The sequence below is a fragment of the Cupressus sempervirens genome, chromosome 9, assembly GCF_028749045.1.
Source record: "Cupressus sempervirens isolate cs-2001-9-10 chromosome 9, ASM2874904v1, whole genome shotgun sequence".
NCBI classification, from domain to species: domain Eukaryota; kingdom Viridiplantae; phylum Streptophyta; class Pinopsida; order Cupressales; family Cupressaceae; genus Cupressus; species Cupressus sempervirens.
In genome coordinates, this window is record NC_143126.1 from 125,108,627 (window position 1) to 125,180,715 (window position 72,089).

General features: G+C 36.4%; 1 protein-coding gene across 5 annotated transcripts; it reads right to left on the minus strand.

Moving 5' to 3' along the window:
- Window positions 1-18,639: 18,639 nt before the first annotated feature.
- LOC149537845 (ylmG homolog protein 1-2, chloroplastic-like) lies at window positions 18,640-59,973 on the minus strand. 5 transcript variants are annotated; one of them, XM_089799247.1, is made up of 4 exons: window positions 59,877-59,973; window positions 59,690-59,791; window positions 54,716-54,789; window positions 18,640-18,906 (listed from the first exon to the last, which is right to left on the minus strand). In XM_089799247.1, exons 2-4 carry the CDS (start codon window positions 59,786-59,788, stop codon window positions 18,894-18,896), a joined length of 186 nt encoding a protein of 61 aa, XP_089655373.1. In that variant the 5' UTR covers window positions 59,789-59,791; window positions 59,877-59,973; the 3' UTR covers window positions 18,640-18,893. The 5 variants fall into 5 exon arrangements, with proteins under 5 accessions (XP_089655373.1, XP_089655374.1, XP_089655375.1 ...); XM_089799249.1 differs by lacking the exon at window positions 18,640-18,906 and adding an exon at window positions 53,481-53,764; XM_089799248.1 differs by having other exon boundaries at window positions 59,690-59,973.
- Between the last annotated feature and the right edge of the window lie 12,116 nt (window positions 59,974-72,089).

Sequence of the window (72,089 nt, forward strand, 5' to 3'; positions counted from 1 at the left end):
TCACTGGTAGCAAAGACACACTTTCTTGGGTTAAGGGATACCCTAAACTCTCTACACCTTGAGAATACATGTCTAAGATGATCAAAATGATCCTCCACATTCTTTGAATATACTGTGATATCATCAAGGTAAACTAATACAAACTTTTCAATCATGTTTTTGAAAGCCATCTCCATTGCCTTCTGAAATGTAGCACCTGCATTGGTTAATCCAAATGGCATTTTACAATAAGCATAGGTACCCCACTTGGTGGTAAATGCAGTCTTGTATCTATCAAACTCCTTGACCAACACTTGATTATAACCAGAGAACCCATCAAGAAATGAAAGCCTCTTTGAACCACTGACCTTGGACCAAATTTGCTCCATGGAAGGAAGAGGATGGTGATCTCTAAGGGAAGCTTGGTTAAGATCCCTAAAGTCTACACACAATCTAATTTCTCCATTCTTCTTCCTAACAGGGACAAGATTTGCTACCCATGACGAGTGCTTGATAGGGAAAATTATGTTGGCCTCAATCAATTTGGATAGCTCTTTTCTCATCAATGGCTCAATCTTGGGATTCACTGGCATGTGTTATTGTCTTACTAGTCTGACATTATCAATTAAATCTATGGTATGCTGAAACAACCTTGGGTCAAAACCCTTCAAATCATCATATGTCCAAGCAAATATATCATTAAATTCTTGGCATAGATGAATAAAACTTTTCTGCTCAATCTCGGAACATACCTTTCCCACGTTTAAGGACTTTCCATCAGCAATCATAACTGGAGTGTGATCATCTTCATCAGCAGCTAGGTTCATGACTCTACCTCTTGCTTGGTCATCAGGATCGAAACACTTTCTAAGGTGATGAGACCTTTAGGCAATTTTTTGGAACTGAGATTAATGATTTGATCACCATACTAACCCTGCAGTCTTGACTGGTTTCTCTCTAAGAATTTCGCTTCATTCTGCAAGAAGCTTACAATTTGTTCATCAAATTCAAACACTTGCCAATGTATGTTATTATCAGGGACAGCAGGCCTTACTACCACTCTGATTTGTTGATCTTTCTTCCCCTCGAGATTCTTTGGCACATCATAAGATGCACCTATTGTTGCAAGTCTATCAACATATCTATTTTCTCTTCTTGGGATGCTTTGAATATTAAATTCATTGAAACCTTCAAGCAGATCCCATACCCTATGTTTATAAGACTTGAGAAAACCGTTCTTGGTGATATTTTGATTTTTCACTTGATTAACCACCAACTCACTATCTCCATACACATTTAAGGCTTGAATTCCTCTTTTTTGAGCAAGTAGGAGGCCCTAAATCAAGGATTCGTACTCGGCTACATTATTAGAGCAACTAAATTGCAGCCTGAATGAAAAGTAATACCTTACTTGTGCAGGAGAAACAACCATCACACCAGCCCCTGATCCATTTTTATTTCTTGAGCCATCAAAGTACATACTCCATATCACACTTATATCTTCTTTAGTCTCCACAAGATTGGGAACAAGAGCACCTTTCTCTAATATACAATATGTATTGAGACCTGTCTCAAGGGTTTCTGGCATAGAATCAAACTAATATGCATCAACCCATTCATCTAAGAGAAAATCAGGTATCTCTACTAGGGAAGTGGTAGGTTCATTCACTATGTCATTCTCATCTGCTTCCAGGATAGTGCAATTCATGTTGATGAGATTAGGGTTGTAGGGTTCAGTATGATGAAGGGCTAGAGGCTCTGCTCTGATTGAAGCTTTGGCTCCATCTCTTGTTCTAAAAAACATATATGACCAATCAGAAGATATGTAACCCCCTATTTGGGCAGTGAAGTCTCTTGACAGACAGATAGCAAAATGTGGCTTGACTTCAGCTACTGATATATCTTGAGTGACAATACAACCACTGCATGCATGTAGGGCCATCTCTACATTCCTAAGGATCCCTACAGTCTTGACAGTACTACCATCTAACTGTAATACATCCTTAACAATGGGCATATATTTCATCTCCAAAGCATCAGCAACACTCCTAGGCATCACTGAACTACTAGCCCCTGAATCAATCATGCAATTGTGGACTAGTTTATCCCCTATAACTAGAGAAACATAGAATGGAGGAGGTCTAACCTTTTTACTTGTTTCTGCCCTATCTGATGGTTGCACTAGACTTGTGGCACTTCCCATGCAAGGCGTCTGGTCCTTTGGTTCAATACTTTCTAATTCTTGCTACAGCAACCTCTTTTGCATGGGTATAGTGGCAATAGCGTCCCACATGGAAATATTCACATTTTTCTTCTTCATCTGTTCTACCACACTGAATGGAGTAAGGGCACTTTGGTAGAAGCCTTGTGAGTTGTCCTTGCAAGAGGTTGAGATGGAACAACTGGAGGATCGTTCACATCCTTTCTGACATTACTTTGCCTTTGCTGCTGAAAAACATTTGATTGATCATCTATTGTTGATTTCTCATGAGGTGTTGCATTTGAAGTTGAGGCCTGATCAGGAGAAGGAAGGGTGGCATCTTCAATAGCTCTTATTTTGCTCCTACTATTGTGAGCAATGGAATCCTGGTTTACATTACAATGTTCCTCCATTTGATGATTCATAAAGGAGCAATCATCTTGTCCTTGCATATATGGGGCCTCTTTAAATTGGTCCTCCTTGTATGATTGTCTTGTTGCAGGCTCTTGGATGGTCAAAGCCAAATAAGATTCAGCCTTCTGACACATGCAACGAGCATAGGAGTAGTTACAGGAGGGACAAAAATCTTGATCTTTGGCCATGTTGTTTTGAGGGACTATGGCCCTACTTTGATTTACATTTGAGGTTGAAGCATGGCTATTCTGTCTCTTCTAATCAAAAGAATTGTTCCCATAATTTTGATTTGGAGGCCTACCATTGTTCATAGTTTGGTGTTGCAATTGATGAGCTTTACTACCTTGAGCCCGCTGTCTTTCTAAAGTCACCACCTTGTTGCTCATTTTCTACATCACAGAGAAACTATCTTCCAGTTTCTTTTCTTGGCCCTGCAATCTCTTATCTATGTTCATCATCATAGATTGCATCATCTCTTTGATTTCATCTATCCCATTTGAAGATGTGGAAGGTTGAGGGACTAGAGCAAGGGATTGTGGTGTAGAAGTTGTGGGAAGAGGAGCCATTACTGGTTGATGGTTTGGGACTTCAGGGAAACAGGGCATAGGAGACCTTGGAGCTAACTTCCCTCCTTGTATCAATATGTTTTCTGCCCTTATTGATGTGTCATAAGTGTTAGGTAAGGTATCCCCTCCCATGGTTTGGATTGTACTTGCAATATCACTGTTAAAATCTCTAATGTAATGCAAGAAGGCATTACCAGGGGTAGGCTTCACTGAAATGGGTATTCTATCCCATGTTTTTTGAAATCTATAGTTGAAATCAGTCATGCATTCATGGGGGGCCCTTTTTATGGTAGTCAACTGCTCTAAAAGTGATAGGTAATCACTTTTGTCCTCAAAGTGTTTGCATAGTCTTGCTCCTAACCCATCCCAATCTGTTATAGAACCATGAGCCAAACCTCTATACCATTGTAGTGCTTTTCCTTTCAGAGATGAGGCTAGAAGCCTAACTGCAACATCATCTTCTGTAATACCATGGATATTACAAACATTTGCAACCTCTTGAATGTGTTATGAGGGAGAGATAGAAGTTTCCCCAGTAAACTCTGGTATATTTTTAAGTGCAGCTATTGGTATGTCATGTCTTTGGGCCAATAAAAGGGGATTGCCACCATTAAAGGTGGCAAAAGCATGAGCTCTGGGTTGTGCCATACAGACAAGTGATCTATTGATATACGTTGATGGCAATCTAGGCTGAGATCTAAAAGTAGGAGGAGTAGAGATAGAACTTACAGGGGTATTTGTTACTATTGCACTCCTAACTGATGATAAAGATACTCTAGCCCTCCTTCTTCTGGGATTTGAAAATGAAAGCTCTTGGTACTAAAATTTACCTCTAGAAGATGCCCTTGTTTCAACTTTAGGCATGAATTGCAGCAACTTTGGTCTGGAACCGGATATGTTTGAAGCTCAGAGTCGCCAAGTCCTTTGAAGAATGAACCCTTTAAAGGCCTGAATACTGAGGCCTGAACTATCTCCTCAGTATTAATCTTGAAATCTTTCTTCTTGACACCAGTAGACTTGAAATCTTCTAATATATGTCCCATCGGGCGTGCCAAAAACTGTTGTCACAGAGGTTTGCACCCTTGTCCAAAGTATTACCTAAGGACAACCTTGTGAAACATGGAAACAACCTCCAAGTTGAGGCACTTGAACTGAGGTTGAATCTCCGGAGAAGGCCGGCTTCCTCTTACTATCTGGGTGCACCTAACTACTCTTGGAGAGGGAAAGGGAGAAGGAATGCATGAAAAGAAAATCTACCTATTCTAATCTAAGGGGGTGATGCACCAAAATAGAGTGTTCAAACCAATCTCTGCCCATACATGCACTATTGAACCATCATGACACCAAAAGATATACACATTCAGACTTGCTTTAATCTAACAACCATATGCAGATCAGAAAACCCAGATGAATGACACAAGGAAAGAGAAGATTCACTTATTTATCATTCACAGGCCAGAAGAGATATAGTCATGCAGATTGCAGATATCGACAAAACACCAATGAGAGGCAAAGGATTTTTGCACTTTCACATTAATGGCTGAAAGAGATAAGGCAGAATGTCATACAGTTCAGAGGCAAAGGGAATTTACACTGAGAATTGCAGAGCAATATCAGAGAAATCAGAGGTGGTCTGACCTTAACAAAATCTACCAAAATTTTCTTTATAGTTTGGGCATACTTGAAATGTCCTCTAACTATAATTACTCTACAAACACTGCATTAAAGTCCTACAGAGGACAATCATGGAGAAAATTTGATCTGGATTGAAAAAAGGGCTCTGAGAAGACAAAAACGGCACCATTAAATCATCTGACCAAGTAGATGGATCAGATCAGAAATGGTGGAGTGTTTTCCCGCGTCCAGCATTCATTTGAAAGTAGTTGGAAATCATCACAGAGATCAGATTGTGCAAAAAACCTCGATTTCCCCTGTTTCTAGCTCATGAATTAACAAAGTCAGCAGGTCAAAAAAATCCTGCAAGCAGAATGAGCCACGTGGGCCAATGGTCTTTTATCCTTCTACCACCTCGCAAGGTCTTCCCACGGTTGACCAATCTTTCTTTACTAACTGCGCTAGCTCAGCAAACCCTAACCACGACGGTTACAGGAAACCGTGACCTTAACTGTGCTGCCTTCATGTTAATACCTTGGCCGGGCCCACTGGGACACGTGTCCCTCAGGCTCTTTCCTACAATGTTTAACTTCCTTGCATCTTGATAAAGCGGGAAAGCCCTGGTCGTTGATCTCTACAAGATCAACGATCGAGAAGACATTCCGTAATATTGTGCTTGCTCTTCAAACTTCTGGACCTACAAAACACTTGGCAGCTGACTCAACCTGACCCGGCCTCATTTGGCATACAACTGGCACCACCTTGGCGTCACTCTACGACTTATGAAACCAGTGTGGTCCCACAGGGACAGGTGGCAACAAGGCGCTTTCCCGCATTTCTTAAAGTCTTCGCATCTTGATAATGCGGGGAAGCCTCAGCCATGGATCTATTTGCATCGAACGGTGAGGATTCTTCATGCATCTTCCTACGAGAAGGGCGGGCCTGTGATGTCATCTGGGACAAGTGTCACCAAAACGCTTCCCTGCATTGTTTAATCTTCTTGCAACTCCATCTTGCGAGCATGCGCCAGCCATTGATCTATGAAGATCTGACAGTACTCGAAACACGTACTTCTAAACCTCTACAAACATCCATCGTGACATCATTCAGACACGCGTCACCAAGGCACTTCCCCGCACTATCGAAAAGTCTGACGAAGCTTAGAATGCGAGAAAAAAGACACCAATAGGATCGCCAGCTCAACCTGTTACTTCGTCCACCCTGCAGTCCCGAAGAAGACATGGACCCACCTGCCATGCGTCGTTAAGGGGCTTCTCTGCATTACATAAAGGTAGTGCATTTTGATAATGTGAGGAAGTGCCCACCATAGATCTGAACAAGAGCTGATGGCACAGAAAATGCAGGCCAGCGAAGCAAAACATAAGGTTTTATTATTTCATTATTTAATATTCCACGACATTTGAATAGTATTAAATCTGAGAACTAGCTGTTGGGCAGGCTGTGTTTGAATTCAAATCCTTGGTGGGGCAAAAATAAGCAACAGCTCTCACAACAAATAGAAAACTAATCCTTTAGAAAAGGATTTCTGGAAAAAGCTCTAAATTTTCCAAATTGTAAAAGTCAAAAGTGAGGAATTAAATTCCTCTTTCAATACTTATTCACTTTTCGAGTGAATAATCAATTAGGTAAAATAGCAAGTTAGACTAGCTAGACTCCGAATCAACCCAAACAAAAACAAGCTATTCCTAATAATAGGAATTCATCTATGGCAAAGCTGCGAAAAATTAAATTCAATCAAATTTAAAGCCCGAAAACCCAAAATCATAGAAATTTCCTTAACAACTTTTGCAACCATGCAAAACTCTAAAAGTATAGACACGTTCACTAGTCTAATCACATAATGCAAATGAGTTCAAATTTAATAATCACCAGAAGGTTTAAAAATAATTAATTAAGGATAAGTCGACCATACATGAACAACATTGGTAAAGTATGAACAATTGAATCACTAACTCCATGTGCCACTACCAAGGATATAAATCGTGCACACTAAAACACACAATCAAGTGCAATTGCATAGAATAACATAGTCAAAGCAATAAATGCATTAAATACATAATTTAACCATTTACTCAATTATACTGAAATAATCTATTTACATCACTCACGTTCGCATAAAGTATAATGAAACAAGAATGAATTAAATCATCATAGCATAAGTCCACATATAACTGAAAATTAAAGATATGTCCAAAATACCAGATAACCAGATATCATCATAGACCTATTGTCATCTCAAGATGGCATCAACATGCAAATATGATAAACAGAATAGCATAGTAGTGAAACATCTGTGATACTAAAATCAAGGTATAACATCCGACCCTCAAGTCATCTCAAATGAAACATAACAAGAGTATCAAGTATCTCATGGATCAAAATATAACAAGGTTCAGACTACAAACACAAGAGTTACTACATTACCTTTCTATTTTTTGTATACTCTTTTATTCATCTATTAACTAGTAAGACCATAGGCATGCATGTCAGTAGACAAATACAAGATAAAAGTGGAGCCTACCATCTTTATACTAATTCACCCCCCCTCTCAGTATATCCATTATTTTGTGGACCAGTACAACCATACCCCATGATTCCATCCTTAATAATTGAGAAATCATTTTACAATTCAAACCAACACATTGCCATCAAAATTGGGCTTTCAATTATGCCCTTACCACCGCTCAAAAATAGACCATGGACCATAATGTGATAAAAAAAATGGAATTTATAGTTATGTCATAAAAGAATGTTATGTCTTTAAAGCACAAACCTATCCACAATCCTTCATCGATCATTGTAGAATAATTTGTGTTTCACTGTAGTACAATGACATCAAATATGGGCTTCAAACTTGCCCAAACTAGACCAAGAACCCATATGTGTTTGCAAACAAAAATGGCATTTACAATTATGTAATTAAGATTGTGTCTTCAAACTAGACCCATTCTTACCACCATCTTAAGAACCAACTAGACCATAATTTTTACAAAGTTTTTTCAAAAACTACAGAAAATTATGATTCAACAAACATGTGTACACAAAGGACATAAACCAGATTACCAAAGGGAAGTAAAGAATACCCTAAAATTCATTGAAGGGATCATGGGAAAAATCCTTGAATTATTTCTCTCAGAATTGCACTAGTGTGAAACTAAGACAAATATTCTTTTTCTCTTGTTACTTCCTCCCTTGCATGTGTTAGTTCTTGTAATTTTTCTTCATCCTCATCAGTCCAACCCACTCGAGACTTCATTTTTTCAGCATCTTCATCTATAATGTGTTGCATATATAGTAGTTTGAGGGTGTAATAAGCCTTCCTAGCTTCCCAAAAGCTTTTATTTCTCAAATAGTTCTCAAATCTACAAACAAATGGTGTGTAGTTTATCCCTAGAATCTTTTCCAATCCAACATGCATGTTACTCAAATTTATCCCAATGCCTAGGATAAAAGCCTCCATAATTTCCTCCATGCCTAACAAAGCTTCTTATGGAACCAACTTTATCATCATGAATCTCATTGTCTTTTCCTTCTTCAAGTTGTAAATCTCGTCCCATGGTCATCAAGTAGATGTTAGTGTTTGTTCAATGGGGGTTTTCTACTTTATAAAACATCTCACCCAATAACTAATCAATCATGTGGAGAGTTTGTGATGATAAAATTTCAATATTTTTTCCATGTAAGCATTCTTGCTATGCTCGTAAAATGGATTTTGTTTCTTCATACATGTGAGTGTGAATGTTGATTCCATCTTTCTCAAACCAAAATTATCACTACACAACTTTTGTGTAATGTCCCCATTTTAGCAGTTGACCAAGTGTGTGCGCGTTAGCCTTGTTCTACATGGTCCCGAGGGCTAACGAAGGGTTTAATGGGATCTTGGAGTGTTTTGGCCTAGTCATTTCCAGTTTGGGCCAAAACGAAGTTGATTTACTCAGTTTCAGGCATACTTACTACTTTTAGTAAGTTGACAGGACACAGTGCAGGTCAATTTTGGGGATTGGATTCGATACTCCTCGGTGAGAGCTTTCCGATGAGCTATCACTCGCATTATTCGGAGTCCGATTGCTAATACATTTTAATGCCTGAAGTTTTATTAAAGTAATGTCTAATTTAATTGTAAAATATTAAAGTGTTACTTTAATATTTATTTTATGGTGATGTGTACCCAAGGGAGACATAAGGGGTATTTTAATATATGTTTTATATTACACATCTTTTATCCCACATTGCCCATATGAGTTGAGGGGACCCGTGGGAATAGAATAAAAGGAAGCATTTGTGGCTTCATTAGACAGGTTGAATATGAGAAGAAATTGGTGTGTGAGTTGCAGCTGTGTTTTGGCATTTGAGGACGTCTATCCTCTCTTGTAACATTCTAGACGTCATTCCCTTGGGGTTTGGCCTTTGGAATTCTTTCTTATTGGCTTCATTATCAGGCAGTTTAGTTGCATTTCCGGCTACAGGCAGATTCGATATTTTGCTCATATCTTCTTCACTACTTGTCTGACGCTTATGCCGCTTGGAGGGAATGGTATTATGAAGGTAGTGGACTGATTAGAGGACAAAGTATTGTAGCAGCAAGTTCGTAAGCATGGGCTAGAGTATTATGACAATATTGCTGAAATAATTAGTGAGTTGATAAATCTGCTATGTATTTGATTTTATGAATTCTGAAAATAACATTTTATTAGCAGCAGTTCATTTCCACTTTGCATATTGTTGTAGTTTCTCTCTTGTTTATGTTGTATGATACCAATTCCATGCACGAAACACAACAAACAAATAAACGTTTGATTTCCAGAGTTATAAGGGGTTTTAAGAGGTTGCATGCAAACTGTTTGACAAAATTCATTTCAGCAAATTGGTTTAGTTTTATGGGACATCCAGGGGTGTCCATTACAGTGGTATCAGAGCTATAAGTCCTGCCATCCTGTGGAGGTCTTATAGGGAATTTGGAACAGCCGGATAGAGGGAAAAAGTAAGTAAAAAAAACACAGGCTAAGCATTTATGTTTGAGCATGCGACAGGGGTCTTATAATTTCCGCGATACCAGAGCAAGACAAAATAGGATTTCAGACTTGCAAAGCAAACAGTCTAGTACATCCGTGCAGGGGGACATTGAATTCAACCATACAGACACAGAGGAGATATTCTGTGATCAGGACAATAATATGGGTGATCGAGATGACAGGAATACAGGATTAGGCAGAGGTAGAAATGCTGGTCCAGATCAAGGGGAGGTACTGTTCCGACAATTACTGGATACATTAGAGCAGGGGCAGCGTATGCAGCAGGAGCAGAATAGGCGAATGGACATGATGTTGCAGCTCATGGCTAGACAGATGGGTGTCAATATTAATCCAGGTGATGCCAACAACAGAAACAATAACAACGAGGGAAACAATAACAACGTGGGAAACAATAACCATGAAGGCCAAAGCAACAACAATGGTCCTGAGAATAACATTAATGGTAATAATGGACACGGCAACAATGGGAATGAGGCTGATAACTTTAGACACGTTGCACGCCCAGCACGGACTGTGAGCTCGAGACCTCTTCTACCCACTTTTCCACCCAGAGATCCGGTTCATCCAGTAAACGAACCGCAGATTATCGAGTTACAGGATCAGTTCAGGAGGGACTGGGAGGCTAGTGGACCAGAGTTTCAGGCAGATATTTCTCTTAGAGATTATATGGACTTGAGGATGAGACACATGCCTAAAGCAGGAGGGAGGAATCAAAACTTTGAGCTGAGGAAGAAAGTTGGAAAACTTTCTTTACCTTATTATGATGCTTCAGGGAAGATGACTGCACGACCTTGGGTGCAGAAGGTAGATACATACTTGCAGCTTAATCCTATGCCTGAGGAGGAGGCTATCAAGTATGCGGCTATGCACTTGGATGGCGTTGCACATGAATGGTGGCATCATGGCATGGTGACTTTGGGGCATAATCAGATTACATCCTATGAGGAATTCACCGAAACATTGATTGGGAGATTTGACACTAAGGATCCCGAGTTACATTTCAAGGAGCTAGCACAGTTAAAACAGTCAGGTTCTGTGGATGCTTACATTGCCGAGTTTCAGCGCTTGTCTGTACTTGTTACTGATATCTCTCCTAGGAGATTGGTGGTGTTATTTTGTGATGGTCTTGCTGATCCATTACGAGGTCGGGTGAAGGGACATGATCCACTCACGTTAGCTGAAGCAACTAAAAAGGCACGAGATTTAGCCCCTTCGGTATACAAAGGAAAAAACCATTCAACAGATTCTTCCTACCGCAAGGACAAAGACAAAAAATCATTTCAGAAAGAGTATAGCAAACCCAAAGAAGGATCAAAAGGACTAGACAATGAAACCTTGAATGAACTTCGAAAGAAGAAGCTGTGCTTCCATTGTAGAGAGCCTTGGGACTTATCTCATAAATGCTCTCTCAAGGCTAAGGCAAATCAAATGGAGTATTTTTCAGCAGAAGAGTCAGAGTCAGAAGGGGAGGATCAGCACTCTGATTCAGATGAGGGTAACACTATAGAGGAGAGCAACATTCCTAAGGATGATAGATCGTTGGCACGCTTGACAGGGGCCCAAAAGGCAATCACATTTAAGGTCAGGGGTACTATCCAAGGGCAGAAAGTGATATCTCTTATTGACACTGGGGCTACACATAACTTCATAGATGCACAGTTGGTAGCCAGGAGAGGGTTACAGACAGAGGAGCATGATGGGTTTAGAGTCATGGTGGCTAACGGTGATAAGTTATTATGCACTCGGAAGATATCTAATCTTCGCATCAGGTTTGGAGATGGCTACGAGTTGGAAGATGAGTTCTATGTTGTGGACATGGGAGATTATGATGTCATCCTCGGCATGACATGGATGGCTTCACTAGTTGAGTTCACACTCAATCTAGCGAAATTGGAGATGAGATTCCAGCATGAGGGGAGAACTGTGGTACTTAGAGGGCTTTCAGATGGAGGTTGCAGAATAGTGTCCTTGAGGAGAATGCAGAGACTTTTTCGTCATGATGACATAGAGTGGGCAGCAGAGTGCCACATTATGCCAACTTCACCAGAGCCACAAGAAAAGAGTCATCCACTAGATGTCCAGAAGATACTTGATAGACACGCTAAAGTATTTAGCAATATTCCTCATGGGGTTCCTCCTGACAGAGGGATGGAACATGTTATTGAGCTCGAGGAGGGAGCCAAACCAGTTATGATTACTCCCTATCGTCATCCCAAGAAACACTAGGATGAGATAGAGAAGGCGATTAAGGATTTGTTGGAGATGGGGCATATCAGGCCCAGTAAGAGCCCTTTTGCTTCAGCAGTAGTATTGGTAAAGAAGAAGGATGGGACAATGCGCATGTGCATCGATTACAGGGCACTGAATAAGAAAACAATTAAAAACAGGTATCCCATTCCTAGGATTGATGAGCTGATTGATGAGTTGCATGGGGCATGCTTCTTCACCAAAATTGATTTGCGATCCGGATACCATCAGATCAGGATGAGAGCAAAGGACATTGAGAAAACAGCCTTCCGATGTCACTATGGCCACTTTGAGTTCATGGTTATGCCATTTGGTCTAACCAATGCACCTGCTACATTTCAAAGTTGTACGAACCAGGTATTCAGGAAGCAGCTGAGGAGATTTGTCTTGATCTTCTTTGATGACATCTTGGTCTTCAGTAAGACCTGGGAGGAGCACTTACATCATCTGGAGGAGGTATTATCTATTCTGGAGAGAGAGTCATTGTATGCCAAGGAATCTAAATGTGAGTTTGGCATGACTGAGCTCCTTTACCTGGGGCATATCATTAGTGCAGATGGCGTTCAGGTTGATCCCGAAAAGATTAGAGCTATTGTAGAGTGGCCTACTCCCACAAACCTTACACAGCTTAAGGGATTCTTTGGTTTATGTGGTTTTTATAGAAGGTTTGTTAAGGGATTCTCACAGATTGCTACACCCTTGACAGATCTTATCAGGAAAGGAGCCTTTGTGTGGACAGGGGCAGCACAGAGGTGTTTTGAGCATTTCAAGCAGGTAATGTCTTCATGTCCAGTACTAGCTCTACCGGATTTCACAAAGCCTTTTGAGCTTCATTGTGATGCATCAGGTGATGGGATTGGAGCAGTATTGATGCAGGAGAAGCATCCCATTGCATTCGAGAGTAGGAAGCTCCGAGGAGTTGAGAAAAGTTATTCTGTCTATGACCGGGAGATGTTGGCCATAATGCATGCATTGGCCAAATTTCGATCATATTTGGTAGGTGGACGTTTTGTGATCAAGACTGATCACAACAGTATTAAAGACTTCATGAGCCAGCGTGATCTTAATGACCGGCAACAAAAATGGGTGACTAAATTGCAGGCTTATGACTTTGACATAGAGTTTGTCAAAGGTAAGAAAAATGTGGTGGCTGATGCCTTATCTCGGAGACCTCACTTATGTGCTCCGGCAGAGATTTCAGGATATTAGAGAGATCGGATTATAGCAGAGTATGTCGAAGATGCTTGGGCTTCTGGATTGATTTCAGGTACCATACAGGATGATCGCTATGAGGTGATAGATGGATTGATCAGAGTTCAGGACAGGGTTTATTTGATTCCGTCATCACATTTGAGAGAGGCGATATTGAAGGCATTTCATGATGCACCCACAGCAGGACATCCGGGGGTCTTCAAGACCTACAGGCAGATCCGAGAGCGGTTTTCATGGAAAGGGCTCAAGGATGATGTTCAGAGGTATGTCAGGGAGTGTATGGTTTGTCAACAGAATAAGGGAGAACACACATTTCCTGCAGGTTTATTACAGCCCTTGCCCATTCCTGATAGGAAATGGGAAAGTATTTCGATGGACTTCATCACTGGTTTACCACGAGTGCAGGGAAGGGATTGCATCTATGTGGTGGTGGACCGCTTGACGAAGTTTGCTCACTTCTTTGCTATTCCGTCCACTTACACAGCAGCACAGGTGGCAGATCTTTTCTTTAAAGAGATATTCAGGTTACATGGGCTGCCCAGATTCATTGTCAGCGACCGGGATAGTAAGTTTATGAGTGTTTTTTGGCAAGAGTCGTTTAGGTTGTGTGGTACAGATCTTACACCTAGCACTAGTTATCATCCGCAAACAGATGGGCAAACAGAGATTGTGAATAAATGGGCGGAAGGATATTTGAGGAACTATGTAACTACACAACAAAAGGCTTGGATCAGATGGTTGCATATGGGAGAGTATTGTTATAACACCACTTATCATATGTCCATCAAGATGACTCCTTTCATGGCACTCTATGGTTATGAAGCACCTAGCTTCATGGATTTAGTTTTGGGGGACAGTAGAGTGCCCAAAGCCAAAAACTTATTGCAGGATAGTCAGGACATCCTGAAAGTGCTCAAAGAGAATATACAACAGGCCCAGAATCAACAGAAATTGTATGCTGATCAGCACCGAATAGAGCGTAGCTTCGAGGTAGGGGATATGGTTTACTTGAGGCTACAACCATATAGACAGTCATCGCTCAAGAAGAGCGGAGCTGAAAAGTTGAAACCTAGATTTTATGGTCCCTACAAGGTGATTCGCAAAGTGGGCAAAGTCGCCTATGAGCTTGAGCTTCCAGAGGGCAATCGAGTGCACAATGTGTTTCATGTGTCTAGGCTTAAGAAAGCCATTGGTCAGAGTGTAGTGTCTTCTGCAGATTTACCCCCTTTGGATGAGGAGGGGAAGCTTGTGTTAGTACCTGAGGCTATTGTGGATACCAGAGAGAGGAAGCTTAGAAACAGGATAGTGAAGGAGTATTTGGTCAAATGGAAAGACCTGCCGGAGGAAGATTCTACATGGGAGAGTGAGCAAGTTATTCAGCAGGCTGGACTGAGATTGCTTGAGGAAAAGCAATTTCAAGGGGGGCAGACTGTAATGTCCCCATTTTAGCAGTTGACCAAGTGTGTGCGCGTTAGCCTTGTTCTACATGGTCCCGAGGGCTAACGAAGGGTTTAATGAGATCTTGGAGTGTTTTGGCCTAGTCATTTCCAGTTTGGGCCAAAACGAAGTTGATTTACTCAGTTTCAGGCATACTTACTATTTTTAGTAAGTCGGCAGGACACAGTGCAGGTCAATTTTGGGGATTGGATTCGATACTCCTCGGTGAGAGCTTTCCGATGAGCTATCACTCGCATTATTCGGAGTCCGATTGCTAATACATTTTAATGCCTGAAGTTTTATTAAAGTAATGTCTAATTTAATTGTAAAATATTAAAGTGTTACTTTAATATTTATTTTATGGTGATGTGTACCCAAGGGAGACATAAGGGGTATTTTAATATATGTTTTATATTACACATCTTTTATCCCACATTGCCCATATGAGTTGAGGGGACCCGTGGGTATAGAATAAAAGGAAGCATTTGTGGCTTCATTAGACAGGTTGAATATGAGAAGAAATTGGTGTGTGAGTTGCAGCTGTGTTTTGGCATTTGAGGACGTCTATCCTCTCTTGTAACATTCTAGACGTCATTCCCTTGGGGTTTGGCCTTTGGAATTCTTTCTTATTGGCTTCATTATCAGGCAGTTTAGTTGCATTTCCGACTACAGGCAGATTCGATATTTTGCTCATATCTTCTTCACTACTTGTCCGACGCTTATGCCGCTTGGAGGGAATGGTATTATGAAGGTAGTGGACTGATTAGAGGACAAAGTATTGTAGCAACAAGTTCGTAAGCATGGGCTGGAGTATTATGACAATATTGCTGAAATAATTAGTGAGTTGATAAATCTGCTATGTATTTGATTTTATGAATTCTGAAAATAACATTTTATTAGCAGCAGTTCATTTCCACTTTGCATATTGTTGTAGTTTCTCTCTTGTTTATGTTGTATGATACCAATTCCATGCACGAAACACAACAAACAAATAAACGTTTGATTTCCAGAGTTATAAGGGGTTTTAAGAGGTTGCATGCAAACTGTTTGACAAAATTCATTTCAGCAAATTGGTTTAGTTTTATGGGACATCCAGGGGTGTCCATTACATTTTGCTCTACAAAATGAAAATGCTTTTGGGTTTTGAGGGTGCACACCTCAACCTTTTTAACATAATTATTGAATGAGAGGTTATGAAAAGTTTATCACATCCACTACTATACTTCACATGAAAGCTATCAGATCAAAACCTTTGGCTACATGCCACATTTATGGGAGGGAGAATGGTGGATTCATGTTATGTTTGAGAATAGATATTGGAATGATTTCATTCTTCCAACCTAACATGTTCAAAATATAACAACTTCAAACATGTTAAGACTTAATGCCCATTTTGACATGATGTCAGCATCTTTATTCCTTTGCCTTTTGATATGTGATAACTTTAAATCTTTAAAAGATGCCAACTCATCATTGATTTTGATAATGAAGTTCTATAGGTGTCAAGCCTCCATCTCACCTTTGATAATGATCATAATAATAATATGGGAGTCACCTTCAATATGTAACTTCCTCTTTATTGACTTTTTGGATGCTTTATTTTCCAAGAGAGTCACTTCAGCTTGCACCACATTTTTTGTTATATCTAATAGATGCTTTCTTTACAAGAAATGAGAACCCCATTTGAATCTATGATAATGAATATTGCATTGGAAGGGGCAAGGCTCCCTTTTGAGCCACCATCAAAATCACATTTCCACCAACCGTCTTTAGGTATTTCTCATTAGACAACATCAAGTTGAGGGGTCAGAGAGGCATTAACCCCAAGACATTCATTCACTAGTTAAAATGTTTTTGAACCTTGATTGTAAGCACTACAAGCAATAAGCCCCATTATTTAGCCCCATTATTTAACCAAGGGTCAAGGGTAACAACTCTTCATTGAGAACCACAATAAAGAACAACCTCGTGGAGACTTGAACCTTGATTGCAGGCACTATAAACAAGAAGCTCCACCACTTCACCAAAGGGGCAAGCCCTATGATATTTATGAACCTTGGTTGTAAGCACTATGGGAATAATCCCCATTATTTTGCCAATGGTCAAGAGTAACAACTCTCTATTAAGAACTATTGTAGAGAATGAGCCCATAGGGACTCGAACATTGGTTATAGGCACTACACAAAAGAAGCCACATCGGCCCTCAATGTTCAAAGTATTACTTACCTTAATAGATATACTTCTTTCGTGAACTTGTATTACAAGAGGAGAAATACTAACTTAAAATTACTTAAGGTCAATAGTATTATGGATCTTCCTTTTTTGTACTTTATTTTATGTAGTTAAATTATTTTGTATGGCTTCCAAATAAGTAATCAAAAGAAGGAGAGTATACTAAATGATACTCGTATTACTACTAATGTTGAGGTTATTACTTTCAAATCTTAAAGTTTATATATTAAATATGAAACACTTAAAAAGTATAATTAGTTCTAATATGATTGAATACAGATACCTAACTCTTTAGTATTTTTTATAAATTTAAAAAATAACATTTATTCATCCTTCAATTCATTTCTTGCTTTGAATTTCATTAAAACAATTTAACTTGGATGTCCCTAACATCTAAGAAATGAAAATTCTATGAATGTGTGGATAACCTTAAAAGGAACCAACATTTTGATTTGATGAAATTCAAATCGTCAAGGAAGAGGTGGGTGGACATGAGATAAATTGATGAAAGATTTTTGTTTTATTTTGTTGTTTAGAAGTCACCAAATTCTTTTATGTAAAATGTATCATTCTAACTTCTACCTCTAAACAAGTGAATGGTCTAAACTGTCTAACATAAAACATCTTTAAACACCAAACTAAAATGCATATCTTACCAAGGGGGACATTTAATTTTTTTATCAAACTCATATATATATCACTATGCATACATAATATTGAAAATAAGATTATTTAAATTCATAAACATGCATATCTTTCTAAGTTTAGTTATTTTAATTAAATAAAAAATTATCTAACCTATTCTAAGTAGTTTTACATTTTCAATAACATTTTTAAAGTAAGTACAAGAAAAAATTATTTTCCTCATCATTTAGTAGTTAATTCTATATTAATTATTAAATTTTGGCTTATATATTTTATTTAAATCAAAATATTTTACTTTAAAAAAAAATTCTCAATTCATGTAGGCTTTCTTTCTAAGTGCTTGAGGTTAAGGCTCATAGAAACAAAATACAAAATAAAATAATAATATATATTATGAGGTTTCCAAATCAAAATCTCCTATCGGCTCCTTGTTTCATGCACAAAAACATGTGACTACTAGTATTTGATGTCTTAATAGATCATCTTTCTGTGCATCTTTTTATTTCATACATCCTTATGGTAGATCCAAAAATGTGATCCTAAACATATATACATAATCGAAACCAAAAACCACTTTACATATCATTGTTCAATCAAATTTGACATCCATTTATGTTAAGATTGATGCCCACTTGACCATCATAATTGAAATCAATATAAATAATTCCAAAATCCATGTGATTAAATTTGATTTCCATTTTGACTGTCACATCTAAAATTCATGAACTGTAAGTTGACTCCCCATTTTAAACTTTTAAAAAATTGACATCAACTCACACCCAACAAGAGTCGAACATTAAATTCGACTGTCAAATGAAGTTTACATCCAAAATCCATGCAATGGAATTTGAATTCTTGGTCGCTTTCCCAAGTAAACTACGTTTTATAAATTTGTTGTACTATCAAATATCACTTCTAATGGTCATTTCAGTTTTTAATTGAAGTCTACTAAACCTTCACATCTGAAATTAAACCTTAGATTTGACACTGGATTGATAGTCACAGGTGAAATTATTAATAAACTTTGCCAACCAACACGTTTCATAAATAAATAGTCAAATTAGATATAAATATAATCATCATATATTAAATTTGGGATCCAAACACCCATCAAAACTGAAACGTGTATGATTCAAGCCATCGTGATGTTCAGTTTCCATTTAATCATTAGTGATATTTATTTCATCTATTACTGCATGGAAATTTTGTACACTTAAAATTTCGGTCAATTGGTCATCACATTTCAAGTTGTAAAATAGTTACCACGTGGAATATCTAAACGATCCTTATTTCCTAATGCCTCTGCCTGCATATCTAATAAGAGAGTTTTCAAGAGCCATTGCATATTCAAAATAATGCTAACACCTACTGAAATTTTATTCCAATGTATACTATAGTTTAGGGTAGCTTAGGGAGTGATCTACATCTTTGTATTTCTCACCATTTTACATTGTACATTTAACCCATCCCTTTGATGCATTAAACTTTTTGATCTAGTGTTATTTATTTGCATTTAGATCTACTTTGTATACATTTGCTACATTTTATGCATCTATACCTTTAAGTTTATATATTTGTATCTAGATCTAAATTACATGTTTCCATTTCCATAATCACATCTACTTGTGTATTCTTTAAATTACATATTTAAATTTGATAGTTAGATGTGCCTTTCGTAAAAGAATCTTTTTTTGGATTGTGTATTACTTTAAAATCTCATTATTGCATTGCATTTCTCTGTCCTTGCATTCTCTTGTGCACAAGTGTTATCAATTTGAGTCCAACTTATAACATTCTAGTTAGAATGTGGATGATACTTCTTCTCTGGTCTACCATGTGGATTCCTTTGTTTCTTCAGGGGATTGGCAGAACGATGCGGCTAAGCTAGAGGATGGATGGACAGCGGTAAAAGGAAAGAAATCTAAGTACTCCATCCCTCCTCTAGATAAGAATTTGTGGTCCTACAAGGGAGGTTCTAAATCTAAATCTAAATCTCAAGCTCCCTTGTTGAGGGTTGATGTCCATTGTGGTGGGAATTTGTTGGTTGTTCCCTATCTTTGTTTGGTGACTCACACTGTTGTATTTGGGCCTTATATTGTCATATCTTTAGATTTGATGTACAAGGTGTTGGTCCTTTCAAAACCTATTTTTACCTAATTAGAACATTCTAGTTAGAAGAAGTCATAGACTTATGTGTTTCTTTGATCCCGAGTCTTCCCTCTTTCATAAGAATCTTGATGAGATTTACAGTCCTATTAATGACATCAATCCTATTATGTGGAAGAACTCTTCCTATTATTCTCATGATGAATATGAGGATTTAAATATTCCTCCTGTTTAAGTTTAGAAACTTTCTAACAACTTCGAGAAATTTGAACACTGACTAGGACAAGAAAAATCTGATTCTGAGGTTGTTTATGTTGTAGAAGATTTGGGAATCTCATTCACAATGATGAACATGGTGTTAACATATTGTATAATTTCTATCATCTCATTGATACCAATGTCATGCCTATTATAGTTGTTCTCAAGATTTAGCTCTCATTCCACCTACTACTAATGTTGAGAGCTCTGTGTTTATCTCTAATTCCATTCCCTGTGTGTCCACTTATGCTTCACCTATCACAAAAAAATTCAATCCAAAATCTCAACCTTATCCATGTGAGTCTTCCTAATCCTCTTCTTTCTTCCATCCCTTTAAGTGTGCCATGTATTTCATTACCTCCATCTCCACTTACCATAGTGTCCCATTTTCATATCCAATCATTACTTCAATTTCAAAAAATGTTCCTAACATTTTTCTTGCATCCCCTCCTACCATAGCTTCTACCAATTTCACCATCAATAGCTTAGATCAAGTCATGCCCTCTTTGCAACAACAAATTATCTTCGTGACTCAATCCAAAATCAATACTCTCACTTGTAACATTGTTATTCCTTTGTCTTTGCATATTATCCATGTTGTTAACATATGGAGATTCCTAATCTTGAGACTTATAATGATAAGGTGATCCTTTGACTCATATGAAAACCTCTCCAACCTTGTGTAGTGATATTTCTCATGGTCATAGGTTCATGGCAGAGGTTTTTACTAAAACCTTTTGAGACAAAGTATTGCAAGGTATTGATATTTTCCTTCTTATTCCATTGATTCCTTCCAAAAGCTTGCTAATGATATCATTCAATAATTTCAAAACAACATCGGTCCTAATATTTCCTTCACTAGCTTAATGCATTGCAAATAAGGTGGTTGAGAAAAACTAATTGATTTAATTGGTATATTTAAGCACTTGCATGCTTATATTTCCTATCATATGCATGATATTGATGTGAAATGCATTTTTATTGTGAATTTACAAAAAATACATTGGAGATAAGATCCTCCCATCTAAATTCTCTTCTTTCACTCAATTGAGTGCAATACTTTACAATTATCAAATTCAAGTGAGTTAGCTTCAAAGCACCACTCCAATGGCTCATCTTGACAAGAGTGATTTTGCATCCAACAATTTTAATAAATTTCATAAACTAAAACCTTCATCAAAATCAACAAATCATCTAACCATGTTGATGAACAAGTGACAACACCATCCAAAGGTGTGACTCCTTTGTCATCTATCTTTAGACCTACTCATAATTTTACTCAACTTTCTGAATGTTTGCATAGCGTGATGTTGCATTTGATTAATGCTAATGTGTTAACACATCTTCCTATTAAACCAATTCATGCATCCAAACCTTTTTCTGAACACTTTGATCATGAAGTTTTTTGTCATTACCATTGTCAACTTGACCATGATACTGAAAAGTATTTTCACTTGAAAATTGTTATTCAAGACCTTATTGATTATAATGTTATATCTATTGAAGGTGAATATCATCACAAGAACATATTTGTGGAACCTCCTAATCAAAACTTGAAAATTTACACCAATCCCTCATAAACGTATTCAACTAATACCATTGTGTTTACTTAATCGTCATCTTCTTCTTTGTCTATTGCCTGTAATGATGACAATCATGTAGTAAATCGTATTGTCAACCTCATTAATCAAGTGAAACCTAACCCTTCGTTTGAGTCTTGCATTAGTTTAGATTCTACTAACATAATTAAAGTACATGATGGTCTCTTTTATATTGTTGCAAAGCTTAATGGCCTTCATTCTTGTGGTGTCCTTATTGACCCTACTTTCATGGTAAATGTGATAATTTAATAACATATTTCTAATAGATAATTGCCACACAAATTTAATGATATGCATGATGTTAAAATCCAATCTTACAAAGGTTTCCTTTATCCTTCCTATCATTTTATTTCATTTCATGTGTAAATTTGTGGTAAATCCTTAATGTTACATTAACTGTAATCCCAAATTTTGATAATTCCAATTCGGACTTAGTCTTCCTCGGCTTGCCTCCATGTACATCATGGCTTCTTATATTCATAAATGTCTAAAATTTCTTAAATTTCCTCATAATGGAGAGATCGTGATTGTTAACCATTGTCTTTCTCGGTCTTTATTTGCATGGTTTAAATCATATAGATGAATCGTTTGATTTTTTAGGTAGAACTTAGTAAATACACACACGTGTATGTGTGTGTGTGTGTGTGTGTGTGTGTGTGTGTGTGTGTGTGTGTGTGTGTGTGTTGTTGGAAGTCTGATTGGGAAGTGAGATATTGAGAGGGGGGTGAATCAGGATCTATAAAACTGTTAACTTCTCTAAGCAAATCAAATGCATTCATTATTAACCCATCTCATATCTAGATCATCAATCATATAGCCATAAACTGTAATGTTGAAATAGATCTAAATATACATCACATCCACAAACATGAAAGTAAATGTAAACATATTACACACAAGATTTCGTTCCCTATAAATCCTCCAAGGTGAAGGTAAAACTGAGGTGGGGATGACACCCACAAATTTTCATTACTGCAACAATAAAGTGTGCCTGTCAAGGCTACAATGTTTGGCCAATTTTGGTGATCTACCCTATGAGGGTTCTACCTTGTTAAGAGCTTACAAGACTTATTCATTCTACCTTGATTAAAGGATTTAATGATGCAGAAGCATCCTAGGGTTTTTAGGAATCTTGCATGTTGGAGGTGTTTTGGATAAGAGTTGTGGACTCGGTCACCAAACAGTGGTGCTTGGTCGCTAAAGGGTATAGTTTTGGCCAAGGAGCTCAATCATTAAAGGGGCTTAGTCGTTGTTGGAGCTCGACACTCTCTGTGTTCTCGGCATGTACTGGTTGCTCAGTATGTATTGGTTGCTCGGCATGTGTTGGTTTCTTGGCCATGCTCAGAAGTTCGCTGACACTCGGCAATGTTTTGGTGTCGATTGGAGTTCTTGTGGATTTTCTTGTTCGATTTGGTGCATTTAATGCATTTAGTGTGTGATCGTGACATGGATCGATCTAGGATTTTGTGTCTACCTATTTGGGTCTTGGTTGTCTCTCCTATGTGCATTTAATTTGTGTTCTAAGCCTTCTAAGGCATTTTGGTATTTAATATATGTTGGAGGCCGACTTGCAGCTCAACATATATTTAATGTTAGGGTTTAATTTAATTTGTAATGAACTGGGCTGACCTGTGGCTTAGTTGGGTATAAGTAGCGGATCTTGTGGAGTCTTTAGGCATTTATTGATTCGAAAGAGTGGATCAACGATGTCATCTGGCTTGGAGAAGAGGATGAAGTGTAGGAGCAAATTTTGAGAAGGTCTAGTAGCTGAGCCTTGGGAAACAAGGAGATTGCTTAGTGGGCTTACGAGCACAAGTTGAGATATTCCTTGGAGGTTTTCTTCCAAAGTGCAAATCTGGACTAACTGGGATTAGGATTGTGAGTTGGATCTTGTTGAATCTTGCAGAACTGTTTTGTAATTGTTGTTGTAATTGGCTCTAACCAGAAAGACCTTGAAGCCTGGCACATTGCATGTAAACAATTATATTTATGAATCAAGAGTTGTGATTTGTTATCAGATCTTGCTTTGTTGTTATGTTTCTGATGTGTGGTTGTTTGTTGGGGGCTAGGACATCTCCTTTGGGGAATCTCCTACCTTGCACTGCATAATTTAAACTTACAACTAAGTAAGCACTATGTTAGGAGATTTGAATAGGTATGTTAAAACCACTTTGTTGAGAGATCTTCCCTAATACACTAGTTAAAATGTCTCAATACATGACCCTTCGATTAGCACTATGATGCTAGATTATGGATCTTCTCCTTTCAATACTAATTTGATCTCCTTTTCTAATATACTTTGTTATGTCTTTCACTGCTAGGTTGCTATGTCTAGTCTCTCTACTTCTAACACATAAACATAGCTTCCTTCGTTATCACTTCGTCTATCTTAACATCCTTATAGATTTAGGGTTTGGGTCCCTTCTTAAATAAACATCTGGTGAAGGTTCTAGATCATGATCAACAATCTAAATTCATCCCTTTTGTTGTATATTCCTTCTATTTTTCTGATTGGTTACATGATGCAGGAGCATCCTAGGCTTTCTTGCAATCCTGCATGTTGGAGCCGAGTGCCACTGGTTTCCAATTTTTTGTTACAGTCGAGCTCTAGTGGATGCTGAGTTACAATAGCTCTAGTGCATGTCAAGTTACTGTACCTCTAGTGGATGTCGAGTTATTGTAGCTCTAGTGTATGTCGAGTTACTGTAGCTCTAGTGGATGTCGAGTTACTGTAGCTCTAGTGTATGGCGAGTTACTGTAACTATAGTGGATGCCGAGTTACTGTAGCTCCTAGTGGATGCTGAGTGAACCTGTTCATGCCGAGTTATCTGTGAGCCGACTTTTAGCATTTAATTTATGTATGAGTATTTAATTTTGTGTTGTAGCCGACTTGTGGCTCAACCTATATTTAATGTAAAGGATTTAATTTAGTTTGTAATGAGTTGGGCCGACTTGTGGCTTAGTTGGGTATAAGTAAGGGGTTTTGTGGAGTATTTAGAGAGGAGTTATCATTCCAACTTTAAGAAGGGGACGAAGGGTAGATGTGAATTTTGAAAAGCTAGGGCTACAGCTTAGAAACCAAAGGATTGCTTGGTGGACCTGAGGGTACAAGTGTGGATTTTTTTGGTGTTCTTATCTAGTTGTGTATCTGGACTAGCTAGGATTGGGTTTGTAAGTTAGATCTTGTTGGATCTTGCAGAACTGATTTTGTAATTGTTGCTTGTAGTTGGCCCTAACCCGGAAGGCCTTACAGCCGAGCATATTGCATGTAATCAATTATATCTATGAATAAAGAGTTGTGATTTGGTATCAGATCTTGCATTATTGTTTCTTTGTTGTTGTATTTCCGTTGTGTTGTTGTTTGTTGGGTGTTTGGACATCTCCTTTGGGGATTCTCCTACCTTGCACTGCGTCAGATGGTATAAGAGTTTAAGGTTACTCCTAAGTGTGTGGACAGATCATCAAAACTGAGGCAATTTGCACCAAGATTTGTAGAGAAGGTTGATCTTGTGGCTAATTGATCTTTTGGCTTTGTAGATCTATTGTTTTGGGTTTACAAAAAAAATTTGGAAGATTGGACCTTAGGGCAATTGATGATCTTAGTGATGTCGTGGAAGAAAGGATCTCAAAGAAGATAAGACTAGAGTTTAGATCTGAGATTGCATTGATGAAGAGTGACATGATCGCTAAAATTGTAAGTGCTTTAGGTGGCATACCTAGGAATGTGGTCATTGAAGGTAATTATGAGGAAGTTGTTGAAGACTTTGAAGCTACTAGATCTAGTGGTGAGGACAGAATTGATCGTATGGAGAGACATATTGGAACTATGGCTGGTCAGTTTGCTAGACATGGATCTCAGTTGAAGCTGAAGCATAAGATGGAGGTTTCTAATTTCTCAGGTACTTTGACTGCTGAAGACCTGATTGATTGGATTGGTGAATTAGAAGACTACTTTGAACTTGAGGATATTGAGAATCCACTCAAAGTGAGGTTGGCACAAACTAAGTTGAAAGGACATACTGCTCTTTGGTGGAAAGAATTGCAAAGAGATAGAGAAGAGGAAGGTGAAATGAAGATCACTAGATGGAGATTGATGGTAACTAAGTTGAAGGCTAAGTTCATTCATTCTGATTATGAACTTGAGTTGTTTAAGAGATTGTAGAATCTGAAATATAAAGATATCTCTGTGAAAGATTATACTGAGGAGTTCTACAAGTTGACTATTCGGTCTAGTCATAGAGAATTGTCAAAGGAAAAGGTAGTTCAATACATTAATGGTTTGAGATTCAATATCCAGGATGAGGTTGGTATGTTGAATATTTCTTCAGTTGAGGATGCTTATCAATATGACCTGAAGGCAGAGGATAAGTTGAAAAGGAAAAGTCAAGGTAAATGCTAGAGGGAAGGAGAAGCAGGATAGCTTGGCACAAGCTAAACCCAGTGTTGAAAGTGAACCAAAACTTGCTAATCAAAAAAGGAGGACAGGTAGAGGTAAGTTAAGAGGTAATTGTTCCAAATGTGGGAAAGAAAGGCATAGATCTTTTGAATGTACGATTGGTGGGACAGCTGCTATTATGAATGAGGTTGTAGTTCAAGACAGTCAGCCTAAACAAGGAGAAATTTTGTTGGCTCGGCATGTATTGGTTGGTGAAAGGACATTGGATTATTGTCAGAGGACTAGTTTGTTCAGGACTTGTTGTAAGTCTGGTGTTAAAGTTTGCAAGGTAATTGTGGATGGTGGTAGTATTGATAATCTTATTACTGAGGAGATGGTTCAGAAACTTGGTTTGAAGAGAGTGAAAAATCCTTATCCTTATAGGATTGGCTGGTTACAAGGTGAACATGCTCTGGAAGTGAGGGAGCAATGCCTTATTGATTTCTAGATTGGGCAATATAAGGATCAAGTGTTGTGTGATATTGTGGACATGAACAATTGTCATGTGTTGCTTGGTATGCCTTAGCAATATGATTGTAGGGTTGTGCAAGATTGTGTCAAGAATGTGTTTACTGTTGAGAAAGGTGGCAGGAAGTTTTTCCTAATTCCTTTGCAGAATGAAGAGCTCAGTAGGAAGAACTTGAGTATTGGCAACCGAGTTAAGTTGGTAGATTCTGAGAAGGTTGGAAATCAATGTGGAAAGAAGACTTGTAGCACACCTAAGATGGATGTGAAGAAGCAGAAGAAGTACAAAGGAAAGAGTGTACAAGTTGAAGATTTGGAGGATATGTATGTGAAGAACCAATTTGGGATTTATGTGTTGAATCCCAGATGATGTTCTTCCAATTTCTAGAACATCTTTTTGAACTTGGGGTGTCTGATGCAAGAGCATCCTTGCAATCCTGCATGATGGAGCTGAGTGTCAGTGGTTTCCAATTTTCTATTGCTGTCGAGCTCTAGCTGATGTCGAGTTATTAGAGCTCTAGTGTAGTTCTAGTGGATGTCAAGTTACTGTACCTCTAGTGTATATCAAGTTACTACAGCTCTAGTGGATGTTGAGTAACTGTAGCTCTAGTGTATGTTGAGTTACTGTGGTTCTAGTGTATGTCGAGTTACTGTAGCTCTAGTGGATGCCAAGTTACTGTAACTCCTAGTGGATGCCGAGTGAACCTGTTCATGCTGAGTTGTCTGTGAGCCGACTTTTGGCATTTAATTTATGTATGGGTATTTAATTTTGTGTTGTAGCTAACTTGTGGCTCAACTTATATTTAATGTAAGGGATTTAATTTAGTTTGTAAAGAGTTAGGCCGACTTGTGGCTTAGTTGGGTATAAGTAAGGGGTTTTGTGGAGTCTTTAGAGAGGAGTTATCATTCTAATTTTGAGAAGGGGATGAAGGGTAAATATGAATTTTGAAAAGCTAGGGCTATGGCTTAGAAACAAAAGGATTGCTTGGTGGACCTAAGGGTACAAGGGTGGATTTTCTTGGTGTTCTTATCTAGTTGTGTCTCTGGACTAGCTGTGATTGGGTTGTAATTTGGATCTTGTTGGATCTTGCAGAACTGATTTTGCAATTGTTGTTTGTAGTTGGCCCTAACCCGAAAGGTCTTACAATTGGGCATATTGCATGTAATCAGTTATATCTATGAATAAAGAGTTGTGATTTGGTATCAGATCTTGCATTATTGTTGCTTTGTTCTTGTATTTCCGCTATGTGGTTGTTTGTCGGGGGTTTGGACATCTCCTTTGGGGATTCTCCTACCTTGCATTGCATCATTACATTGCCTTCCTAGGGATTGATGTCCTCTAACAAAATGCATAATTACCTCCTTAGTTGTCTCTACAATCTATAAATTAACTGTAGAAGTCAGCCAAAATGGTTTACATAAGTGTTTGTGCCATCACAAACACATATGTCAAAACTAGTTTACTTGGCACTTGAATATCCTAAAGCTTAGTCCATACAGATACTTATGTTGTCTCTCGATATATGAATGCTTGGCACATACTATGTGACTTGACATGAAATTATCTTCTTTTAGCTCAACGTCCACTATCTCACTTGGCATATGTTGTCACTCGGTCCAAACTGGAATGCTAGGGAACCGAAGGCTTTCTCGGCTCACACTTGAATATAAACAAGTCCATAACATTCGGCCTTCATTGTGTGACTTGGTCGCAATGATGACGACCACCTTTGCCTAAGAAATGAGTAAGTGTTTAACACTAATAGGCAACATGGCTTAGAGATCAACAATCTCCCCCTTTGACATTAGTGGCAAAAACACTTTGTCATAACTTATCATTCCATTCAAAATTACAAAATAGCACTCCCCCTTAGGTTATGACTCGATCTAAATACATCATATATACATATCTCCAAAAATGTATCTTAAAAAATGAATGAATATTACATTGGCATACCTTTGATTTGGTCTTGTTTCCTCTTTTGGTTTCCCCTTGAGTATATGGCATTCAATCCCCTTATTTATCTTTTCTCTATTTTCCCCCTTGTTTTTGTCACTTATGGCTTTGGGGTTGAAGGGGTCAAGTTATATTTGTCCAAAAATGTTGTATGAATCTACAAAATTATCGCCAAGGCATGATCCCAACTGGACCTAACAGATTCCAAAACTTGTATTTTTATCTCGAGCTAAGTAGCGAGATCTACTATGTTGTCTATTGTAGAGAGATGTGGATCTCTCTTAACTAAATCCTTTGCAACTAAAAAATATTTTTCCATCACCTCGAAATGAGGTAGCAACATGCAATGAATAAAGATCAATTTGGCTCTAATATTGTAATCACTAGCCTACAACTCAGCTAATCTTCCTTGAGCAAAAGTCAATATATTGAAATGTATGGAGCTTGAACTTGCATTCAAGCTCAAAGAATGTCCAAATGACTTCAAGTCTGCTTGAAGTTTATCAATAGGTTGTTGATTCTCCAATGTGAAGAACTCAACATCATAAAGCTTTGTATACAAAGAATAAACATTATATAAAACTCCCTCTATGTTATTTACAAGAGTGGAAAGTTCAACCTGTTTTATTGTTATCTCTGTTGAAAATTTCTCCAAAACTTTGTGCTCATTTTTTTCCCTAGACCACTTCAACAATTTTTCATTGGCCTCAATATCATCATTATTGACCTTTTCAATAATATGAACTAGTTTGTCTGTAATTGGTGTTTCCTCATTCACATCATGAATACCACATGCATCTACAAAAATGTCTTTTTTTTTTTGCAATACTATCATTGCTGGTGTTCTCTCCTCATCTCTTCGTGTTTTGTCTTCCTTTTCAAGAGGTCTTACAAAGTTTGCATTTGTTCAAAGGTTGTTGTGTCAAGATCATACTTTGGAATAACAATTACCTCATCTAATGTCACTGGCTTCCCAAGTAATTTATCCTTTTTCTTCAACTTTTCTTTTTCTTCAACTTTTGACCTTGGAGTACTGGTACTTGATAGTGATATTTGCAAAGGTGTTGCTTCAATAATCTGTCGCTACATCTCTTGACTAGTTGTGAAAATTGATGGATCAATGGATACTGCCACATCACTCAGCAATTGCATTGAGGCTTGAATTGTCTCATGTTGCTTCTGAGATTCCTTAGTTGTTTGATGCTCAACCTCCTTGGCTCCCTCAATGTGAGGTCCCAAGGCATCATTTGCAGATATATTTGCTTGATTTTTCTCTTCTATTTCTTCTTTGTCAATGATAGTGGTGGCCTTGGCAGGAGAATTTTGAATTGTAATCATTGGATTCCCTTCCTTTTCTTTCATCTAAATTGTGAATGTAGGCATTGTGGAACTATCTAATATAGTGCTCACAGTTGACAAACTCTCTGCCTTTGGATATTGTTGAATTTGAATAAGTACATGATGAGTGCAAGAGAGAGGTGAGTTAGAGGTTACCTTAGTGAGTGCTTCACTTTTGAGGTCTTCTTCTATCAAGACATTGACATTCTTTTTATCGTCTTTTGGTATATCCTCAATGGTGACAACATCTTTTTGTTCACTCTCCTCAACCTTCTTTCTTACTGCCTCTTCCAAACTTTTAGGCTCATCCATGTCTTATGTGTTGTCCATCTCTATCTAACCTAATGTCCCTTAATTTCATCCTTGTTTGTATCTTTACCTGGCAGGAACCCAAAAATCACTTTCCAAATCAACGTGTTATGTTGAACAACTTCTTCAATTTTATTTTTCAATAAATAGAATGCTCTATATTTGGGAGCAAATTTGTTCCTGTATTGTTCAGTGAACTTTTCCCTTGCTTTGGTGTTAGTTGAAACATTACTTGGGATAAAGTCCCTTCTCTTATTTGTTTTTCAGTGGTTATGGCAAATTGTCATTGTTCATTAACTTTACTATACAGCTCCTCATGTATGAGATTACCAATTTCTATTGGTGTCATCTTGAAGGTTCCCATCATTTCTAATATGGCTTCTTCTATTTGTGCTTTATCATTTTTAGTCAATTCCTCATATTTAATAAATTTGTACCTTGACAAACCTACACTCCCTTTGATGTTCTAGAAAATTTCATCCACATTAGTTGAATGCATGTGCACAACCACCTTTAATTGGTTGACATCATTAGAATTAGTCTTTTCTTCATCTTCCTCTTCCTGCAAGATCGTCCTCCTCTTTGGCTTCTTACTGGGTTGACTCGACTCAGTCATCTCTTGTATATGTTTTCTTTTTCCTAAGCTTGCCCATTTTTCTTACCCTTTTTTTGTGGTTCAGCCAATGTTGTAGTCATTATAGCCCTTTTCCTTAGTTTAGTACTAGGAGGAGTAGGCTTCTTCAAGATCTCCTTCACAGTTGGCTTAGTAATAGTAACGAACTTTGGTTTCTTTGCCTTTGGCTTAGCCACTACTATCTCCTTACATTTCTTCTATACAACTTCTTCTTCATCCTCACTTTCTTCTTGATCACCAAATTGGTCCTCACCTTGACCTTTTGTAATTTGAAGTGGTGCATTCTTCTATTCACCTTGACCTAAGGTCTTTTCAAGATTATTCACCATTTTCTTCTTTTTCCTTTCTAAGATGGTAGCCTTCAAACCAACGGTAATCTTTTTTTTGGATTCTTCATAGTTACCAAATGGTTTGGCTTTCCCATCTACCTCTTATGCCAATAATGGTGTAATAGTTGCAGATGTTTCAGCAATGCTTACTTCATTGGGTAAAGGTCTTAACCATTGTACCCTCGATATTACAGCTTGTACATAGGTGAAGTCAGTGTCAACAAGAAAATAAACATCATCATAATATTGCTCCACTAAAGATACATGAATTATTTGCATCTTCCTCGTCTTTTGCTTAAATTCATCAAAATAACTATTCATTACATTATCAAAGTTTTCTCCTAGTTGATGAACAAGTGTCACAAGTCAATCTGGACTCAAGACAACATCTCCAAAAGTAGGAAAAGTGTTTTGCATATAGAAGAATATACACATGATAAGTGATCCAAACTTACATGAAGTATTTTTGGCCTTCCTAATTGCTCCAAGATTCTCAACTAACTGTGTCAATTGCAACTTGGCAAGATTGTAGCTATGGTCTTTCTTCACAACCTTGTAACCCAAGTCCACTACTATGCAAGGCACAATATTCAATCGGCTCGACATTTGTGAGCAATGACACGAACTGCAAATTCAATCATAAGATTAGTGATGACATCTATAGACATACCTCGGCTATTTCATTTGGCCTTTGTATGTTATTTGATGAGGTTTCTTTCTTGGCATCACATTGTCTTCACTCGATCTAGGGTAGGATACCTTGTGACTCGATGGATGATCTCCTTGGTGACCTTTATCAGACCATTCTCCAACCATAATTGCATGTCATGAAGCTGGCTCAAAAATATCTTTATCCATTCAATTTTGAAATCATGAGGAAAAATCTAGGGCACAAACTAACCCTTTGTCAGCAACAATTTTGTGCTCATCCTTCAATACTCTATTTTTTGCACAGCTTGTTGTAAGATTCCCTTAGCTCATAATCTCCAATTTCATCGATTTCACAAGTATAACATGATCTTACATCATGAATCATGAGTACCTTTGGTTGAGTCGATGAAAGGCCACCTGATGGATCTCCCTTTAAAGCAATATTTGGTATGGCTTGAAATTTTGGGGGTGGATGGGCTTTGTTACTCACCAATTGAATGTTCTTGATCTCCTTGTCTGGCTTCTTCATCTCAATAGATGTGCTCACTGCCATGTCTTCATGCTAGGGTTTGAAATATAGATTATGAGTAACTCGACAATAACAAAAATACCTTTAGTACTTCACTGAAGTGGTCGAAGGCACACTAGTAGATCTTCACACTTCTCTGCACAAATCGCTCCAGTTAATCACTTGAATTTCCTGTAAGTTCTTTGATCACTAGGTGAGAAAAAATAGACTTTAGAATTTGATATATACCCTCAAAAGGTCAAAATAGGTTTTCAATAAATGCTCCATACATGGGTAGGTGCATTACAACTAGCTCGGTCTTCACATAGACTTTGTTCATAATACTTTTTTTTTCATCGCTTCGTCATAGCCACCACTCGATCTCCATTACCATTTCCATGCTCAGCATACCAAGTTGGTTTGTATAGGAGCTCAGTTCATATAGTGATACTCAATCACTATAGACATTAATACTAATACTCGACATCAATCATTCATATGATTTCTTTTCTCAATTATTTTCTCAAATCTTTCCTAATACATATTAATTCATGCAGATATGGACTTTAAATTATCTTATGTTAGAAACTTGTGTGTAATATAACATTCAAATGTACAGTTCCTTACATGCCTTCTTTTCTTAGTTTAAGGTGGTGTGATCAACTCATCCATTAGATTGGGTGACCTCAACTTCACTAGTTCCAATACTTCCAGCTTCTACCTTCTTTTTCCAGGTTTGATTCATCTCTTTCATCTTTTGTTCAACATCATCTTTGCTTTTTCCTTTGATGTGTTCATTACTTGGTGTTGGTGCTCAAATCCTATAGTTCTTGCTCACATGTCCAATCTAGTGACAACTATAACAAACTAAACTTCCATTCATCCAACTTTTAGATTTGCCTCTAAAATGTGTCCTAATACAGTTTTCTAGAATATGACCATATTCACCACAATAACGACAACTATACCATGTGTTGTAATCCCAGTTATAGGAGTTGCCTTGTTTGGATAGATATGTTTTCCTTTTGGTTTCCCAATTGGATTTTTCTTTAAATCTACATTCTTAAGCTCTATGTCCATATTTCTAATAGTTGTAGCAATGACCTTCAAATCTAGGTGCAATTGTTGAATTACTAGCCTTTGACCTGCATTCATGTGCTTGATGTCCTTGTTTCTTGCAATTAAAATAGTGTCCATTGAATTTGGGTTTAAGATTTTGCTTAACATTCTTGCTTTTGCAAATATTAGTTGTATGCCCAAGTTTTCAACAATGATGACATGTAGGTTTGTTCCTTGGCTTTGAATTTCTTTTCTCTCCACTCTTGGATGATCCCCCTTCTTCAATGGATGAAGAGTGCTTGGAATATCCCAGTCCAAAGGTATCACTAGGTGTTCTTGGTGATCTCATTAGTTCTTCAAAGTACTTTATAGCTTCATTGGGTTTGTTTGTCCTTTTAGTGAGTTCCTTTTTAGATCTTAAATCATTCCTCAGTTGATCATTTTTTGATCTCAAATTTGCAATCTCTATGTCTTTCCTATTCAGTTCTTAATTTGCAAGTAGCAGTTGATTCATCATATCCAGATAATTTTTTGTAAGCTTCTGCATACTAGATGTCCTTTCATCAAGTTTGGTAACCATCTATCTCTTGTCTTCCTCTGTCATAATTTTATCTTCTTCAGCTTTCTTTTTCTATTTAGTGACTTCACATAGTCTTACTGATTGGATTTCATGTTCTCTCTTCAGTGTTCTTACTTCTTCATTCAGTGTGTTATTTCTTTCCAATAGGTCTGCCATTGTTGCATCACTTTCAATGGAATTACATCTTCAAGTAGTCCTTTAGTGTCTTCTTCATATAGAGTATCATTCTATAGGATAGCTAAGTCTTTTCTCTTCTTTAAGAATTTCTTTAGCTCCTCTCTTGCTACTTCAAGTTGTTGCACTATGATCTGGATGTCAAGCTTTTGGTTCTCAATGATTTTTCCCAATTTGTAATCCTCCATCTCCAAGATCTTAACTCTCAAGTTATTAGACTTCTACTAAGAGAACAAATATTTGATACCAATCATTGGAAGTCTTAATGGGAAGTTAGATACTGAGAGGGGGGGTGAATCAAAGTCTAAACTTTTAACTTCTCTTAGAAAATGAAACGCATTCACCATTACCCCATCTCATATCTAGAGCATCAATCATATAGCCATTATCGGTAATGTTGAAATACATCTAAGTATGCATCACATCCAGAAACATGAAAGAAAATGTAAACATATAACACATAAGATTTGGTTACCCAGAAACCCCCTAAGGTGAAGGTAAAATTGGGGTGTGATGACCCACAAATCTTCACTACTGTAGCAATATAGTGTGTCTGTTAAAGCTATAATGTTTGAACACTTGTGGTGATCTATCCTACGAGGGGTCTGCTTTGTTAAGAGCTAACAAAACTTATTCAATCTACCTTTATTAAAGGATTTAAACTTAAAACTAAGCAAGCACTTTGTTAGGATGTTTGAATAGGTCTATTAAAACCACTTTGTTAAGAGATTTGCCCTGATACACTGGTTAGAATGTCTCAGTACCTGATTCTTTGGTTAGCACTATGATGCTAGATTGCGGATTGTCTCCTTTCAATTTTGGTTTGATCTCCTTATCTAGTATGCTTTGTTTTGTCCTTCATTGCCAAGTTGCTCTATTTGGTCTCTTTGCTTCTAACACACAAACATAGTCTCCTTCTCTATCACTTCTTCTATCTTCGCATCCTTACAGATTTAGGGTTTGGGTCTCTCCTTAAATAAACATCTGGTGAAGCTTCTAGATCATGATCAACTGTCGAGATTCATCCCTTTTTTCATTTAGTCCTTCCATTTTTCTGACTGATTACATTTCCTTCCTAGGGATTGATATCCTTTGAAAAAATGTGTAATTACGTCCTTAGTTATCTGTACAATATGTAAATTAAGTGTAGAAGTCAGCCAAAATGGTTTACATAAGTGTTTGTGCCATCACAAACACATATGTCAAAATTGGTTTACTCGACACTTGAATATCCTGATGCTCGATCTATATTGATATTTATGTTGTCCCTCGGCATCTGAATGCTCGCCACATATTCTATGGCTTGGGATGAACTTATCTTTTTTAAGCTCGGCATCCACTATCTCATTCGGCATAAATTGTCACTCAATCCAAACTAGAATGCTCAGCAACCTAAGACTTGCTTGGCTCGTACTTGAATATAAAAAAGTCCATAATCATTCAACCTTTATTCTGTGGCATCATTAGGCCTTCATTGTGTGGCTCAGTCGCAGTGATGTCCGACCAACTCTATTTAGGAAATGACTAAGTGTTTAACACTAATAGGCAACATGACTTAGAGATCAACAATATGTATGTATGTATGTATGTATGTATGTATGTATGTATGTATGCATACGTATGTGTGTGTGTGTGTGTGTATTTATTTATTTATTTATTTGTGAGTTAATTAAAAGGCAAGAAGCGTGTTTGAAGGAACAACACAAAAATGTTTAAAATGTGCAACCTAGGGATTGATGTCCTCTAAAAATGTGTGTAATTACGTCCTTAGTTGTCTCTATAATCTATAAATTAATTGTAGAAGTCAGCCAAAATGGTTTACATAAGTGTTTGTGCCATCCTAAACACATATGTCAAAACTGGTTTACTCGGCACTTGAATATCCTGACGTTTGGTCTATAATAATATTTATGTTGTCCTCCGCATCTAAATGCTCACCACATACTGTGTGACTCGGGATGAACTTATCTTGTTTAAGTTCGGCATCCACTATCTCACTTGGCATAAACTGTCACTTGGTCCAAACTAGAATGTTCAGCAACCTAAGACTTGCTCAGCTCGCACTTGAATATAAACAAGTCCATAATCATTCAACCTTTATTGTGTGGCATCATTCAACCTTCATTGTGTGGTTCAATCGTAGTGATGTTTGACCAACTATGTTTAGGAAATGACTAAGTGTTCAACACTAATAGGCAACATGACTTAGAGATCAATAATATGTATGTATGTATGTATGTATATACATACATATGTATGTTTGTGTGTATATTTATTTATTTATTTATTTATTTATTTGTGAGTTAATTAAAAGGCAAGAAGTGAGTTTGAAGGAACAACACAAAAATGTTAAAAATATGCAACCTAGGGATTGGTGTCCTCTGAAAAAATGTGTAATTATGTCCTTAGAGACATACAATCTATAAATTAAGTGTAGAAGTCAGCCAAAATGGTTTACATAAGTGTTTGTGCCATCCTAAACACATATGTCAAAACTAGTTTACTCGACACTTCAATATCCTAACGCTCGATCTATACTGATATTTATGTTGTCCCTCGGCATCGGAATGCTGACCACATATTCTGTGACTTGGGATGAACTTATCTTTTTTAAGCTCAGCATCCACTATCTCACTCAGCATAAATTGTCACTCGGTCCAAACTAGAATGCTCAGCAACCTAAGACTTGCATGGCTCACACTTGAATATAAACAAGTCCATAATCATTCAGCCTTTATTCTGTGGCATCATTCGGCCTTCATTGTGTGGCTCAGTCGCAGTGATGTCCGACCAACTCTGTTTAGGAAATGACTAAGTGTTTAACACTAATAGGCAACATGACTTAGAGATCAACAATATGTATGTATGTATGTATGTATGTATGTGTATGTATGTATATAAATATACATACACATGTGTGTGTGTGCGCGCGCGCGTGTGTGTGTATTTATTTATTTATTTATTTGTGAGTTAATTAAAAGGCAAGAAGTGAGTTTGAAGAAACAACACAAAAATGTTGAAAATGTTGTATTTGCAAGAAGGTCCAAACATATTAGTTTTGGGATTGAAATTGGAATGGAATTGAAAGGAGAAATGTTTCTTCACATGTTACTTCATCTAGTATGTATAGTGAAATGAAATAATGAATACTCACAACAACCATCATATCCATCTATAAAATGAAATGGGTTTAACAAAAGCGTACATGGGTCCACTATAAATTTTTCCACTATGAAATGCCCCCAAAAGAGAGAACACTTGAAGGGAAATAAGCACATGACAAAAAGCGAGAACACTTGAAGGGATCTCGCAACTTTGAGATCAATATGATCATATTAGAATGAGTAATATTATATCTAGTATGAAGTGTCATCATTCCCCAAAGGAAGTAGAACTAAAAAACAACGGAGGAAAAGTACGTAAGAGATATGAAAAAGAGTCTTTTTGGGCTAGCAACATAGAGACCAAAAAGAATTGTCGCTACCATGTTGCAAGTATCGAAGAAGGCTACAGAAGGGTACATGCATGAAAAATAGCACATATACACCATAACATATAACAACATATAGAAGAAAAGAGGTACACATAGAAGAATAGGTACAACAAGTTTGATTACTTTAACATCTTGCACCTACAGAACAACAAGAATCCTCTAAACAAATCTAGACAAATTATTTAATAAAGAGCACAACATGATATTTCATTTGTCCTCATAAATGTGCATCCAACATATGGAAACATGCAACTACATTTTGCAAGGAACTAAAAAGGTTTCAATGAATTGATTAATTCCTCTTTGGCAGAAAGAAAAACTAAAATATTTAAGGGGAAAACACCAAAGACTTGAGATAAGTTCCTCAACTATTTGGTCTGATGCATATTCAACAACAATAATGAAAATTTCGTTATTGTCAAAATTGTATTTATCTAGGTAAGGTGGCAGACAATACTTTCATTTGATAAGTGAAAGTTAATTGTATTCCTAAATGGATCATTATGTACATGCTATTGATCGCTTGCCTATCTCGATCATGTGAGCTTATATACATGCAATTGTGAATGTGTATTCCTTAAATCAGTTGATTGTTAAAAAACTTGAGCTCCTTCATCTTCTTAGAGAACTTTGCAAATTGTTTATTAACTTCAAACATAAAGATGAATATTTTGTGCTCTCTAATGATCAGGTGGTGAGAAAATTGCCTATTCAAGCTAAATAAGGAGGCAATTATTAGAACCAAACATCATTTTTATTAATATGTCATACATGGAACAATGAAGGAGTTGCGGTTGTTGTTGAAGTCGATGAAAGCTCAACCCTAGAGCTCCCAAGAATCACTTGCATGTAGACACTTGTCACAGAAAGAGAGGAGTAAAAGCTATGGAGGCTAGAATTCTCAGATCCATAGATGAGACATTATTGATGAGCAGAAAGATACATTGTTATTAATCAAAAATGAATTAATATAATTACAAAAAGAGATCAACCTTATAAAAGAGATCCAAGCCCTAAAAGGTAAAACCTAGGTTACATTATAATAATAAATAAAAGAATTAATTAGTATACGCTTTAAGTTAAGTATAATATAGTTAATTAGAAAATATCTAATTACTCTAACACCCCCCACCCACAAGATAAACATAAGGAGTAGCTAAAAACCTAGAAACTGCTACTGAAAGTAGAATTGGCTCCCGACAACGAGGCCTAGTGAGATACCCAAACACAACCAAATCTTTGAAAAGAGAAGAAATAGAGAAAACCGCATACGAAAAACTCTACTCCAAAAAGAGATGGAAAAAATGTTAAAAGTACTAGTGAATGACTGAAGAAGCATCCAAACTAGAGAATGACTCAGAAGATAGGAATAAAATAGATGATCCTGTAGAACACCAGCGAAGCAAAAGACGCTGCAAATCTCTGTCAAAGAGTAACTATTGATCTAAAGAACCTCCACTGCAATAGAACCTGACCAGGCAGAGAAGACTATAATCTGCACGAGTGCTCTCGGAAGACACTACTTGAATCAAGAGGCAAACAACTAGACTTGAAGATATAGATCGCATAAAACACTAAGCCTGAAGAGATGATCAATCAAATATGGAAGCCTACAACCAAAGTAGGAACGAAAAGAAGAGTGTATATATGGTAAATGATTCATCTTACCAAAATGCATAGGTACCCAACCACTACATCTGCCTAGTACATAGGAACAAATATTAAATACATAGCTCACTCCATCGAACCAAGGAAGCATGAGAAATAACAAAAGAGCCCACCTTAAAGCAGTCAAGGGTGAGGTGACAAGCAACTGGAAAGGTGGACCAAAAGAATTCCATGTCAAGGTACCACGATCAAAATGCACAAAATAATACATATGTGTATACTCAAGTAATCAATCTTAGACACATCATAAGGCTAATATCACAGAAAGGAACTTACTAAACAAAGGAAGATGGCAAACAAAGGTAAAACATCAACCCCCCATGACACTTTAATCAAAGTAGTGCATGTACAATAAGGCACAAGATATGGTAAATACCAATAATACAATAATATGTATGAGCGTCCTCATATGACACTAATCGAATTAGAAAGCAAAATAAGGCAAAACAACTTAAATGAAAAATACATATGAAATATGGCACTTCATCTCAATGCATTTGCAAGAATGCATACAAATGATTTCTACAAATACCAAAAGAGACATGAAGCTGATACAATAGATAGTGCAACTCATGACAAATCATCTAAAGCAACAAAATCAATCCCTGAACTTGAAACAACCAAGATATCCACTAGTATGCAAAAATGTAAAAAACTAAATTGAATGTGTCTGGAGCATACTCTAGAAAAACAACCGAACTCACTGAAAAGAACTCTGAAAGACTTTCCAACAATATAAAGAACTCCCAAATCAGAGATTGGATGCTCAAGATATATCTCTTGAAGTGAAAAGTAGAACTCGTGACTTCGACAAATTTTAAAAAAAAAATTGAGAATAACTTGCACCAACACAACGGGCTTGGAACCAACTTTCTAAAAATATCTCATTTTCCAAAAACAGAGTCTGGATGAGCAAGATATGGCAAAAAAACTATAGATATGTCAAAAATGAGCCTGAAGGCTTACAAGAGGGTGATGCAGTGCTAACATCAACATGCCACTACATAAAAATTGGCAGTCATACGACTGCCATGGCAAAATGACATGGCAAATGCAGAGTAGAGCAGAGTAGATCTAAGCATAGCAGAGCCAATCTGAGTAGAGCAAGTCTGATCTAAGCCGAGTCGAGCAAAGCCAAGTCAATTTGAGTAGAGCCGCTCCGAGCATAATAGAGTCGATTTGATTCGAGCAGAGAAGAGTCGAGCATATCTGAGCAGAGATATCGGGAAGACAAAGCCGAGTTAAGCAAAGCCAAGTCAATTTGAGCAGAGCCGCTTCGAGCATAATAGAGTCGATTTGATCCAAGCAGAGAAGAGTCGAGCATATATGAGCAGAGAGATCGGGAAGCCAAGGTAGCTCTTATTGCCCATACAGACAGCTTGGGTTGCTTAGGTAGCACGACTAACCCAGGTAGTTTGACAGAAAGAAAAAAAAACCTCTAAAATCTCCAAGCCTTCTAAAGCTCAGATCTGAAAACCAATGCCAAAACTTTCAAGAATAGAATAGGGGCATGAAGATCTGAAGCTCTAGTACCTTGTTGAAGTTGATAAAATCTCAACCCCACAACTCTCAAGAATCACTTGCATGCAAACACCTATCACAAAGAGAGGAGCAAAAGCTATGGAGGCTGGAATTCCCAGATCCACAGATGAGACATTCTTGATGAGTAAAAAGATAAATTATTTTTTATTAAGAAAAATAGGTTTTGAAGAGTACCTGAAACCCTATAGAAATATAAAGATTTTCAATAAGCACAGAAGCAAAAGTATAGCAAACATAGGAAGAATCAGTCACCCCCTAGATAAAGGGTAACCACAATGACAAAAAAGCCCATCACCCTCCAAAACCAATCATCCAACTAGGAGGCTAAAAACCGAACTGAGAGATCAGCCTCCAAAAAACCAGTCACTTCAAGGGAGCTCACGATTTGCCCTTTGATTTAGAGCCTCCCTTGCACGACCGGAGGTTCATTTCTAAAGGAGTAGAGGGCTTAGATTTGTTTCTTTTTACCACAGTCCAACCATCCTCCACCTTTGCTACCTCAACAATCCAGTCCCCGGAAGAAATTGAACAGTGGAAGCCAAGGGAAGTAAAAGCAACAACATTCTCCCTAAAAGAGCCTGTAGACAACTGGCCCCCAACAGGACCAGGAAGAGCATCTAATACAAGGTCAAGGGCAGGAGAGGGAACAAGGTCCAGACCAGAAGTTCGGACTTCCTCCACTACCATTCGCACCGGATGTTTATCAACAAGGGAATCGTCCACAAGGGGAGAGTCATTCATAGGTTCCAAGGGCAAATCTATGGACTTAAGTATTGTATAGTGCTCAGAAGAGGCCCCTGACCACCAAGAAGGTGGTCGCCTTGAATTGATCTTCACAGCAGCACAACAAGCAGCAATGTGACCTGTCATATGACATTTTCTACAGTGAAAAGGTATACCTTCGTAATCCAACATTTGGGTCTAGGAGCCCCTCAAGGAATCCAAACAAATATTCTCAGGAAGGCCCTTTGAAACATCCATCTCTACAAGAATTTGTGCACACGTCGAATGTTGAACATCATAAGTGTCTGAGTCCACATATAAAAAAATCATCAATAGCATCTCCAATAGGTTCGAAAATAGAATCTAGCCATAGATGCATCGGGAGATTCTGATGCCAGACCCAAATAGGAAACCTATTAAAGGATTATGTTAGTGAATCAAAATCCATATGCCAAGGTTTGGCCATAAGTGGATATTTGTCCTACCATGAAAGATTGTTATCACACATAATAGTCTTCCTATCTTTAGCGCTTTCAAACTTTACTATGAAGAATCCTTTAGCAGTCGAAAAGATGTGGACATCATGGTCTAAAATTGGTTCTCAATGCTTAGAGATCCAAGCATGAAGGTCAGCAAGAGAGGGCCAAAAATCTCGAAAGCGAAAAATAGCAGCAAAAGAAGAGAGCTCTTCTGTCATATTGAAAATGTCATCAACTATTTGTGAGTCTAAAAAAACCCTTATAGGGTTTGAGACACTTACAGGGGAAATTTCATGGGGATGAGCAGGCCTAGAAAAAAGACTAGCACGAGGGACAGCACCATGCAAGCCAACTTCAAAGGCAACCACGTCAGCAAAAGTCCTACCCCCAAAAATCACAAGAGAGGCCAACCCAGGAGACCCTGCAACACCTAGACGAGCACCCAAAGGAAGAGGGGCGGAAGGAGGAGAATGAGCACCAGCAGAAAATGCGAGCAAACAAAACCTACCCCCCCAGGAGCAAACGTTGCAACATGAATGGTTGCACCAATAGAAGGCCATACCACACTCGGCTCGACAGCATCCACAGGAGCGAAACCCGCGACAAGAGCAGAACCAGGAGACCCATTTTGAAATCGCCCTTGGGCGCGAGCGAGAATAGGGACACGAGCGGGAGCCATTATGTAAAAAGATAAATTGTTGTTAATCAAAAAAGAATAAATTTAGTTACAAAGAGAGATCGACCTTATAAAGATCCAAACCCTAAAAGGTAAAACCTAGGTTGTATTAAAAGAATTAATTATTATATGCCTAAAGTTCAGCTTAAGTATAATAGAGTTAATTAGATAATATCTAATCACTCTAACAATTGTATCGCCTAAGAATCAGTTGGGAAATGTTATTTACAATTTGAATACAAGTGCAATTAGATCCAAATCTTTGATGATAGAACAAGGAGATTGAAGGTTGTAACTTGTGATACATTTGTACTATTAAAAGAAAAGTTTCAAATTACAAGGAAACTTTGTCGTACAAGCAAAGAGCCTCTTTTATTCTTTTGAAGACCGTCAAAATTGTTTGGACAGTAAAATGGTTACAAAGACAAAAGAAGTAGATTGATTTTGAAGGCTACCTTGGAAAATTCATTTATTTTGGTCTTTCTTGTTACAGGTTTTCAACTACCTTGGCTTAAAAAGTGAGTTACATCACTTATTGTAACTCATAAGTTAGGAATTGGAGTTGCATTTTGTAAGAGTTAATAGTTACAAAAAGCATGTATAATGTCCACACTCTAACTTGGTTAGTTACTAGCCTATAAAAGGTAGTTAAGCTAGTATTCAAGGTGAGCCTATAAATATAGGACAATTTGTAATGTAAGGGGGGAGGACAAGATCAAAGAGACTTTTTGAAAAAGGGGAGAAGCTTTGCATAATTTTTTAGAGGGACATATGGAAAACTTTTACATTCATATTTGATTTGGAGGTTTTAAAGCTTGTAAATTTTCAAAATAATAACTAGGAATGCAGTTGATTTGTATGCATCAAATGTGTTTTTCAGTTATTCTTATCGATTTCTTGTATGTTAAATTGTTAATCCCTTTGAGTACTTTGGATGTATGTAAAAGATGAGGCATATTCACAACCTCGTATCTTAGTTCGAAAATGTTGAGACTACTTGTTTCTATGTATGTGGAAACATGTTCCCTTTCTTTCATTGATTTCAAATATCCAAATTATCTTGTACTTTACTCCCTTTCATAATTTGTTGTCCTTTAAGAGTCTCATATGGTATTCCTATGTCTACTATTGGGGTTATGTCATCTATTTCTTTTAGTTTTGTTTTTTCTCCTTTTTGTACTTTCACATAAAAGGTACTCAAATAAAAACCAAATACCTCTATCATATGAGGGAGCTACCCCTCTCAAATGCAAAGGAAGATAGTAATCACATCATGATTAGATTGCAATCTCTCCAACTACTGCAACGGTTGCCATTGCTTACAAGGCTAACAGGGCCAATTTTGAAAACAATATCGTGTGACAAATTTGTTTGCCAACACACCCTTTTCCAAATTTGGAGAAGTATATATGGTTGGCAAAAATCCTGTGATTTGAGGAATTCCACCAACACTAAATCCACACTTGTTCAAAAACACTTTCTACCATTGCTTACAAGGCTAACAAGGTCAATTTTGAAAACAATATCGTGTGACAAATTTGTTTACCAACACGCCCTTTTCCAAATTTGGATAAGTATATATGGCTGATGAAAATCCTGTGATTTGAGGAATTCCACCAACGCTAAATCCACACTATTGTTCAAAAAAAACTTTCTTCCCAACTATGTTTTCACCCAATCACTCCTCAATTCCTACCCTTGTTAAGAGCTAAGTAATTGAGTTTACCTTAGAATTATTTCTTAGAGACAGAATTTCAAAATTTGGAGAACTAAAGGTCATTGTCAAAATTCCACTAGTCAAAGGAATTTTACTTGTATTGGTGTTTCCCAAATCTAACTTAAAACCACCATTTCTTCATTTCAATACTCAAAGTTGATTCTCCTCTTCCAAACACTTCAATTTGCATAAAAAGGTAAAGGTCTAGGTTAAGGCGAAGATTCCTCTAATGTCCATGCCACTAGAATGAAGACCAAATTGAGATTCATCCATTGCAAACAACTTAGAAAATGGAAGTGCTCATTGTTGAAATTCCTCTAATCTAACCCATATTGGTGTTTCCCAAATCTACCTTAAACCCACCATTTCTTCATTTCAATGCTCAAAGTTTATTCTCATCTTCCAAGCACTTCAATTTGCATAAAAGGTAAAGGTCCAAGTCAAGGCGAAGATTCCTCTAATTTCCATGGTGCTAGAGGGAGAGGCAAATTGAGATCCATCCATTGGAAACAACTTAGCAAATGAAAGCATTGTTGGCATGCATACCCTCCATCGTCACACTAAATTGAGATCTCTCTTAAAGTGGTAAGAAAATGACAATTTTGCAAAACAAATGAAAAGAAAAAGAAAACATATCTCAATGGATGGGCAAGGTGATGTTCTTCCCATTTGGTTTAAATTGAACAAATGACTTCATCCATGTGGATTGTATCATCTTGCAACATCAGGGCAGTGTAGGATACATGGTACCTAAGAACACGAAGAAGTCCATTGCTTGATTTTTCTCTTGAGGGTGAACTTGGTGTTGTGATCGAGCATTTCTTTTTCAGAAATATATAAGTTTGTAGTACTTGTCACTTCAAAACTAGAGTTCCTTGAGTTCAGAAAAGACATCAATAGGAAATCAAGAAGTGGGTATGGAGAAAGAGTCAAAAAAGATATCATTGGAAACCAAGAAGTGGATATGGAGAAAATACTTGGTGTAGTGTGCATAGCCTTTGACATTAGGCTACTTGCCAATCATGTCAAGACACTATTGAATTAATCAAGTTTCAATTGGATTGGTATGAGGAGGTGTCAACGAGCGATGGTAAACATTTCTTTTAGCTTCCAAGACGGATATCTAATGAAGAAGGGTCTCATCTCTCAAGTTGAAAACTAAAGCATGAAGAATGAAATAAGTTACAAGGTGGTATGGTTCACTTTATTCATCAAGATAGCCAAGGTGGGGGATCAACTTTAAGTCGTTAAATCAAGGACACAATCAGTTTCATCCAAGGAAGCCAAGACATATCAGAAATAGAGCAACACCTTGAAGAACTTGAAGAAGATTATCACATATTTGAAAAAGGTGACCCTCAATGAACTTTTCCTCGTGCTACAAGGTCGATATCTTGAGGCTGAGTTGCTAGCAACTTCGAACATCTTTTAAAGAAGACAGCCAGGTGAACAAGTTGAACAAGGAACTACAAGTTATTACAAGTGAATCTAAATATGAAGAGCAGTTTGATAAAGTGGTCAAAAACATCATTGCCACTATGTTCTTTGGTGGCATGCTAAATGTTCTTATGAAAGAGGTATAAAGCAACCCATTACCCAAGGCATTTCAAGATAAACAAGTTCTTGCAAGTGACATGATTTACCACCAACTTCAAAATCCAAAAATTTTACCACTTGAAATTGAATTTGATGAACTCACAAAGATGTTGGATGATCTTCCTATCAATTGCAAGGAGGCTATGCTCAATAAGGTTCTATATTAAGAAATGTGAGATGTTCCTAATGAAAATTTGTATACAAACCTAGAAGAGAAGAGGTTGGAGAACAATTTGGGTTAATGTTGTAGTGACATTGGATTTGAACAACTTGAAAGGGTAGTGGGAGAGATCATCAAAGAATCCTTGATTTTTGAGGATGCACTTGAGGTGACTCACAAGGATGTATGGTTCGTGGTGTACAAGGACAAGCCACCCAAAGAAATGGTCCAAGGGTTTGATTTCAAGATCAATCCTACCTTGACCACCCAAGAGTTTGATGTTGATGCCAAAGGGAGAATCCACCATCAGTTGCGACCTCTTGAAGATGTGGTTGATCAACAAGAATTAGAACAAAGGTTGCCACTTGAGGCATGTTAGGTTGTTTCTTTCCCTACTTTTACTCCTGAAAGTTTCGAAACTTACTATTTTGATGTGGGGATCTAGGAAGGACAACTTCTATCTGGAGTGATCATGGACCGAATCAATTGCCTCAATTACTGATATTGCATGATATATTTCTCGAACTTGAATGAGAGGTGATGAAAAAAAAGTAGAGTACGAGGATAAAAATGCCAAACTAAGAACATTTACCCAAGCCCATCTATTCTTGAGCATTCTAAAAAACCACATCAGATCAAGTGTATATACCAATCTCGTTAGTGTCATTCCTTAAAAAATCTTCTACATAGTTTGGGTAGGTTTGTCTTGAATCACTTGCCCCAAGAGGTTTAGGGTAGGTTTCTTTATTATTGGTTGTAGTTTAGTTGTCTCAGGAGCCAAAAGCATAATTTTCCTTGGGTCATTTGACTTGAGATATGTTTGAGTGGCTCAATCTATTTGTGGTTTGGATCACCTTAGTGAGTCAGTGGTAGGTTTGTCTTCAATCATTTGATATGAGTAGTTGCTTGCTTTAGTTAATTTAATCTAGTTTATTTTAGGCGTCAGCTTTGGTAGTTTAGTTGAAGGGATCCAGATTTGTGAAAAAAGGTGAGATGTCAGACAGTACACTCTAGTATTTCTCATAGTGGATTTGTTTGGTATATTTCCTAGATATCTCTCTATAAGGTTCCTTGAATTGGAGATTTGATTCCTAATAACCTTATTTTTTGAAAAGAATTTGTCCTAAATTTGGATTGAATCATGATTGTGTTTTGAGCACCTAAATCTTTTGATTGCAACATTTTTACTAACACTTTATGCTTCAAGTTCTTTGGGAGTTTTTGAAGTGAAGTTGGGATTAATGAAAGTTATACACTTGCTTTAGTGTCTATGTGGTTCTCCAAACCCTCTACAAGCTTCACTTCTTGCAAGCCAAAACAAAACATTGAAAGAAAAGAGAAATAATATCGAAGGAAAAGAAGATGAAGCATTTGGCTCTAGGTATGTGAATTTCTCTACTAGTGTTATCAAATAAAAATCACTAAAGGTAAGGCGACATTCACGATCGACCAAAACAATAACCTTGTTTGGGCTATGGATCCCTCACTAGCAGCAAGGCTCTATTTAGGATGCTTTTGGGGTAAGGATATCAGAATAGCTAAGTACAAAGGATCCAAGAGACTTTCTAGGCTCTTGTCAAGTGGGAAATAAATCTCTTGCACTCACGTGGGTAACCGAGGATGATAGATCATAGTTCAAGATGTGGTTTCTTCCATTTTGAGTGTATTTCCTAGTTGTTTGATAGGTGAAACTAGAATCGATTGAAGCTTTTGGCTTCATTACAAGTTTTATTCTTGAAATGTTCAAGAACATTTCTTTTGCATGAGCGCTAGATGTTGTGATGTTTTCACACCATTACCCAATTGCAAATGGGGACTCCCTCTTTTCGTTCTGGCAATAGGTTTTAGTTGTCTTTAAGGTCTTATAGAGAAACTTTTTTGCAATTTTTTGGCATAAGTGGAAATTTGATGATGTCAAGGAGCTCGAGCTTGAAGTCTAGGTTTGGATGACTTGAAGGTTTGGGTTTTGAGTGTTGGAAGTCCTTAGTGAATATTCCTCTGACAAGGGAATTTCTTCATAGAATTCAACAACAGAGCAAGTCTTGGCAGTTAAGCTTCTATGAAAAAACGTATACTCTTATCAAAGTTGTAATATGTTACCATGAAATGATTGATACTCCATATCTATATGCAGATCTCCATATGAAAGAAGTATAGCAAAACCAAATAAATTGAGAAGGGACACACAAACAAGGATGGTTTGTAGAAGTCTTATATTCGTCACCCCACTAACCAAGTTTGCATGTCCACTATGTTGTCTACTATGACTATGAATGCATAAGAGGAGGAATTCCTTGAAACACTCATCAGCTTGTGGGCCAGCCAACCGCTAACTCGGAGGTAGCATTTGTGGGAACCTCCCAAAAAGTATTGGCTTGATGACAGTTGACGTCTCCATGTCACTTCCCTTCAGTCATTGAGCTCAATTAGGGCCTTCAACGTAGTTATGCCCCTCCCCCACCCTATCCATAGTAACAGGGTCCCCAAGGAAATTCCTCTATGAGAGGAATCTCTATCAAGGGCTTCTAGCCACTCAAAACTTGAACCTTCAAGTCATCCAAACCCTAATTTCAAGCTCAACCTCCTTGACATCACTGAAAATTTCACGAATGCTACAAACTTGCAAAGAAGCTGCTAACTAAGACCCTAAAGACAACCACAACCTATTGTTGTGACGAAAAGAGGGGTCCTCATTTGCATGGGGTGATGGTCTAAAACTATAACAACAAAAAACATGGGTACTTGCACATCTTGCTCCTATTGCTCATGATTTTATAACTTATGAGATGTGGATTTACATCAAAGCTTGAACAAAATAGTTTGAGCTCATCCCTAAACATATCCTCTTCAAATCTTCTTCACTTCTCCGAATAACAAGACTAATTTTATCATCATGACAACTTTCTTCCAATTCCTTAACTCCAATTATCATTTAAGCTTGAAAAAAATAGTTGTAGCTCGTCCCAAAACATATCCTCTACAAAGTCTTCTTCACTTCTCTAAATAACAAGACTAATTTTATCATCATGACAACTTTCTTCCAATTCCTTAACTCCAATGGAATCATCTTTATGTTCATTAAATATTGTTAAATAGTAAACCATCATTGTTTTTTATGTCTTCTTGCTGCTCCAAATCAATTTTTTGTATGATCATAGTTATATCATCTTCATCTTACTCGACAAAAAGAGGAAGTTCATTAACCCAGACTACCAAATCTTTCTTTTCATCATGTTGTCAAAAGCTTCTTGATGTTGGCATCAACATTATTTCTTGATCTTCTACAAGGAATGGGAGCTCTTCGAACCAATTATCAAGAATCTCATGTTGAGCATCACTTTTCTTGCACAGTATCTTGTTGCACCAACTTATAATATTCATCATCCTACTACAACAAATTTGATTTTTCTTTTACCTCAAAAAACTCCTTGATTTTCTCACTAAACCAACTTCCTTTATATACAAAAGGACCTTTTGGATAAAGGTGGATATAGTAAGGGGATAAGATGGTCAACTTATTAAATCAACCAGACGGAATTGTTGGGTTTCTTCGAGGATATAGGCTCTTTAAAAGGCTACTCTTGGGGGATTGTCTGATTTTGGGCAAATGTTACATTTACTTGCAATGAATGGAATCCTCTAAAACTTGGAATTTCAAATTTAGGACAATTTAATTTTAGAGGCTTACTTTTCTTAAGCTTGGAAACTAGTACTTGGGTTCTTCTCTCATAGGCAAATGATGTTGGTCTAAAACTACAAACACAAAGAGTTGATTAAGCTTCTAGCTTTTGAGCTCGGACAAGTAATAGTCTTATTTGCTCTTCTTTTATAGCCAACTCCCTTGTAAGAGATTCTTCGTATTGTCTTCTTTGCAACTCCATCACCCCTGCTCTTTCTTAACAATCTCAAGTTGCTCTTGGAAAGGCAGTGCTATAACTTTTATGTTCATCTTGTCAATATTCTGAGGATGACTACAAGATGAGCTATGTTGGTTTGAGGTAAAATGACCTACCCACAAATGATTATGAGCATATAGAGGCATTAAGGCAAGGATAGGTAGGTAGTAAGCATATTGAGTTTGTTGATAGCTTGTTGGTGATGGTTTGTTTTGGATGGGGGCATTAACTTGTCCAATTTGATATGGTGAGTAAATAGCCACATGGACTATTGGTTTGTGTAGACTAATTAGACAAATATTGGACACTTTCATAAGGCGTGTGGTTCAGGGAAACACCCTAGAAAAAACAATTTGGGTAACTCATCAAGCATTTCAAGTTGACTCATCAACCATTGCCTAAGGTTGACATCGTGTACGTTTAGGATTAACTTGCTAAGCCAACATAAGTCATGTAATATTGGCTTAGGGTTGGGGTTTTCTAAAGAGAATATATAGCTTCTTGCAGCAGTATTGAACTATAAGGATTGAAGATTGTAACAGGTTAAAGTTACTAGATAATAATATTAGACTCTCTTTGTTTGGCGGACATAGCCCAAGATTGGGTGAAACACATTTAAATATTTGTCTTTTGTTGCATTTGTGTGCTTTATTCCTTCATGTTATTGGCTATATTTGGATATAACTATTTTTTTGTCTAAATAATCCTAACATGGGCTACATTTCTCTACACTTCAACTATAGCTCACAACTTCAATATACTTGTTTCTCTTATGTGTACTACACCTTTTAAATGAATTTGCTATCATTATTTTTAGAAATCTAATAGAAAATGAGGCATAATATGTAAAACCCTTGCTTTGGAGACCTATGGGCATGTGGAGGAGACTAGCTATGAACTTTGACATCAACGCACAATGGATAAACATGCAACTCTTCCCGCTAAGACATGTTTCTTATGCAAGTTCCAAACTAGCACCAGGTCGTACACTTCTCTAAAGTAATGGCAATGATACAACTTCAAGAATACAAAACCTAAAAGTTTCATTTTCCCTCTCTTTAACTTGACAACTCCTAAGGAAAAAAGTAATTAATATGTTTAAGCACACCACGTAAAATGTTTGGAGCATGTAGCCTTTCGTGAGAATAAATTTCCAAAAGTTTTATGGGGGCTATTTTAGTCATTTAGACTAAAATAGGTTAACATTTTTCAATCCAATAGACTAAAATAAGAAAAATACATAAATGTGTATGATGCCCCCATAAATGGAATCGGATATATCATATGATTAAGTTAATGTTTCCAACATGTTAGATTACCCAGAGCAATGAATCTAGTCCTAACTTAAAGTTCTTGACTCTTGTGGGTTAAATAATGGATAGATTACTCCAAGAGATAGGTATGACCCTGGTTGGACATTCCTAACTTTTGTGGATTCACTTCTCCAAGAGATGGATGTGGTCCTCATTGAATATTCCTGCCTCTTGTGGATTGGATACTTGAAAAGATGGATGTGGTCCTAATTGAATATTCTTGCCTCTTGTGGATTGGATACTCCAAGAGATAGATCTAATTCTGATTGGACATTCCTACCTCTTCAAAACTTCTTACTCGAAGAGATGGATCTAGTCCCGGTTGTACGTTCTTACCCCTTGTAGATTGCTTACTCCAAGAGATGGACCTGGCTCTAGTTGGACATTCCTGACTCTTGTAGATTAGTCACTCCAAGAGATGGATCTAGTCCTAGTTGAGCATTCTTGCCTCTTGTGGATTGGTCACTCAAAGGCATGGATCTGGTCCTAGTTAGACGCTCCTACTTCTTGTAGTTTGGTTACTCCAATACATGGATCTGTCCTATTTTCATGCTCCTACTTCTTGTTGATTGTTTACTCCAAAAGATGAATCTGAACCTAGTTGGACATTCCTACATAAAGACTAAATCAGAATCCTAAGTGATTGATATAGAGATATATCCATGTTGTCAGAGCTATCTACAGTAACTAATCTAAATATACTCCGTGATCATCATGTTAAGTATTTTTTACATAAGGTATCTATCACAATATCATAAGCAAAACCAATACAATAAGGCATCAATTATGGTTGATCAATTTATATCATAATAGAGTTGTTCCACCAAATTCAATTTGGAGAATATAACAGAATTATTATAGAATCTATGCAAATTTGTCTTAAATTTTAACTAATATAATGCAGCAGACACACACTTTGATCCATTTCTCCATTATCTAATTCATAAAGACGAGGTCATTGATTTTATGTACTTAAAAATTGAAGTACACATCTGCGAACATATAAATTGATAATTTGTTCAACTTCCTTTTCTCAATGTCTTGTGTTCCAATAATTAATTAGGAACATGCTCAAAAGGAAAAGACAATCCCTTTTCTTTGCTCTTTTTTTCTAATACTCTCTATCCATACTTCACTGCCATCTCCTATTTCTTTGTTACAGTAGGTACTATCATCATTTTTCTTTCAGAGTTTCATTCAAGGAAAAGCCCATAACAATTTGTATAACTATGCAATTATTGATGCATAAATCCCAGCCTAGATTGAGGATATAGGGAACATGGGTCATTAATGCTGATAGTCTTGTTTTCTATTCATGTTGACCATAGAACCTACAACCTATCCTTCTGCAAAGATTGTGATTATTTCTATTTATTTTTTTTGATGGAGGTCATCCACAAAGACATTTTAGGTACCCGATACAGGCCCACGCGTGCCTAAAATAAGAGCCAAGGACTGAGGAGCATCCACGCTGCCAAATTCGCCCGCGGCACGATCCCGGCCTCATCCCTTTTTGATGTCTTTGGACCTTGCACTCAGCAAGACTTGATCCCTGGTGGGCTCTTTGTGAGCCATTCAACTTCACCAGTAGACCAAGGACCCTTTGACTGATTATTTCTATATTGGTTGCCTTATGTGTCTGTAGTATGTATGCTTATGCACGCCCCCTTTTTTTAGCTGCTGTTGTAGGCATTCGTGTGTATTTATAGACAATAAATGGAATAGCTAAAGATGAAAGTCTAGAAACAATGGTGCAGCATGGAGGTGCAATAACAGCTCTTTATTTCTGCAGTTTTTGCCAGAATAAATACTCAGCAGTAGCATTATAGATCTATTCATATTAGCATCTCATTACTTTATGTGACTTCTATTAAAAAAAATCCTCTAACTGGACATGTCTTCAGCAATCATCTATAACAGATCATATTGTTATAACAGGTATTTATTATGATTGCTCTTCTTTGATGAGCATATGAAACTCAATTTTTTATTCCCACATCACTATGTCGGTTACTGAAAACTATACTTTCTTCTTAGGAGTTAAAGGTGCATCGACTGTTCATGACTACAAAAGAGGGAAACATTATGTAAAATGAACTATTCATAAATTTACTTATACTGGTTTATATACTCTGAAAACTATGCCAGTTTGTTCATTCTGAAAATTCTTTGAAAATACTATGAACAACGATTCCTTAATACTACACAACACCAGTACCAACAGTTATGTCATTCACATGGTTGCAATAAGTTACATAATGATGACGCAGCTTGTATTTGACAATGAAATCTGATCTCAAGATAATCTAGTAAATATTGAATCTAGATATCATCTATTACGCCAAACAAAAGGTGCTGGAATGAATATTTTCTTGCAAATTCTACATTTACCCAGCTAAAATGGTAAAGAAATGAACTTCAATGAACTTTCTTACTAGAACCACTTCATTGAACAAGAGGATTACTTCTGTTAACAAGGACGCATAGTGCCTAGTTCCTGCCGATATAGAATTATGTGTCATAGGTAGCTTGAAAATAAAAATTGACTCTAAAAATTAAGTGTGGACATATTTAGCTTGAAGAAGGAAGTCCATATTTGTGTGGTTTTCTTGTACCTAAAAATGTATTACTAAAGTGGGTGTAAAGTGGGTGTTAGTGATTTTGTATTGCAATATCTAATATCTCTAGATTGTTAAAATCTTTGTGAATTGTTTTGTTTATCTTGTTTTATAGTGTTTTGTTCCTATATACAAATTAATCTTTATGTTTAACAATTTACACGAAAGATAAGGATAATGTCTTTGTATATATAGAACGCCAATTTAATAATTATAGTATATTATAGAGATATGGAAAATGACTTATAGATTCCTAATAATACATGTGACATAGAATAAACAAACATATTTGCACATAGTTACATATTTATTTACTTCAATTGCACAATCTAATAATTCTATGAAATGCAATGAAACTTAATTGAAGTTTTATATTTAAATCTTTTGATCATAATTAATTTTAACCATTCAAAGATTTTATTATTTAAATATAATTTCACAATAACTAATTTCAACTATATGTTCTCTAAAAATACCTGTAAATATATCAGAGTTGAATAGATTGATTAGGCAATTAAACATAAAGCTAGAGATTTAAGAAATTGTCCTTGAAATGATCGAAAAACAAAAGCTAGATAGAATTTTTCCAATAATACTTTAACGCTGAAATTTTGGGCTGAACTAGGATAAAAAGCAAGAAGCTCCTGATATTCTGAAGAGAAACTTAATTGTGGAGTATGAAAAAAGAGAACTATTTCCTCTTTCTTCTAAAATGCCGCTCGTATTTGAGGGATTTTCGCTCTTTTATGAAGACAGAGAATTCCTACTGTGTGCATTTGAAAATTTTGTGGATGTGCTATTTGTTGTGTGAAAGAAAATGAGAATTTTACCTTCCTGTTTGTGCCATATTATGTATAACTATTTCAACAATCTTCTTGCTCGTATTATGTTTTGTCCATGACCCCTGGGATTACACAGAGATGCTTAAGAGGGTCAGCATTGGGTAGATTTTATTGCTTGCAATTTCCTCCTCAGAAGAAAAGTTAAGTCTAAAATGGGTAGTGAATTTCTTACGCGAAGTTGAAGAACAAACCTAGATACCATGTAGGCAATCTAAAAGAGAAGGGTATAAGAGAAGGGTATAAAGCTAAATCAAAATTTTCAATTCAAGCTGATTGCAGGCCCCAAACTCCATCATCTATGCAGAAGAGAAAATTATGTTCTATAACCGATTACCTATAGATAAAAAAGCCCAAACCTAACGCACATAAATTTTTTATGGAAGGATGTAATACCAAAGTAAGGGAAGCTCTGTCATCTGGCACTAAGCAATATAATTCTGCAGTGCCTTTAGGAATGGAACATTTTCAGAAACAAGGTGAAGTTGATTCCAATATCCAAGATGACCATGCGAAAAAGGTCATCGGTACAAAGATCTCTAAAGAACATTGTTGGAGGCAAAAGAAAAAACTCGAAGAGCTGGAGAGTACATTGACAAAGTATCTACTAAAGATGAAGGAGTTCACAAGCTAAAGGATAATCAATTGAAGGAGATAGAGAGCCAGTTCAATATGATGAAAGCTGAACTAAATTCTAGAGTCAAAAAAAACAGAATGCTAAAGAACTGATCAAGATTAAAGTAGAATTGAACCAAAAAGAAATGGCTTGGAATATCTTCAATGAAAATATATTTACAATTAAAGAGGAACAGGATAATAGTTTTTCATATTACATGAACATGTTCAAGCTCTGATAGATTCTCAGTTTGAAAAGCCTGATGGTTAATTGCAGATAACATGCATATAATCTGGAGGCAAGAGCCTACAACATATCAGTAAATTGTATGCATCTCATCGGGGAGGTCTTGGGTTCGAATCTTCTCGAGATTAACACATAATAATAATTAATCTTAACAATAATAATAAATAATCTAGGCTGGCCGATTACCTATCAAATAAATAAAATAAAATAAAAACATGCATATAATCTGGACGCAGTCCACACCATTCATAAAAATATGGAAAAAGAAACTAGAATGTGCAGTTATCCAAAATATTATTCATAAGTATTTAAAGCCACAAGTGCAAGGCTTGCTGATAAGATCAAACTGGCTAAAATTTGTATAGAATCAATAAATTTGATTGGGTCAAGGAAGGCTGTAGTTGTATTCATCTGGTGAGAGATTAATCTTTTCCCCTTGTTTAAAAAGATATAATTATTCTAACTACATTCAACTCAAGTGACTTAAAAAGTTCGATTAAAATGAATAGTTCAACAAAAGAAGAAAAATATCTGATTAAAATAGCCATGATTTGGATCTGTAACCCAAAACTGTTGTAACACAGAGTTGGATATACCGCTGTTGCAGAGTTTGATGTTCAACAATCAGCTCATGTGAAGAGTCCCTAACTACTGTTTATATGAAGATCGGGCATTTGGAGATGAGCTGCCAAAGATTGACGCACCTGAGAAGGTGAAGAAGGATTGGGATTTCTCGAGCCAGTGGATGGAAGACATCATTTTTGGCCAGAGGCATAGATTATAAACCCTTTGGGATGAAAAGGAGGAGTCTTCATTTATTGGCACCCAACACTCAGTTCTTGCTTGCAGATAATTCTCATGTTCGCATCTCTTGCATATTTTTGGAGAACTGGATAATGAATATTCCAGGATGTAATGGAAGGGAAATGAAGCTTTTTTTTGGCAAAATTAGATGTTTCTAGAAATGAAGAATGAACAGATTTTTTTCTGAGGATTAGATGTTTCCAGAAATTTGCATTAAATGCAACCACCCACTAATGTTGGATTTTTCCACAAGATTATTAGAAAACTCTAAAGTTGGGGAAAAATATTTCAATTTTGAAGCAAAGTCCCTTACAGTTCTTCGCCATTATACACCCACTCAGGTGAATCAGGCAGCATTCCTGAAAATCTGCTATAAACATGACCAATGCTTATTTTCATATTGTAGTTAAAATGTGGGCAAAGTTTACGTATGTGCATACGTCCTATTTTCCTTAACTTGACTGTTATTCTACCAGTTTTGTTCAGAATTTCTTAATAGTGTTTGTCCCTTCTTTACAGGTTCAACTATTGTTGACAACAGTCAGTTTAATGGAATTGCTTCATCTTCTCTTAAAACAACTATATGTTGAAATGGGCAACTAAAACACTAATCAAATTAGGTCTTTTATTTAGGTATGCTTATTTGTTTACTGCAAACACTACAGTGTATCACTAAACTAAAAAGGTTTTGAATAATATTAAAAAAACAACTATTCAACTTTAGGTAATGTAAGAAAGAAAACTTTTTTATTTTGGAATCTCAACATAAAAGTAGTAGTCCTTAATATCTAGTTTGTCTACACCATCCCTTGGGCTGCCAATGTCATGGGAGAAGGTGCGGGGAGCATATCTAGTATAAGTATCACCGTCATGGTACCCTTGTAAAATTAACTAAAAGGAGCAGCAACCTTAGTGAAGAAAAGAAAAGAGAATTAGAAGTTGTACGCTTGTTATATTAAGACTAATCTCCATTATGTTAACATTGTCAACTTTTGAGACAACATTTCAGAAGTCTGATATACAGAAAGTACCAAAAGAGATTCAAAAGAGCAGAGCATCCTTAGTCAACTACCAGTGATTGTCATTCTATATGAGGATGATTACCAAAATACACTTGCTCAGGTTTTAATTACCATAGTATTTACAGAAATTATTTGTATTAGCACAGGCTATATATAATATAGTATATTATTGATAATTTGTTCAACTTCCTTTGCTCAATGTCTTGTGTTCCAATAATTAATTAGGAACGTACTCAAAAGGAAAAGACAAACCCTCTTCTTTCCTCTTCTTTTCTAGTACTCTTTATCATAGTTCACTGTCATCTCCTATTCCTCTGTTACAGTAGGCACTATCATCATTTTTTTTTTTCAAAGTTTGATTCAAGGAAAAGCACATAACAATTTGTATAACTATGCAATTACTGATGCATATATCCCAGCCTCGATTGAGGATATAGGGAACATGGGTCATTAATGCTGAGTCTTGCTTTCTATTCATAGTGACTATAGAACCTACAACCTATCTTTATGCAAAGATTATGATTATTTCTATATTGGTTGCCTTATGTGTCTGTAGTATGCACACTTATGCACGCCCCCTTTTTTTAGCTGCTGTTGTAGGCATTCATGTGGATTTATAGACACGAAAAGGAATAGCTCAAGATGAAAGTCTACAAACAAAGGTGCAACATGGAGGTGCTATAACAGCTCTTTATTTCTGTAGTTTTTGCCAGAATAAATACTCGGCAGTAACCTTGTAGATCTATTCATATTAGCGTCACATTACTTTATGTGTCTTTATTATAAAAAAATCCTCTAACTGGACATGTCTTCAGCAATCATATATAACAGATCATAATGTTATTAGTTATTACAGGAATTTATTATGATTGCTCTTCTTTGATGAGCATATGAAACTCAGATTTGTATTCCTATGTCACTATGTCAGTTACTGAAAACTATAGTTTCTTCTTCGGAGTTAAAGGTGCATTGGCTGTTCATGACTACAAAAGAGGGCAACATTATATAAAATGAACTATTCAGAAATTTATTTATACTGGTCTATTTATTCTGAAAACTGTGCCAGTTTGTCTACTCTGAAATTATATTCCATAACGATAAAAGCATTGTTGAAAAAGAAATCTTCTGAAATTTAAATCATAAGAGATTAGCCAAAACCCTAAGAAAACACATAAGGGACATTACAGCAGCAACGTGTAAGATTTGGGCATCTTTAAAAATCAAAATTAAATTACTCTAACACCAGTAAGAAAGGAATCAGTTTCAATTTCTGAACATTGGACCATATAGAAAATGGGTAAAATGTCCTAAACTACAACCGAAATCACAGAATTTAAATTTCAACATTGAAATTTGAAAATGATTTATCATGCTTTTTGAACTTATAAAATTGTGTTCATAATCACAGTATCAAAACTGAAAAACATCGCCATGATACGTTTTGTCCTTAGAAATCAAAGGATTCCAACTCTTGGTCTATTATTCAAGGAAGTAATACTCTATTGATGAACAAGAAATGTACTCTATCATACACAATCAATAGCTGATTGCCTATAAGAATCCTGGACAAATAGGGTCCATCATGTAGTGCCTTGAACAGCTAAACTGACTAGAAAGAAACCACAATTCATTCTACACAGAATTTGCCCGAAGAATTGAAGAAAAGATACCAAGGACAGTAAAGGCAAGGAGGGGGCTCACGTCCAGCAAACCCATGACAGGTGGCAGCATATTCCTGAAGATATTCAAGTAAGGATCACACAAGTCTCTGATTGCACAAAGAGGCTGCGTGTCCCAGGGAATGTTAGGAAACCAGCTCAGCAAAACCCTAATCCAAACAATACTGCTGTAAATTTCCAGCCATTTGGCCATGCCATTAGCCACAACGGACAGTGGAGTCACGGGCTTCCCATCATCGAATGGGTAGCTTAGAGCAGCAAAAAGCAGGGGGCTAGATGCATGAACCAAAGAAGCTAAGCCTCCACTGGGACTGGGGTTTAAGAGCATGTATTTTTCTAACAGGGTTCGAATCACACGTACAATTAAAGTAGATATAATGGCCGAGGCAGCCAAAGCAAAAGATGGGTATGCAAAAGAGGCTGCCGGGGTTTCGTTGGGCTCATTGGTAGATAAGGCCCTGCAAGTCAAAACCCTCGTGTTTTGTTTTAGGTTTTGGAGGGGCTTTAGTGATAAATTGCAGGCTTTAAAGCTTGATGGCATTGTTGAAACAAATTTATTTCTCAACAGGATACAAGAGGGTTTTCTTGTATGGTGTACCTGATGTAAGAGCTGCTGCTGCCCATTGAAGGCCTGAATTTGGACTTTTCCATGCGAGGGCGACTGCAATCGAAACTGTAGCAGTGCTGTGGCCGCCATGGTCTGAGATTCAAATTATACTGTCCGCTTTCAAACTTTATCAAAAATAAGTATATAGGAATGGGAGAAAACAATACAAATTGCAGACCTCTGTAAGAACAGTACGGTGGCGATCCAGCAAGAACAAGGTTGCCGCCCAGGTTCTCCTATACGTGTGTGCAGACACAAGTAGAACCTAAATTTGCATTTTTTAATAAATCAAATTACGAATATTTATAAGTAATATATATTTAGGCACTTTTTATACATTTCTTGCTATCTTTTCATTTGATGATCCAAACGTTTATGCTAAAAATACATTTAGTATCCAATCCAGAAAAAATTATTTACTAGCATATATATATATTTAGCCAATAGGCTTTCCGATTGGAATTGCCTACAATCGGAACTTGTCTCGCACTGGAAATATGACTGCCGGCAAATGTATCAGGTGGCGGAAAATAGTTTAATCTCATCATAAAATATGTTAAAATCTACAATGCAATCTATTTAATCAAGTGAGATACAGCTCAATTTCATTTATCGGCATTATAAGTACTAGATTGTATAGCACAATCTTAATTTATAACCAAAATAGAAACGTTGTAAATATCTCTATCACACTTGAAGACTTTCACCAATTGCAGGATTGTAGTCAGTTGTTGTACCGATTTTCTTTTAGGGATGGATTTCCTCCATGTTTTGTTTACACCCCACTAATAATCCATTGTTCTAATGCCTCAACTGTTGTTGTACGGATTCTTCGTAGATGACAAACTATCAGTGAGTCACAGTGTCATTAAATATGACTATTATGCTTGTGAGGGGCATCCATGAATTATCTACCCTGGCTTGGGATAAGCGTTAGAAAATATCGTTTTCCTATGGTGCTTCTTTTTTACAGCATTTATTATTCAAATGCATGGGTAAATTCCACAAGGTTCTCCCATTACGATGTTAGCCACACGTCACTCCATGACAATTGCATTTTAAAGCTAAATCTTTCAACACAGATTTAATGATTTGCAAAAGGTTTTGTTTTAACCCTATTAATGTTATGTGATCATAAATTGACAGGCTTGCAAGTAGATAACTTACTTGGACTGCATATTGAGTCTTTAAATAGTGATCAGTCTCTGTTTATACTTCCCACATCCACCATTTGTATTCCTGTTCATATCTGCAACAAACAATCGAGCTCCAGGTACTTCTGGAAACTGAAAAATTGCAACTCAGGTTTATGTTTTACTTTTTTACTCTTTGTTTTTTGTGCTTCAGGTTTATGTTTTTTTTAATCAATTTTCTTAATATCATTTTTCTCATTAGCACAAATTTCATTAACAAGTTGGTTGCCTTTATTCCTTTCAATGACACCCCCCACCTCTCACTAAGCACCTTGATTCAACTGGCAACAGTATCGAAGAACCTTGCATAATCTAGGTTGAGCCTACTAGTAACAGGAGTAGTGCATGTGGAGCCTCGACATGGAAGCCTTTCCCCTCACACTCCCCGACCAATATATGAAGAATTCTAATCTAAGCCTGTCCACCTTTTGTAAGTCGTTGCTTGTTCTCTTTTTGTAAATTGCACTTCAGTTTGTACTTTGTGAGTTTTCATATTTGTAGCAAGGTTTCCATGATACTTAAAATAAACCTATCTGTATTTGACTTTGTCTATAAACATATTCTCCCACTCCATAAAAGAAATCACTTGGAGGGCTTTTCCAAAAAAAAATCCTAGTATTTTGGATTTGAAATGATAGATCATTTTTTATGTATAGGCATTTGATAACCGTGTCAAGTTCAGAGTTTTGAGGAGTGTGCATAGTTGAATATTCTGAAGTGCTCATAAAATAGATTTGTTATTGTAATTTTCAATTCTATGGAAACATAATTACGGCTTTATTATCATAATTTAGGGTTATGCACTTGGATTATGAATTATGAATCCATTAATCTATCTTTTTTTATTTTGACCTTTTAGATCTTTAATGGCAAACAAAACATCAGATCTGGAAATAAATTGAACTATTGAGCTTTATTTCATTATTCATCATCCTTTGCTCATTGAATTTGTGCTACCATTAAAAGAATGGGAAATATTTATGTAGTAGCTTGAGAAAAATTTGCAGTGGCAACACAAATCGCCTCATACTCGACGTATGGTAATAGTGTGTAACATAAATATGTCAAATATTTGATATACACATGTGTAACTGCAAAACTAGATATAATATTTGCTATAATAATGATAATGGTAATCGTGTGTAACTCAGTATACACATATATTATCTGATATACACGTACATGTATAGTTTAGTGGGCAATTTAGCTAGCCAGGTATACATCTCAAATATTATTTTCCTCCAGAAGCCATGTACTCCAGTGGTGATGTTGAAAGTATTATTTCCAGTATATGATCGGGGCATTCAAACCAAACTGAATCTTCCTCTCTACTCTCATCACCAAAAAACCCTCTTCCTTTTCTTCCATCACATTCATCATTAAATCAGATCTTCCTCCAATTGTATCTTCTTTCTCAATATTGCCCATGCATTTAGTATCCATTCTCAGTATTTGATCTGTCGAATGAATAGGAAAGAGAAGATAATCGATATTGATACACAGTTGAATAACCTATATTACCATTCTTGCCCTAAATATATTTGTTCTTTTATCTTCCCAAGCCTTAATATAGGCATTGCCTATCATCTCTTGCCCTAACCCTAAGTGCCCAGCTGCCCCTATTCATGTGATTTTTTTTTTTGAAAGCTTTATTTTTAATGTATTTGAATTTCATCTTTGAAGAATTTTTTTAGAAAATATTTTATTGTAGGTTCTTCTTTCTTTGATATATGCATTACTATAGTTCATTATATATTCAAATCGGTGGAGAGAAAATGAAGCTATTTTTCCAAATAGTTTGTAGCCCTATTTGTGGATTCAATCATCTTACTACAGTGAAATGGTATCTGGTCTTCACATCTCTTGATCGTGTCAATTACTTCTATCATCCTAGCTCATAATCCACAGCGCACCTTTACAACAGAAATCATAATTTTAGATTTATATAATAGTTTAGGATGTTAGAAATTATAAATATAAGAGCTAAGGTCTTCTCATTTATATGTTTTAGTTATAATATATAATTTTATACAATTCAATATTTATACATTTCAACCTAACTCTTTAGAATAGCATTCATTTATACATTTAAACTTATCTTTCATTAAAAAAAATACTCATGCAAATTAGTTATAACATATGGATAAATGTAACTACCATTCAATACTATCAATGTTCCTATTGGTTCTCTTTTCATATTTAACATTTGTTTTGGTTTGCTAGGTCATATATCTTTATTGTAGATTCTTCTTTCTATTGATATATGCATTACTATAGTTCATTATATATTCAAATCGGTGGAGAGACAATGAAGTTATTTTTCCAAATAGTTTGTGGCCCTAATTGTGGATCCAATCATCTTACTGCAGTGGAATGGTATCTGGTCTTCACATCCCTTGATCATCTCAATTACTTCTATCATCCTAGCTCATAGTCCACAACCCACCTTTACAATAGAAATCATAATTTTAGATTTATATAATAGTTTAGGATGTTAGAAATTATAAATATAAGAGCTAAGGTCTTCTCATTTATATGTTTTAGTTGTAATATGTAATTTTATACAATTCAATATTTATACATTTCAACCTAACTCTTTAGAATAACGTTCGTTTATGCATTTAAACTTATCTTTCATTAAAAAAATACTCATGCAAATTAGTTATAACATATGGATAAAAGTAACTACCATTCAATACTATCAATGTTCCTATTGGTTCTCTTTTCATATTTAACATTTGTTTTGGTTTTCTAGGTCATGGCTAATCCTCCCCAACCTCACCACATAATAGACATCTCAAGCAGTACATCAAAGGTCAATACTCCACAACCATCTACAAGATCTAATGGGTCTATCAATTGGAATGGGTATCCCCAAACTAAAATACATAGTCTTGCAAATTGTGCTTCTCTAAATTGTGCTCAACTATATGCACAAATGAAAGTGGCAAGCATACACACATGTGATGTTCAATAATTTGAGATCATTAGGGTTGAGGAATTTTTGCAAGAAATCAATTTGCAACAACTTGATTATTATCAATATTGCATTTATCAAAGGGAGATTCATGCTGACGAGTATTACAGACAAGAGAATGCACCTATTAGTCGTCGTGCTTTTCAAGACTATCTTAAGTGTCCATAGAACACGCTTCACTTGTGTTATCCCCTATTAGTGTTTATTAGTGGTTCCTCTAATACAACTCTCTATAAAATAGGGGTTTTTCAAACTTCTCCTATTATTGTAATAAATGAGACGGCCTTATGTTCCTCCTCTGTTATATCATATGTTGATTGAAGTTTAATTTGTACAAACTCGGTTCTATTTTGAATACAACTATGCATTACGTATATCTCCAACACCTATTGACTTTTCTTCTTCCTCTACCCTTACATAGTTTAGTTTTCTCAAAGAGATGCCAAATTTGTTTGATTATATAAAGTGAGCTATAATGTCTATGAAATTGCTCATATATATTTAACTAGAATGATTTTTTTTCATGGCACAATGTTTTATACGATATTATGTATATCACATCTTTATGCATCTTTACACACTTTTGTCTATATGTTTATGATTGCACACTTTAGACTACAAGTTTCATCACTCTTTTCAATCTATTCTCACACTTTAGTCGACAAACTTGTGCTTCACCAAAGCAATTTTGTTTATTGTTTCCTTGTATGTCTTCTTATGTTTAGACAATTGCCTTGCATATATGTTTTGGTTTGATAATAAAGTTAATAGATATAATTAGAAGTATCTCTTTATTATAAATTAATATCATGTTCCTAAATAGTTCTATCTACTAACATCAGTGAATGATATTCTATCATTTATAAAAACCAACTAGCCTTTTCAATCGCACTAACCATTTATGGAAAACATTACTCCTCCTCTAGGAACACGCTTGTCATAAAAAAAAGCGTGTATTTGAAGAAATTAATTTTGGATTGCATATTCCTAGTATGCCTTCTTGCCTATATTCCTTTTGCACAACTACGCGTTTTGTTATATAATTAAGAATCTCAAAGTATGCATTGTTTTACCACAAAGTTACATTGATGTTACCTTCCATTTTATTTGGCTTATATTCATAGTGGGAGTCCACTGTAGTTACTAATTCATTTCCCTCCTACACTTCATTGTAAGCATTCTTTCAACCATATCAAAGTCACCTAAAACTACTCTTGTTCTACTATGACCACTATGTTTGCATGCAAAGTGGTACCATACTTTAATGCTTAGGTCCAACCCTACTAATGTAATGTGGCTTATTATGACATTGACAAACACATGCTCCTCTGTGTTTACCATTTTTTCTTACTACTATGCTTGTAAATATGAACAAAATAATGATAGTTATATGTCTCAATCTATAGGGAAAATTCAATCTCTCCAAGTAATGTCTCAATCTCTTATGGAAGATGTAATCAGAGTTATGAACAATGAAAACACTCATTTGCAACTGTATCTCCAAGTATTTGGCATTGCACCATTTGGACAAGGAACTCAAGCAACAAATAGATACAAGTTAGAGATCTTTGATGGCATTCACCTACAAAAAGCAACCTTGCCAAGGAAGTTTAATGATCTTATAACTTCAGATGAAATCCAAAAAGGTTCTATAGTTCATGTCACCCGCTATTTTATTCCCACCATTTGCGAGTCGAGGTAACTCCACTTCCACTCCACTTCTATTTAATGAAACCCTTCATGTTTTATTATGCAAATATTTACCCTTACTAATATTATTATTTTACCTACATTTTTATGTGGATTGTAATCTCTAACTTAGAGGTTCTCTACACAAAACATGATACCATTGGTGTTTCCATCTTCTTATTCAAAGAACCAGAGAAAACTGTAAACCACTTCTTTGTTAGTCTATTGAGCATTAGAAAAAATGTTGAACATATAGGAACATCAGCACATATGTGTCATGCTAAATTGATGTTTGGCCTTGATGCATCTCTACAGAAAAAATGTCACACTTTAACAATCACTCCATTTAGAAGTTTGAACCCATATCAAACAATGTGGACTATTAAAGGTTGTGTGACCATGAAAAAGGAAAAATACCAATTCAACTCAAAGAATGAGAATGGTCATATGTTTAGTTTTGACATTATCGATACTGAAAGGACTAAACTCTAGATAACTTGCTTCAATGATGTTGCAGACCTCCACTTTGTTAAAGTCTAGGTTGGGAGTGTCCACACATTGTCTGGTGGTACCATAAAATTTGCAAACAAGTTCTACAATAAATTGAACAATGATTTTGAAATCACCTTAAAGGAAGATTCAACACTTTCACTATGTGACGACGACCTCTTAATTCCAACACTTTGATACACTTTTACATCCATTACAAAGATTATGAATATAAATATTAATTGTAATCTTGATCTCATTGGAATTGTCATTTGTGTGGATCTTGCCTCTACAATAAGAAGGCAAGATGGAACTGAGGTTTTCAGAAGGAGTCTCGAAATGGTTGATGTTTCTATGTCCACTATCAACATAACTTTGTGGGGACAGGCAGCTATGAAAGAAGGTGCACAACTACAAGAAATGTATCATCTATAGAAGTCAACTGTGCTTGTTATTAAAGGTGGTCATCTGGTAGAATACAATGATAGGGTCATAAGCACATGTGCCACTTCATAGATACTTGTAAATCATGATATTGATGAAGCCACCCAACTACAGTCTTGGTTTTCTTAACATGGGCATACATTTCTTGCACCAACAACCACCCTACTAGATTTGCCTCTGATTTTAACACGGAAAACCATTACAAAGATTGAAGAGGAATGTCCAACTTCCTCAAAACCTCTCCAATAGATTGTTAAAGCAACCCTTGTTTTTGTCGTAAGGAAGAAATTTTGTTATCCAGCTTGTCCCCTTGTCGTAGTAGGAAAGCAATGCAAGAAAAGGGTTGAACAAAATAGTGATTACAGGTGGTACTGCCCAAAGTGTTTAACCACCTTTCCAAATTGTGATTATATATATGTACTTGAAGTCAAGATTGAAGACCATACTAGATCATTGTGGGCAACTGCTTTCGATAAAACTGCAACTAAACTCCTTGGCATGCCTGCAAAAGAACTCTATATGCTGCAGTTTGATGATATTGAACCTTACCGTGTAGAGTTTACTATACGAATTGCTTAATACAACTAATTTTTATTCATAGTTACAAGCAAAATGGAATCATATAATGACGAGTTGCATTTGAACTCAACGATCTTGGAAGTTGCTAGGTTGGATTTCATAAATGAGTGCACCTCACTCTTTGATGGAATTATACCCCCTGTGTTAGCTACATCTAAATAGATAATGTGCCACACATGAAGGCACAAGAGTTACATTTTTTCCTAACTACTATCCATACATGAAAATGACATCTTTTTCTTATAAGAATATTTTATATGAATCACATTTTTTGTTGGTTCTCCTTAATATCCATTCTTTATGCTCATCACCTTCTCTTTGTTGTATTGACTACTATCCCCATACTGTCTACTCGTTAATAGGGTTTCAAGACCCCTTCAAAACTTGTCTTTTAATCTTCTGCTAGAAAACATTTATAGTTGATTTTTTTTTTATTATATCTATTATTTTATGTCTTCCAATGACTTATTTTTCTCTACACATTATGTACTCTTTGTTATACTTGTACCCAATGTTTGATTTGTGTTTGCAACTTCACTATTATTATCTAATATGTTTTACATTTGGTAATACCAAATACATTCCAAAATAATTATCAACCCTTTACTCTAGCTAAAGGGGCATTTGTAAAAAAAAGGTTCAACACAACTGGTACTCTTACTCTTAAACATACTTGGTTTTTCCACCTATACAACTTGCGTTCAAGGGTAGCTACTCTTTTGATATTATTGTTATTGTTCTTGCACTTCCTTGCTTTTATAATTATATAATGGTAATAGAAATACATTGTTCTTCTTACTGTACAATTTAGGATATGGCTCCCATTATTCCTAATCAAGATAGACAACCCATCCATAGTCACAGTGTTGCTATGCAATCACGCAAGAGAATTCGTGTATATTATGGCTGCCATAGAGAAGAAATCAGAGCATGTTGTTGCATTTAATGCTACCAACACTTGCAATCAACACTGAACCAACCATTCCCCTGCCACCCATAAGGTTCTATAGGTTCTCCCACACCACAACCTTTCATGAATGCACCACCAAATCCTATTGAGATAATCCCTCCTTGTCAACAATCAATGAACCACATCGATTTCCAGTTTTCCTCTAAATATATAGATGGAAACCACAATTTTAGAACTAGGATAGGTGCTACTTGTAAGGAGGGCAACCCCGGTATGAATGTGTGTACATCAAATGGAGTTATAACTTGTAAGAGATGTTTTTTTCTAAGAGGGGAATACATTGCTCCTCACAAGCCAACAACATGGGCCCCTCTCAGAAAACAATTGTGTTAAGGGTTATCACCCAAGTAGAGGAGATGCTTATCGCACGTGTTACTCCCATCTGCAAGTAACCCATGCTCACGGTGGGCAATACAAATATAGTGGGCACATAGTAAGCTTTCCCTAAGATATTCAAACAATTACAAAATATTTACCACTTACAATTGACCAGCTAGATGTCTTGATGGTTCAAAGACTAAATACAAGTATTCCAAAAGCATCGTGATTGCTATTTTAGTAGAAGCCATGTTCACAGTGCACTCTCATACAAGATCAAATTTGACCCTTACTACAAAGATGTAGAAATAGATAGTTTGGCATTATCAATGCTTTCTACTTGCAATACCAATATTTCACAAATGCTACATACAATTGATGATTGTAGTGAACCTCTAGCTTTGAAAAGTGCTTCAGTTGAAAACATACAATGTGATATAGAAGACATCTCCCAATATTCAACATCATCTATGATGAGCCTAACAAAAAAATGTCATCAACTATAGATCATAAAAGATTCTTTACAAATGGAACAAGAGACTGATGACATCGCAATTTGGCCACCGATAAGTGCAATCCCCATCAATGAGTATACTACTAAGGGCTTGTTTGATACGACCTTTCCCACACTTTTCCCAAATGATATTGCACTACCCATGCAACCTCGTGCTAGAGAAGTCAAAATCCATGAATATGTTGTGCATCTTATTCATTACCATGATAATAGGTTTGGCCAACATCCATGCTTTAGATACTTCCTTTTGAATCTTATGGTGCATCATCATAGCCAGTCTACTACATCTATATTTATTAAATGAAAAGTTCAAGACAATACACCATCCACTATTGAATACCTTCACTCCCACCTAACCAACCTACTTGACAATCAACTCGTAGAAGAGCTAATGCACTTTGGGTCTACTTTACGAGGGACAAGAGCATTCTGGAATACATGTCGTACGGAGTTGACAAGTTTGATAACCCAAATAGAATCTCCAACATTCTTCTTTACATTGAGTGCAGTAAACACTAAATGGCTTGATTTTCATAGTGTTCTTTCCCCAAATGTACCATCTTCGTTGCTTACCAACAAACAACGTATTGATAATGTGATTAATAACCTGCATACAACATCATTATATCTACACCAATGCTTCAAAAAAATTTGTGAAGAGATAATTGAGAAGCTCATGGAGGCAACTAATTATTGGTATCGCTCGGAATGGTGGGGAAGAGGATCTACCCACATACATAGTGTCATTTGGATTAAAAATGCTCCAAATATAGACACACTTGATTGGGAAAACCCTAAAATAGTAGAAAAGGCCAAAATTTTCTTTGAAAAATATGTTACAGCGATGAACCCTCACTCAAAATCATAAATAGACAACTTTCAACATAGAGCTCCAACTGAAGATCCATGTCTTTTAAACACAACTGAAATAACTTCTACTAATCCTTTAGTTGATTATGAAGAGTTCGCTAATTGTGTTCAAAGGCACACTCAATGTACTGAGACGACATGCCTACGCGTGAAAGGTAAAGAAATGAAATGTAGATATAAAGCACCTTGGAAAGAATGTGAACAAGCATCGTTATACCATAATGAAATAGGGCACAAATGCTTTGAACCAGCTAGAAATGATGATAGGCTAAACATTTATAACCCATGTATGCTATCAATATGGAGATCAAATATAGATTGCCAACCTATTACATCTTGAGCATTAGTTTTCAAACACATTGCTAAGTATGCATCCAAATCTGGAAAAAAAAAAGTGAAAACTGTGAGCATACCAAAAGTTTATGGCTAACATTGTTTCTAAAAGAGACATTAGTGCACAAGAAATGTGTCACATGCTTCAAAAATTTCCCCTTATGAATTGCAATCGTCAATTTATGTCTTTGAATGTAAGGCAAAAAGTATTTCACCGCCTTAGACAAACGAGTGCTGGTAGTAGAATAGAAACTAGCTACATACAAGCATACATGGAACGTCCAACTGAGCTTCAACAACTTACACTAATTGAATCAACAAGATCATACACATATTCTACATCTCACAAACGAGATAAATGGAGAATAAGAAAGGAAACAACAATAGTACAAGTGTATCCAAAATATTTTGCAATTTCCAAGGAAGACTCTGAGCATTTTGAAACCTTGTGTTAGAGTGAATTGCTCTTGTACAAACACTTTCATGAAATCCATGTAGATATAGGTGTGGACAAAGATGACATTATTAGACATTGGAAGCAATTAAAAACAAAAACATTAATGTTTGGCATGTGGACCACACTGAGCAAGATGAAGAGATCTTGGACGAGGAAAATGATTCAGATGGTGACATGGATATACAAGATTCATTGCAACTGAATGAGTGGGAATTTCTGTCCAAACTAGGTCTTGCCAGTAGTTCTAGCCTAAATGATCTTGACATGTTGGGAAAATTTGACTTTGATAAAAACCATCCATGGGAAGACCATAACATTCCTTTGAATTTGCAAGGCCATGCCATTCAATTTATACATAGACAAAAAAATATTGGCTCTTCTACCTCTGTCTCTGCCAATAGTTACACTTTATCACGACATCAACAAATTGCACTCTCTATCATTAGAAACCACTTTGCATCTAATTTCTCCATGGAACCTTTATACATGGTCATACAAGGAACTGTTGGAACTGGTAAATCATACCTTATCAGCTGCATAAGAAACGCACTACACAACTCGATGCCCAATACAATAAATCCACTCCTTGTTCTTGCACCCATAGGCATTGCAGCTTTCAATATTCATGCATCAACCATACATGTAGCCCTCAAAATCCCAATTCGAGAAATTAAATAACTTCAGGGTCAAGCATTAACAACATACCAAGAAGACATGAAAAATATTCAATACATTTTAATAGATAAGATGAGATTCATAGGTCCCAAACTACTTCTTAAAATTGATTCTAGGCTACGTGAAGCTATACCCCAAAAACAACACCTTTTCTTTGGTAGCATGTCGATGATTCTTGTAGGTGACCTAGCCCAATTTCCACCAGCTATGGATAAACCGCTCTATGCATCTCAGACAAATGCAAAACAATTGTGGCATAGTTTTAATACAGTGGTAACATTAGAAACAATATTTGGACAGGAAGGTGGTGATCCGCTTCGAATACAATTTTGCAGAGCACTACACAATATGTGCAATGCTAAACCAATGCTACAGGATTGGGATTTGTTAATGACTCAAACAAGAACCTCACTCCAAATGAATAGATTGAGTTTGAACATGTGACACATTTGTTTGCTACCAATGAACGAGTTTCACTTCACAACAAGAAAATGCTAAAAGAGCTCAATGTCCCTATTGCACTATGCACTACAATAAATACACATCACAGGCTTGAGGAAATGGTTGATGATGACCAATTACCTAGAGAAGTTTTATCATGTAAACTTCAACATGTCATGCTTACAACAAACCTCTAGGTCGCTACTGGTCTTGTTAATGGATCTCTTGGAGAGGTAAAAGATATAGTGTATCCAATAGGATGTAAACCTCCTCTGTTGCCTTCATATGTCACAGTAGAGTTTAGTAGTTATGCTAGTCCACCTTGGGATCCTACAAACCCAAAAACCATTATGATACAACCCATTTCCTGAGGCAATCGTACACAAATACCTCTTACCACAGCCTAGGCTATCACTATACACAAATCACATGGTTTAACCTT

Bases quoted from the DNA above. Each gene is read 5' to 3' on its own strand.
- LOC149537845 (XM_089799245.1), bottom strand. From the start codon at position 59,788: ATGGCGGCCACAGCACTGCTACAGTTTCGATTGCAGTCGCCCTCGCAT.